We start from the raw sequence: 57755 nt of genomic DNA on the forward strand, positions 1-57755 counted from the left end.
CATGCACTGAGCACATGAAGTTGCTCAAGGCCATGAAGTTGCTCCAGGCTGAAACATCTCGCAGAAAAACATTCTCTCCCAGGAATGATGGGAGATTAATCTTCCCCCTCCCTTCAGAAGCTGCACGCTGGCAGTTACGGACTCTCCTTGTCCAAATATGTGCCTAATTTATCAGTACTAATAGCTTCTCTCTGGAGTCCAGCAGTGGCTCTTCTGCTTTCCCTATGGAGCCAGCAGCCTGCTGGTCCTTGACTGCTCCCATCCCTCCTATGCCCTCTACCATCCGGGCCTGAGGGCTCCTAAAAGGCACTTTTTCCAGCTGTCAAAAACTTTTTGTTCCTCTCTTTTTGGAGCACTGGTGCCCAGAAGTTGCGTCAAGCAAGGGTTGGCTGCAGCCCAGGGGCAATGGGCTGGGGGAGCCTGCGCACCCCTCCTGTCCCCATCCCATCCCAGCCTTCCACACGTGCCACACGGCTCCCATGGCCCCTCCACCAGCTCCTTCCAGCCCCCCCGGCCCACAGCCCACCCTGCAGCTGGGAATGTGCCAGAAGCATTTACGATCGTTATTAAAGTACAGGTTATTTTTGGAGGAGCTGGGATTTGAAGGGTTTGCATTTTTTTGCCTGTGGAATACAGTTTATTTAGAGCAGAAAGATGAAGAGGGGCAGTGAGCTGCCTGTATGCCCTGTGTCACTCTAAAATGCCACTCTAGGGGCTGTGCATGTGCCAGGTGTCCTTGTGGGTGCCAGGGACAATGGCACCAAGGTGCAAGACAGAAGGACGGTGGGTGCCAAGAAGTTTGCACAGAGCTCTGGCCCTCCTGCCCCACCAGCAGCTGGATGGGAAAGTCAGGGGCTCTTCTCACTTCTCTCCTGGGGGATTTTCCCCATGTGGGCAATGCCAGCCAAACATGTCCCTCAGTGTAATCACAGCCTGAGTGTGACCCCTACAATTCAGTGCCAGCCCACTGGTGTTCCCAAGTGCCATGCCAGCCCTTGAGGTGTCCCCAAGCCAGTGCCAGCAAGCAGGGTCCCTCAGGCCCCAGGGTGCTGTGACAGGGCATGTGGTGTACCTAGGGCACAAGCATGAGGACAGCTCTAACTGGGGCCAGTGCCACCGGGGTACCCATACTCAGTGCCCCAGGATGTCCCCTCCCCAGTGCCACTGGGGTACCCCAGCACAGTGCCACAGAGTGTCCCTCATCCAGTATCACGGGGTACCACCACAGCTTTGCCCCGGGGTGTCCATCACCCTGTGCCATCAGGCTACCCACAGCACACTATCCCACTATCCCGGGGCACCTCTTGCCCAGTACCACCGGACTGTCCCCAGCGCCGTGACCCGGGGTGTCCCTCGCCCTGTTCCCGGGCGCCAGGGCTGCAGAGATGCCCGCCGGGGGGCCGCCCCCCCGTCCCGCTCGGTGCGAGGGCCGGTGGCGAGCCAGTCCCTAAAAGGTGCTGGCGGGCGGCGGGGGAGGTACCGGGGCAGCCCCCGCCCGGCACGGCCCCTCCCCAGCTTTTAGGCAGCTCGGCGGGGCGGGGAACGCAGTGCCGGTGCTCCCTCCGCTCCCGGTGCTCCCGCCGCTCCCGGTGCTCCGCGTCCCTCTGCCGCCCCGCGCCTCGTCGCCGACGCCCCGCCACCATGGAGGCCATAAAGAAGAAGATGCAGATGCTGAAATTGGACAAGGAGAATGCCATCGACCGCGCCGAGCAAGCGGAGGCTGATAAGAAGCAGGCGGAGGATCGCTGCAAGCAGGTGGGTCTCCCACGGGCTTCCCCGGCACTACCTGGGTACTCTCCACTCTAGGGGTGTCCAGCCCCAGGACCCTGTTCTTCTGGGAGTCCAGCCTGGGGACCCTCCACCCTAGGGTTGTCCAGTCCTGGAAACCCTGTCCCGCTGGGTGCCCAGCCCTGGGGATGCCATCCCACTGATCGTCCACCCTGGGGACACTGCACTCACTCTCTAGGATCACACAATCCCCATACTGAGCTCCCCACACTGATTCTCCAGCCTGGAGTCCCCTCTCCTAAGCATGTCCTAGCCCCACTGGGTGTCCTGCTTGTGGATGCCAGCTCTAGGGATTGACAGCCCTTAAGACCTTCCCTCTCTGTGACCATGTCCCCAAGGACATCCCCCCCTGTGGATCCAGGAACCCCATGTCCCCCAGGAACCAACACTTTCCCTTGACCCCTCACACTGGTCCCCCCAAACATGTCTTATCTCGTTGGGACGCCCCAGTTCCACTTCCCTATCCCTGTGCCAGGGAGAGCCCTGGGGACTGCATACTCCCACCGCAACCACAGAGATGGGAACACAGATTGATGCCCCCCAGAGTTGTATCCCCAAGACAGGAGCTCTCCAGTTCCCTATACAGGGAAGGAGACCACCACCCCCTTACCTCCACCAGGCTCAGGGATGAGGGGGGTCCAGGAGGCTTTTGTACACCAAGAGCCCCCCAAGGACCCGTAGACCCAAAGCTGTCAGAGGACACGTCCATGTCCATGTTTTCCTGCTGTGCCCCACACAGGCTGGGTGTCCCCAGGAGGAGAATGAGAGGACAGATCCCCTTCCAGCCTTACAGACACTGCCGTCCCCCCTGAACCCCACCCTTTGTCCTTTCACCAGCTGGAGGAGGAACAGCAGGGCCTGCAGAAGAAGCTGAAGGGCACTGAGGATGAGGTGGAGAAGTACTCGGAGTCTGTCAAGGAGGCCCAGGAGAAGCTGGAGCAGGCGGAGAAGAAAGCTACAGATGTAAGTAGGCACGCCAGCAGCTCCTCCCCTGCACAGGCTCTGGACCTCGGGGGGGTTAAAGGAAGAGGGGGCCCTTATATGGAAAGCGTCCGAGGGGAAGACTGTCAAGATCCCATTCCTTCGATGTTGACACTGAACCGGGCTGATGGGTCCAGTGTGGGCTGGGGGGGCAGGCCAGCTGTGGTGAGCAGTGCTGGTTGCTGGTCCCGTCTTGAACTTTGTGGGGTAGCCTACAGCCTGGCTCCCCAAAGCTAACAGGGACAAGTGTCCCAAGCTGTGTCACAAGTCCCCCGGCACACACGTCCTCAATGCTCATAGGAAAAACTGTGGTGCTTGCTAAACTGTGGCAGATCAGAGAAACAGAAAAATCTCTTGCTGTGATTAACTGCTGAGTGCTGGCTGCAAGGAAGAATGTTTTGGGTGTATGGAAGGGGATTTGGGTGGATTTGGGGTCCAGTGTGCTACTTCGTACCCAGAGAAGGGCAAGGCCAGGAAGAGTTTTATTTAGTGCCATGACTGATGTTTCTCCTGGGAAATAGATCCCTCTGTGGAGATGTTAGGAAGGTGTTGAAATTGGCTTGTGCCTGGCCAGGATGAAGGGTGGAACAGCTGTGTGTGGCCACGGGGCTGCTTGGGAATGGGGTATAATGACCTGTGGTGCCACACAGGGTATTTGACACCCTATAAATAAATACTCCTTTTGATAGCCAGCCCCTCTTTGATGAAAACCAACCCTGGAAATTGGAGGAGAAGCTAAAGGAGAGCCGTCTGGAGCACAGCCAGCAGGGCATGGCCAGGCTTTTCAGGATTGAGAACAAAAAATTCAATCCCAGCTGGTTTATGGAGCTAAATGGGGGAGATGCATCAAATCTCTGAGGCCGCTGCCAAGGACAGGGGTGAGCGGACAAGGACGAGCAGTGGCAACACCAGTCCTGTGGCAGCCCAGAGCCCCTGGGCAGCAGCCAGGGGTCTCCTCAGACCTCTTTGCTGATCCTACAGATGACTCTCCTTTAAAACATTAAGAATCCTCTGGAAGGGCACATTTAACCTAGCATGGGGCAGGCATGTCAAGCTGGGCAAGGTGGTGTGCAGTGAGGTTCACACTGATCTAATGGTTCTGTGTTGGTATGGGAGAGGGCAAACTCAGTGTGTCTGAGAGTGGATGTGATGTTTGCAGTGCAGGGCTCAGAGGAAGGGGCAGACAAAGATACTGGGCAAATGTCAGCTGTGGGGTGTGGAGTGGTTTGCTGCTGGCAGTGGTCTGTGAAATGCCATCTTGGGCAGGGAGGGTGTTTCCCTGAGCTTGGTCCACAGCAATTTGGCAAATCTATGGGCTTCAGCATGGAGAGTCCCATACCAGAAGATACAGTGGATGGGAGCCACCAGGAAAGGGCCAGAGCAGGAGTCATGGTGAAGGAGCCGTGGCAGGCTGGAGGCTGGCTGCATCATGGCTAGGGCTCCGTCACCAGCACAGCCCTCCCAGGTCCATGCCAAAGCCTGGACAGGTTGCGCCATGTGTGGGGCTCTGGGAGTCTCCCCTCCTTGCCAGGGACCAGAATGTGCTGACAGCTCTAAGTACCAGGGCTGGTGTCACCTCCTCCCTGGTGCGAGGCGCAGCACAGCTCCTGCTTCCAGCAGAGGAAGCACTGGGTGGACCCTCAGACCACACTCACCCCAGGCACCCCCGTGTTCCTCCCTGACTGCCAGGACAGTGGGTGCTGTGAGCACAGCGTGTCCCAATTCCTCACTTGGCTCAGGCTCATACCAGCCATCCAGGCAGGCTCCTGCTCTTGGCAAAAATGTCATTGCCTTAAAAGAATAAACACCCACCTCAGTATGGCCCTGCCCGGCTGCTGGCACTGGATGGTGGGGCAGGAAAGCCATGGAGACTGCAGTAAAGAGTGCAAACACTTTGCCCCAGGCACTTGGAGAGGTGTCAGATAGTGCAGAGCAGGGAATGCCTGAATCTTGATCAGCAACTCCACAGAGCTTCCCAGCAGCTCTGCGAGCCCACCGTGGTCCTAGAACCTCTTGTCACCAGGAGGGACAGCCCATGATGCTCAGGTCAGGATGGGCAAGGACTGATGGAAACAGTGCAGCTGGGACAAGAGGTTTAGGCCAGAACAGCCCTCTCCACCGCCCCACATCCCCAGCATTGGCATGTCCCCAGCCACCCCAGGGGGCCTTAGGGAAACTCTGCCATTCCCAGGCCATGATCCCAAAAGCTTCACCCGTGTTCCCGCCCCAGCTGCTTTCCCCAGCCAAGACTTTGCTCTTATTTGGCGATTCCCTGAGCTAGTGGGAGGGAACTGGACTCTTCTGGGAAGTGACTGCATCTTGGGGTGGGGCCACAGCAGGAGGCACCTAGCCTGGCTACTGGGGGATCAGAGTGGCTGCTCCCTAACCTGTCCCCCTTCTGCCTGCAGCTGGCTCGTCCCTGCCCCACTGCTGCCAGGAACCCTTGTTCCTGCCCTGGGCTCCATGTCCTGGCTTGTGCATTGCTGACATCCAGGCCTGGGACTGGGAAGGGGCAGGACCAGCTAGGCCCATTCCAAGCCCAAGGCTGTGTGCTCCCAGGGGACCCACAGTATTGCCTCTTCCGCTGCCTCTTGGCAAGGGGACACGGATCTTCAGGGTGCAGATAGCAGTGGGGCTGAGTCACCCCCAGGACCCCTGGCCCTGGAGCTGATGCCAGCTGGTGAGGTCAGCCTGGGAACTGGCATTCCTGGAGGCAGGTGTGAAGTGCGGCCAGGGAGCTGTCAGTACATCTTAAGGGAGGATTGAGTGCCAGCAGCTTCAACTTCTTCTGATGGATCAAGACATGTGCCCCAGCCAGGATGGAGAGCCAGGAGCTGGAGCTTTGACCTCCCCCTTAGGGCACAGTCCCTGAGGCAGGAGGTGCCAGGGTCTCCATGGGCCCCATGGGTCTCTGAGGGGCTGCAGGACAGGTCCTGACATTGGGGAGCAGATACCAAGGGAGTGAACATGATGGATGCTGGGCACCTGGCTGCAGCCCAGGTACCCCCGGAGAAAGCCCAGGAGCAGGCTCTGCTCATGCCTCTTACTGACTTCCCATAATGAAAAAGTCCCCAACCCTCCTTAGCTCTGCAGCAATGGCTGGAGAGGGCAGCACTTGGGGACTACTCATGGGTACATTGCTCCTGTAGCTATGGGGGCTCCACAGGACAGGCTCCAACACTCACAGACTCTGTGGACTGCTGGAAAAGAGTCTATTTCCCTGGGCTCCTCTCCACTGCTCTGGGGGATTTTGGTGTGACTGTGCACCCCTGCCTGGGGGGAAGCATGCATCCTGGGCATGGAGAGAAGTGTGTGCCCTGCCTTGGGGCCACTGTGTGCCCTCTCTGGGGTACCAGGTACCCCTTCAAGGGACCATGCATCCCCCTGGGACCATGCGTGCTGACCCAGAGTGGGGGGACCATTGTGCCCTGCCTAGAAGCAGCTATGCATCTTGCCTTGGCGGGGATGTAGAGACAGTGACCAAAGCCTGGGGAGCACCACGCACTCTGCCCGGGGGCACCCTCTGGGCATCCTATTTGGGATGAGGGGCACTGTGCATCCCTCCCGGCGTGGGAACTCTCTCCTGCCGTGGGTGAGCACCGCACGCCTCGCCCGGGGGAGCGGCGGAGCAGGTCGGCCGGAGGCAGCACAGCAGTAGCAGGAGCAGGAGGAGGAGGAGGAGGAGGAGGAGGAGCAGGAAGGGATGGAGGCAGGGCGGGCGGCGGGAGCGGCCGCTGCCTGAGCGCTTCCTGCCCGAGCCGGGCGGATCCCACAAAGGGCTCGGCGGTGTGGCCTCCCCGCCGGCAGCCCCCGCCATGGCCAGCGCCAGCTCCATCGATGCCGTCAAGAAGAAGATCCAAAGCCTGCAGCAGGTGGCCAACGAGGCGGAGGAGCGCGCCGAGCACCTGCAGCGGGAGGCCGATGCCGAGCGGCAGGCCCGGGAGCGGGTAAGGGCCGCTGGAATGGGAAGAGGGAGGGCGGGGGGCACCCCGGCAGCTCCTCGGGATCCCCCGCCGGCTCCGGCATCGCTTCCGGCGGGCCGGCCCCGGCCCCCTGAGCCCCGGTAGCCGGGCCGGCTGCCGCCGGGGCGCAGCAGCGCCGGGAGGTTCCCGGGGAGCCGCCGGGAGCTGCCTGCAGCTGACGAGAGCCCCGGGGCAGGGAGCTGGGGCAGTCCCTGCCTCGGGCGGCCTCCGCCCGCCGCCTCCCTCCTCCGTCGGTGTGGCGAGAGAAGATGCTGCGTGCAGCGGGGCTCCCTTGGGCTCCCCGGCTGGCCGGGCGCTGGGAGCGGGCAGCGGCCAGCCCAGCCTTGGGATCGGTGCTTCCTCGGAACGGATCTCTTCCCTCGGAGGCCGGCGTGCACAGCTCAGAATCCCACGCCCAGGCTCTTGTCCGGCTTCCAGCGAACTCTGCCGTTCGGGCCGCAGAGCTTTAGCTCCAGCCTGTCCCTTCGTGGGGACACGCCACCCCTTCACACTGCCTCAGGCCAAAATTTCCATTTTGGCAGGGGGATGGTATGCCCAAGCTGCAGGTTTTTCCTGGTTTGTCTTTGTAGTTGTTGAAGCTTTCTGTTTTCTTCCTTTCTTTCTTTTTCCTATGCCCACTCATTCAACATTCTCACCATATCAGGAGCGGCAGAGCTGGGTGCGGTACCCGGGTTGTTGTCACTCGGGCTGTATGCGGAGGAAATGGCCCCTTCCTGCAGCCTCAGATCGGGTTCCCTGGTCACTGGGAGCTGCCGGGAGAGCTCATGTTCCCAAGTGTCCATCCGGGCAGTTCTGACCCACTTTGGGGGTGATTCCCCGGGAAAAAAAATCTACCGACGCAGTGAGGCTGATGCTGCAGGCAGAGCACTGCCCTGTGGGCGCCAGCTTCAGTTCACCATTGGGCGGTCTGGCAAGGGACGAGGTCTCCGAGTGTCTGTGGAAAGGGCGATCATGGGGCGGAGGCGGCTGTGGGGCTGGCAGCTGTGGGGCTGGCAGCCGCCTCAAAGCAGTGCCGGCCGCTCCTGTCCCCACCCCGCCAGCTCCCCACAGGGGATTGCTCAGTGGGGCCATGCAGGGTGACAGCCCCTTGCTGCTCCCATAGTCCCTGTGCTTGGCTAGTATTCCCTGGGGCATTCCCAGTGCTGGAGCATGAGGCTGGCTGTGTCCAGGCACTGCAGCCAGCCAGTCCTGCTGCAGCCTGTGAATAAGCAGGAACCTCTGTCTCCTGGGTTGGTGCATGGAGCTGCTTCTCACAATGAGGTCTTATGGCCACGCATCCCTTGATATTTGGGGGTTTGTCTTCCTCGCACCCTCCTAGTGGGAAGCGGGGCTGAGAGCTGCTGAGGCAGCATTTCCTGACTGTGGCAGTGGAGCAGCAGGCCTTTACCAAATGGAAAGAGTGCAAGGCCAGGCGTCAACAGGCTGGCGGAGGGCCAGGGCCACTGCTCCTGGCCAGCCCCAGCTCCCAGCCCTGTGCGTGGGGAGCCTGGGAAAGGGAGGGCTCTGGTCCTGCCAGCCTCATCTTGGCCAGGCGCCAGCCTGCCGAGGGTGACTCGCTCCACTGCCCCCGGCACTGTGCTGTGCATCAGCTGGGGGGGCTCCCTGCTTGGCTTCAGGCTGCCCAGTTGCACAGGGCCCTGGGGGTTCCTGCAGGAGAAGCTCCCGGCTCACTCCACCGCCTCTGTAAACAGGAAATCCACAAGCAGCTCCGATCTCCTTTTCGGGAGTGAAGCCTCACAGGGCATTCCTCCCCCTTTACTCACTGCTCTGCAAACCCCAAATACCATCCCTGTGACGGCATGGCTGCTATGGCCACCCTGCCCCAGCGAACGTGCCCTGTCCCCCTCCAGGGCAGGAGCTGGAAGTGTGAGGATATGGTGGGGCTGCACATGGCAAGGCTGGGAGAAGCCAGCATCAAACAGTCACTAGGGATGGAGATAACCCTATAGAGAAGCGAGGGAATGCATGGTCAGGCAAGCCATTGCAGTGAACATGGGCTTGTTGCACAGCGCCAAGGGGTGTTCTGGATGGTAAACAGGAGTAATCATTGAAAATGCTTTTTACAATTTATGTATTTGACATGGGATGACTGAGGGGTTTCTGTTCCCCCAGGCTGAGGCTGAAGTGGCTTCCCTCAACCGCCGTATCCAGCTGGTAGAGGAGGAGCTGGACCGTGCCCAGGAGCGTCTGGCCACTGCCCTGCAGAAGCTGGAGGAAGCTGAGAAGGCGGCTGATGAGAGCGAGAGGTGGGATGGAAAGGGACAGTGGGAATGGTGTTAGGTCACCATGGACTCCAGACAGCCCCCTTAGTTTTGCAGTGGGGTCCCTCTGAGATGACCTTATTGGGGTTTCTGTTTGCTTTCCTGCAGACTTCAAAGGGAGAGAGCAAAGCCACAATCCAAAGAAGTCCCCCAGATACAGACACTCTTATCCAGAGCACACATAAAATCCTGAAAAATTTTATCTGGTATTTATAAAAACACCAGACTGTAACCAAAGCCAGAGGACAATACAAGCATGTTTTATTCCCCAGAGCAGCTTTAGACGCTCAAGGACAAAATAAGAGCCCTCTGACAAAATAAGGAAACCTCTGTGCTGGTAACTAAGGTCAGATTTGAGGACCAGACAGCCTCATTCAAAAAGACTTCTAGAGGGTGTATGTTGCCCCATCCTCAGGGCAAGTAGGTTTCCCAGACTGGAGCTGTGCAGGCAAGGACACTCGGGTTGTATGGAAGCACCCAGCATGTCACAGTGTTCCTGGCAGTTATGTGAGCTCTTCCCTCATTGGCAAAGATCAATTTGAGCAACAGCATGAGTGAGAGGAGAAGAGTCTCCAGGACTCCTTCTGTGGGGGTTTGGTAATCCCCTGTTTGTGAGCATCAACCCGAATGAGAAAGGCTTTGCCACAGGATGTTTTCCAATATTTCCTAAGGGCTTCCAGCCTGTCAGGCTGTTTTTGTGGAGGTTGTGGCTGGCTCATCCTGGGCTGGACACCTTTTCGCCCCCAAATATGGGGTCAGACCCTGCCTGCTTGAGTGGCACCATAGCCATATTTCACTCTGGATCATAGCCCTGGGGCCAGCTCCACTGTAATTCTGCACAGGAGCATTTTTGGGGTACTCGTGGTGTGATCCTACAGTGTGCCATCCTCCCCGAGCAATGTCCCATGTCTCTGAAGCTAAAGGTGGTGTTGTTAGGGTACAGGATGTGCAGATGACACCTTGACCACAAGCAGTAAAATCTGGCATGGTCTTTCCTCAGAGGCATGAAGGTCATCGAAAACAGGGCCATGAAAGATGAAGAGAAGATGGAACTCCAGGAAATGCAGCTCAAGGAGGCGAAGCACATAGCAGAGGAGGCTGACCGCAAATATGAGGAGGTGTGTAGCCCATTCCCCAGTCCTGACACCCTGGCAGCACCCAGAGCCATCTCCTTATAGCCCTGTGCCCCCAGCTGGGGCAGGCATAGGGCTAACATGGGTCACTTGCTGCCATCAACAGGTTGCCCGCAAGCTGGTCGTTCTTGAGGGAGAGCTGGAGCGCTCAGAGGAGAGGGCAGAGGTGGCGGAGAGGTGAGTGGGGCTCCTGGTGGGCAGCATGCAGGGGCCCCACACAGCCCTTGTCCCAAATCCTTGGCAGACATAGGGATGGGGATGTCTGTCCCTGGAAGCAGCAGGGTCTGTCACTGGGGTGGTCTTTGGGATTGCAGGCTGGGGGTAGGGGTGTGCCAACCCACTGGCATCATATTCTTGACCCTGTTTTCTGCTGTCCCCCTCCCGGGGTGCCCCTCTTCCACCCCAGCCGAGTGAGACAGTTGGAAGAGGAGCTGCGGACCATGGACCAGTCTCTCAAATCCCTCATTGCCTCAGAGGAAGAGGTACTGGGGCAGGGGTGCGGGGCGATGTGCAGCAGCCCCTTCTCTCTTTCGCTGTCTCTCAAACCATGCGAGCCACCTGTCTCCTTTCTGCACCACTGCCTCCAGCACCAGCCTCCCCTCGCCCCCCTCTCCAGCAGGTGCAGGCCGGGCACGCTCCTCCATCCCTCCATCCCTGCTTCCCTGGCGGGGCCAGCGAGAGCTTGGCTGGTGGTGATGCACGAGGTATCCGTGCAAGGAAGTACAAGGAATGGATGAACAGATGCGTCCTGGCAGCTCATGCTCGCAGTGGCTCTGCTCCTGGTCCACCTGCACTGAGTTTTCTCCTTTCTCAACTTGTTTTCTCTCTTTCTTTCCTGCTTCCCCGTGCCTGTTCTTTCTGCTCCTGCCTCTCTCCTGCCCTCTGGCCCCACTCCCCCCCTCCTGCCGGCCCTGCTTGGGATGTAGTAAATGTGGTGACCTAGAGGAGGAGCTGAAAATTGTCACCAACAACTTGAAGTCCCTGGAGGCCCAGGCTGACAAGGTAGGACCCAGGGAGGCTGCTAGGGTTGGGAAGAATGTGTGGGGTCTGGGAATGCTGCAGTCTCCTGCTGGGGTGAAGGACAGCTGGAGGCATGCCTGGGGACTCACAGGTGCTTGTCTCTGTCTCTGCAGTATTCCACCAAGGAGGATAAGTACGAGGAGGAAATCAAGCTTCTAGGGGAAAAGCTGAAGGAGGTAAGGGTTGTAGGGCTGCCACAGAATCAGTGCTTGCCATCCTGAATGGGTTTTGACCCCATTATGCCTATGTCCTCTCATGGTTTCCTAAATTGCAACCCAGCATCATAGCAGGTACCTGGGTCTGAGATGACTTTCATTAGTCTGTTCTGATTTAGGCTGTGAGGCTTCATGGAGCCTTAGTCACTTCTTGTCCCTTGCCTTTCCCATGAGAGGGCTTCTGGAGAAGGGTACCAGAGATGCAAATGGGGCAGATTTGGAGTGCAGTGCAGCTTGCACCACCCACTGTGTCCTGCAGTTCACCCTTTCCCTGCTGTACTTCCCACAGGCTGAGACCCGGGCGGAGTTTGCTGAGAGGTCTGTGGCAAAGCTGGAGAAAACCATTGATGACCTAGAAGGTAAAATGTCCCCACCAGCCCTGTGTCCTTCTTTCCTGGGGTGGCACTGGACACACCATGCCCCTGGTGGGGCTGGACAGTGCTTGGCCAGAGGGAGGGGTGGTCAGGATTTCTGGGAGCAGAGCGGCTGGATGCTGCAGCATCTGGTGTGGGAGCACAGAGCTCCTGGGGTCTGGGCCCTGCCCTCGGGTAGGCAATAGGGTCACATCCATGCTGCCTGTGCCCGCACACCCCTGCTGCCCTCAGCCTGCTGCTCACAGCCACTCTCTCTCTCCACCTTGTGTCTTCCACTCTATTCCACCATCTGCTCCCTGCCTGCCTTCACCTGCAGATGAAGTGTATGCGCAGAAGATGAAGTACAAAGCCATCAGCGAGGAGCTGGACAATGCACTTAATGACATCACCTCCCTCTGAGCCCCACGCTGGGCACCAGCACTGCACCTGCTCCCTGCCTGTCTCTCCCCAGCTCGGCTGTTTGCCTGCCTGGCCATCCCACCTCTCTCCCTACCCTCTCTGTCCTCCTCTGTCCTACCTAGCCTGTGCCTGTCCATCAGCTCCTTTGGGACAGGAGCTGACCCGGGGTGTTCCCGCTGTACCCCTCTTTGGGGAGACAAGGTGTAGGTGCTTAGAGCTGTTTGTTCAGGGCAGGAGAGCAGCCCCACATACTGACTGGACAGTGTAGTTGTAGGCCCATGCCACAGCATTGCCCTGGGGATCAGGACTGTGCCCAGAAGCCCTTTGTTCCAGCAGCTCCCTCCTTGGCTCCCCAGCAGCAGAAGCACTGGGGACCCTGCAGCTCCAGGGCTGGGGGGCCATTTCCCCCCCCCACCATGTACTTCCAGCAAAGTCCCCTGGTGCTGCTTGCTGGCCCCAGCATGGGGATGACCTGCATTGGGGAAGCGGCACCTCCACTGCCAAAGCTCAGGCCTGGGGGATAGAGGGTTGGATCCAACTGTGCAGACACCTTGTTTCCCGGCAGGCAGGCGACCCTCACTCCTCCCTCACCCTTCTGTCCTTTGCACATTGCTCTTCACTTTGCATCTCATGACTTTTCTTTTGTGTTCTGTCCCTCTGGGTTAATGAGTTGATATCAATAAAATTTTAACATTGGTTTCTCCTTTGTTTTCTTCATGCCACTCTGTCCCTCATCTCCTGCCTGTCTCATGTGGGTGCTGTCAGCAGTGTGGTAGGAGGTGGTTGCAGGCAGCTCACAGCCACGGGCCCCCCAGGCTGACTATGGCTGAGACCCAAGAGGTTCCCGTGCTGCCAGGCTGAGTGGGATGGGGCCATTGTGCTGACCCCTGCCACCCCCTGACTCTCGTACGCAGCTTTGCCCATTTCTTGCCATCTTCTCCATGAGTCTTTTGGCGTGAAATGTCAGGGTTAGACCTGGTCCTGTCCATTCTCTGTCTCTACTCTCAGACATTGCCTACAAGCAGCAATCTCATTCCTGTCATAGCTCCTGCATCGCCTTCTCTTGGTGAGGAGGCTGGTGCTACCCTTCAGTAGTGATCTCTTGTGATCTCTAAATTGGTCCTGATCCACCTCCTCTTTCCTCACCACCCTACCCTGTCCCAGAACCCAGTTTCCAAATTGGTGGACCTACAGCCTTGTCCCTGCACAAATACTGGCTGCCTCTGGCCAGTCCAGCTGTATCACACCACTGGCTGGGTGGCTTGTGGTGTTTCCAGTGAAGGCTTTCAGAAATGCTGTCTCTTTTCACTAACTCACTTTTTTCTCTCTCTTTCCTGTGCTGCGTTGATGTCTCTCCATTTTCTCTAGAGCGCTCTCAGCAGGAGGCCGAGAAAAACCGTGTTCTCACTAACGAGCTGCGGGTCATCCTTACTGAACTTAACAACTGAGCTGCCCAGAGCTCCTGGCCCCGGCCCAGCCTCCCTGCCCCATTTTGGCCAGGCTGGCTCCAGGCTGGGAGCCCCTCCCCGCTGGGGTGAGGCAGGGTGTGAAGCCTTGCCTTATCCTCATAGGGCCCTGATTGGGCAGGACAGGGCGCCCCTCTGGAGTTGATCAGTTTTTGTGGGAGAGATATGAAAGGTTTTGGGATGTCTTGGGATGCCCATGTAGTCATGGATGTCCTCTGGCATCATCCTAGCTCTGCTGGGGAGGGATGCGGTGGTTTGTACTGCTGCCTTCCTCCCCTTGTCCTGCGAGTCAGTGGGCAGCCTCTTCCTCCTCTCACTCTGGTCACCCCAAATTGTACAGGATGGATCCCCTTAGAAAGAGGTCCTTGGAGCGTGCTGGGAAGGCTGGAAAAGAGCTGGGGATCCAGCAGCACCTGCTGCCCTAAACTTGGGACAGGGAAGAGGCTAGCAGGGCACACTGGGCGATAGGGCTGGGTGGACAGCAGTCTTGTTCCACCCCCATTTCTGGGGGAAGCAGCATGCCATTTGGAAGTGAACACCAGAGGGAGGCTGCCTTGGCAGAAGGCTGCCTGGCAGAGCTTATCCTTGTAGCCTTGTTAGCTCTGCTCCTTATCTCTGTTGTCCTCTGCCCACTGTCCTGGGCTGTTAAATGGGCTGCTTTCTCACTTCTTTTCTTCACGGAGCACTGCTGGGTCATGCAGCAGGCATTGGTTCTCCGCTTCTGCTGGCCAAGGGTTTGTGCACGTGCCTGCAGCTGACCAGTGGTGATGCCCCAGTGTCTGGCCAAATAATGGTACTCGCCAGCGGCACCAGTGCTGCAGAGTGCTCAGCCACGGGCAACGGGGCAACCTGGGAAGATGGAAATGCTGAAGAGTGGTAACTGCCTGTCCCAGTGACCAGCCTGACTGGCCTGGCTTCCCTGGCAGATCCCAGAGTGGCTGGACTCATCCCTGCCAGAAATGGGGCTACCTGTGTGGACCATGCTCCACAGGGGACGCCCCGTTTGACTGGGGGCTGTTGCTGTACTGAAATGTCCATCTCTCTGTGTGTGTGTGTGTGTGTGTGTGTGTGTGCTTGTGTGGTATGTGTGCGTCCCGCTGCACCTGGGTACATTTGGGTTGTGTCTGTGTGCGTGGCTGGGTGTCCCTTGTATTCACAGAGAGCCTGGCCAGTGCCAAAGAGGAGAACGTGGGGATACACCAGGTCCTGGACCAGACCTTACTGGAGCTGAACAACCTCTGAGCTGCCCTCGCAAGCCCCTATCCCTTTTCCCTATCCAACACATGCACCCCACTGGCATGCTCAGGATGCGGTCATCAGCTGAACTGCATCTTGGCCAAACCCACACCTCCATTGAGAAGGGAAGCTCAGCAGCCTTGCACTGTTGCTCAAGGGGATCTTGTTTGTGCACAGCCTAACTGGCTCTGTCCTGTCTTTATGTCCAAATATTAAAGCAGTTTGACAAGATGGATGGCTGTGTTTGGTCCTTTGGGTGGGTACAGGCACTGGGAGAGGAGATGTGGGTCTTCCTACCCAGCTGATGCATGGAGGGTCTGCAGGACCTATGTAGCTGTGGTGGGCTTGGAATGATAACCACATGGTTTGGACTGTGTTCCCTCATCTCCATCACTTCCTTGGAACAGAGGAGACCTCCAGCTCTCAAGCTCAAACTCACCATCCTCTTCAAGTACACAGTGATAAACCATGTCACTGGCGTGTCCCCTTCCACAATCTGCATGCTACTGGCATGGCAGCTGGGGAAGCCACAAGGTTCTTGACATCTCCATGGAGGGTTCATATTTATGACAGTGAGGAAACACACAAGCACATGATCATGCATGCACACATTATTAGTTGCCAGGGTCTTCTCCAGGTACGGGATTAGCTGCTCACCCTTTGTACTAGTTGCAATTTCTTCTACCAGTGACTGAACGCCTGTCTGAGGGACAGCTGTAGAAGCTAGCAAATATTAATGCAGCAGACAAGTGTTCAGGAAGTTTCTTCCTGGCTTGCTATATTTTCTCCAACTCAAATTGAAGAGCAGCCGGATGTGTCTCATTGCTGTTACCAAAATGGGCTGGATTTCCTGGGGATGCCCAAAGCCATTATCTAGTCCTGCCCTTCGCTTCGGGCCCCTCTGTGATGTGGACCAAGCCCTGTTGTCCCACGCTACCCAGCGGATATCCCTCTAAAAGCACATCCACACACTGCCAGGAAACACAATTCATGCTGACCCCTTGTCAAGCCAGACCCAGCAAGAGCCTGACAGGGATAGCTTTTGTTATCTGCTTTCCTTTATTTGCTGTGCCTCTTAGGTCAGGAAAGGAGGGTGTTGAGATTGCATCTCTTTCCTGCCCAGGTGCTGCTGGCCTCCCGCCCTCTCCATGGCCCAGCAATTCTGTTTTGTGGTTCTAAGGCCTTCTACAGTAGGAAAAAAAGCTCCCTGTGTTATGGGGTGCTCATCTTCAGTTCATCTTCTCAAGGTTGCAAAGTCTGCTGTGAGCTGCAGCCTCCCACCCTGGGCCTGGAGGAGCTGGAGGGAGGACAGTACATTGTGTCTTGGACTGCTGAGCTGTTCTGCGCAAGGGCTGGAGCTCCTCCTTGGGCCCGCCCTCCTCTTCTGCAGTGCATCAGCTGAGCCATTCTGTTGTTTAGTCAAAGCACCTTCCAGGCAGGGGGTTGTCTGGCTTCAAAAAGAACCAGCATGTAAAAGCACCTCTTCTCTGAAGCCTGCACCCTGCACTGCAAACAAGCCTGCCCTGTGCCCCGGTCAGGGTGTGTCCCAGTGCCCAGCCTCTGGGTGCCCTTCGCCTTCCTGCTGGGACAAAGAGCCCTTTCACACCCACTATTTCTTCCCCATTAGCTGCTGCTGCTGCCTCCTGGTTTGGACCAGTCCACTCAACTTAACTGTTTACACCTCGCTGCAAGGGGCTTCTTATTGCTTTGAATGACCTGTGATTTGGCAGTGAGATCTTGACTGCTGTTCCCAGGTGATGCTCAGCCTGAGAAAGACATGAGCTATGTCATGGTTCAGCAAAGCTTTGCATTTCCTCCATTCTTCCACTCATCTCCTTTCCCCTGTGGCGTCACAGAGAAATAGGTAGGCCAGGGAAAGCTCTGGGAGCACAGGTCACTGTGGAACTGCTGGCATAGGAGCATGTCTCCCCACAGGTGTCACAGCCCCACGATGAGAACTGAAGTGCCCCTGCCCTCCTCCCTTCCTGTGTCTCCACCTCTCCCATGGAATTTCAACCTTTGGATTTCTTTATTTTGGCCTGGCAGACTGAAGATCTCCCCAGAGAGTTTTCAGCCCTGCTGTTAGTTGCCACCCCATTGACATACCAGCACATGAACTTTCAGCAGCTTCTCCCCTCTGCTCTCTGCTCCAGTTTTCTCATCTCTCCAGTGCCTCTTTTCTTCTCTGAATCCTTGCCTTTCAATGCCCTTGAACTACATGGTGGAGTGGGAGGACCACACAAAGAGCATCTGAGATACTTTGATGAGACTTGTGAAGCTGTGCAGAGCCAGGCACACACTACTGCCACCCCTCAGTCTCTCCCTGCATCTACAGCTTAAGACATTGGGGAGAGGGCCAGAATAAACTATGTTGCCAAATTGTGAAGGTTTTGCAAAACTCTGGGGGATTTCAAAACTGGCCAGACCCCCTAAAGCCAAGTGCCACATAAATCTCAAAGTCCCCAAATCTGTGTTACTGACTTGTCGAAGTCAGCAGAGGACAAAGCAGCTGGAGGGAAGCATGGATGGCCATGACCACGTGGCACCATCTCAATTTTGTATGAGCCTGCCCATATGCAATGCTTGGAGCTGTGCTGCCTGTGAGAGTGGAGTGTGCAGTACAGGAGCACATGTGGCCTCTGCTCCTCTTGCTCAGGGGATCTGGGAGCAGCACTGGAGCATCTCTGCTACAAGACAGGCCTACGACAGGGTGACAGGCAGAAAGGGACTCTTGGGGACAATTCATTGCATTGGTTTAGCAGTTGTTGGTGACAAGGTTGATTTATTCCCTTCAGAGCAAAAGAAAATAAATAAAAACAACTTGTTATCAGGGCTGTGCTATGAAATGCCTTTCTTGCAGGATGCCTCCCCTATGCTGTTTATTGTCTTTGTGGATTGGGCTAGGATCATCATTTTGGTGAACTGCATAGTATTAACTTAGAAGATGACAAAATTACTGGTCTTGATTCTATCATGCTGGTCCATGCTTCAAGTCCTGGGCAGGTCCTGCTTTAGAATCACAGAATAGCTGGGGGCAGAAGGGATCTCTAAAGATCATTGCCACAATGAGGAGGGGCACTCTCAAGTAAATCATGTTGCCCACAGCCCCATCCAGCCTTAGCTTGAATGTTTCCATTGGTGATGGATGTGGTGATTACAAAGATCTGAGACCATTATGAGCACCTTTGAACTTCTTCTGGTCATTGTACTCCCCCTTGCTGATGGAGTTCTCCTGCTCCCTGTAGCTGGCAGAGGCATGCTTCCTTCATCTGTCCAGCAGCAGCCCACAGTGACCTGGACCAGGGCTGATACAGCACCTTGAAACAGCCACTGCTGCTGCACTGCAGAAAGGAGTGGGGCTTCCACGGTGCCCCTCTTTCCCTCTATCACCTGCAGCAGCCAAGTCACCTCATGATGCAGATATTCCTCACACACTTCTATCCGTTTGGCTGTGTCCATGTTGGCCTGGTCATAGTGCTGCAGTCTGGGCTAGATGGTCAGCAGAGCCAGGAAGAACACAAGTCTTGGAGCCAAGGCCTGGTGGATGGAAAGGGAGCTCATCAGGTTTGGGTGGGAGGCAGCAGGGGGCTGGGAACACCCAGGATGTCCCCAAAGCCTCTCTGAGCACCTGCCGCCATTGAGAGCCCTAAGCTCCTCGTCCAGCCCAAGCACAGTTCTGTGGCCTGTCCTGCCCTGAGGTACTTGCGTGTCTTAGAAACGCCCTGGGCATTGCCCTCATCCCTCTGCAGCCCAGCACTCCTCTGCATGCATGCTCACTGGTCACCAGAATCCAGGTGTGCTGGGGCTGGTGATGTCCCTGGTGACACCTCCTGCTGTGACCCATCCTCCCTGATGTCGCAGCCACCAGAGCCACATCTCCCAGGCTGGCAAGCCCCAGCCTTCATCTCCACCCCTCAGTGGGTCCTGGCCATCCTCGCCAAGCTCCCTGAGGCTCTCTAGGCCAAGCAGGCAGAACCCCGGGCCTGTAACTGTAACTAACACAGGGGTTCTAAGTGGATGTCCCCTGCTTACAGAGTGAGGTGTGACTTTCTCTGGGCCAGGTGGGCTGACTCTGGGCTGTTTTGCAAAAAGTTATGAAATCCTAGGCAGGGACAAAACTATTCCCCTCTCTCCTCCTCTGCAATCCCTTGTGCTGGGGGCACGACTTGGCCTTGTAAACCCTGGTGATCAAGCCAAAGTATCAGTGATGTTCCCTGAAAAAGTGGAAAAGATCCTGTGATTCTCACTTACAGCTACCAACTTGCTGGCTGCAAGGGCAAGCCCATGAGCTGGTGGGGATATGCTGGGACCCACATCTCCCTGCTCCCCTGGGATTCCCCTGGTTCAGGAGAGCCCTCTGTACTCCATGTTGGAGCGCTCTGCTGTGAATTGTGCCTCCCACAAACAGGGCCTGTTTTCCACGATGTAACAAAAGCCTTTCCAGACCCCTCAAAAGCCTTCTCTGCCCTTGCTGCATGTGTGCCAAGACTGGCATGGGCGCAGTGTTTCTGCCGGGTCAGCAAAACCATACACCCAGTGCTCCTGTTCAAAGTCTCCCGGAGGCAGGAAGGGTGTGTGTTGGGGTGTCGGTGCCTGTAAGTGGGAAGCGCCCTGAAGTGCCTTTCCGTGTCAACCTCGTTGATATGGGGCTGGACTGGAGGTGCCAAGCGGAGGGAGCACAGAACCACCGAGGGCGGGACACGCTGCACACCTCGCCCAGCCCCTGCTCCTCGAGGTGGCCGTGGGGACGAGGCCAAGCTCCCCTGGGCGCAGGCTGCGCCCCCACAGGACCACGGGCCTGCCGAGCCGGGAGGGACCCACGGGGACCATCGCGTCCAGCTCCTGCACAGGCTCCCCCACGGCTCGCACCGTGCGCCGGAGAGCCTTCCCCAGACCCTTCTGGAGCTCTGCCAGGCTGGGGCTGCGACCCCTTCCTTCATCGGGTAAGCTGTCCCGGTGCCCGCCCGCCCGGCCGGGGCATTTCCCGGCATCCAACGCCGCCCGTGACTGACGGGCCCGGGCCCGCCCCGGGACGCGGCTTCCGGCGGCGGCGGCGCGCGCACGTGTGACGTCATCGGCCCCGGAAGGGCGGCGGAGGGGGAAGGGGCCGCGGGGCCCGTCCGGTCCGAGCTCCGGCTCCGAGCCCGGTCCCGTGCCCCCGCTCCCGCCGAAATGACGCTCGCCGTCTTCTTCGGGTGCACCTTCATCGCCTTCGGGCCCGCCTTCGGCCTCTTCATCTTCACCATCGCCCGCGACCCCCTCCGCATCATCATCCTCATCGCCGGGTCAGTCAGCCATGGGGGCTCCGGTGCCGCCGGGCTGCGGGACCACGATCGGCTCCGGGAGCGGCGTGAGCGGGGCGGGGCGCTGGGACCAGCTCCGGTGCTGCTACCAGAACCATCGTGGCGGGGGCACTGATTCTGTTGCTGGTGCTGGTCCCAATTCGGATGTAGTGGGCTGCTGGTCCCAGTGCCTCAGCACGATCACTGTAGTCGCTACAGGGGAGCTGGTACCAGTGCCGGTGGTGGTACGGTGTGGGCGTGACAGGGGTGCTGGTAGCAGTATGGGTGTGACAGGGTGGTGGTGCCATCAGGGCTGTGATAGACATGTGACTGGTGCTGGCTGAGGCACCATCGTGGCTGCAGCAGGCACGCCAGTGCTCACGCTGGTGCTGTTGTGGGCTCACTGGAGTCACCAGTGCTCACGCTGGTGCTGTTGTGGGCTCACTGGAGTCACCAGTGCTCACGCTGGTGCTGTTGTGGGCTCACTGGAGTCACCAGTACCCGTGCTGGTGCTATTGTGGGCTCAGTGGAGTCACCAGTGCTCATGCTGGTGCTGATGTGGGCTCAGTGGAGTCACCAGTACCCGTGCTGGTGGTGTTGTGGGCTCACTGGAGTCACCAGTACCCGTGCTGGTGGTGTTGTGGGCTCACTGGAGTCACCAGTACCTGTGCTGGTGGTGTTGTGGGCTCAGTGGAGTCACCAGTGCTCACACTGGTGGTGTTGTGAGCTCACTGGAGTCACCAGTACTGGTGCTGGTGGTGTTGTGGGCTCAGTGGAGTCACCAGTGCTCACACTGGTGGTGTTGTGAGCTCACTGGAGTCATCAGTACCTGTGCTGGTGGTGTTGTGGGCTCACTGGGTCGCCAGTACTGGTGCTTGCTGGTGGTGTTGTGGGCTCACTGGGTCGCCAGTGCTCACACTGGTGCTGATGTGGGCTCACTGGAGTCTCCAGTACTCACACTGGTGCTGCTGCTTGCATGACAGGAGCACCGATATTGTTTGTCTTACTGTCACAGCACATTGTAGACACAAAAACTCATTCAGTATCAGTGTGGTGTTGGCAATGGTACTGGTGTGTGTGTGCAGCTGGGAAACTGGTAGCAGTACCACTGTGGGACCAGAAAGATGTGGTACTGGAACTGGTACTGGCATGGATATGAGCCTGGTGCTGGTACTGCTGTGGGCACAACAGGAGCACTGGTGCCAGTTCTGGTGACCAGTGGGGCAGGTGTGCAGGCACAGCAGTGTGTGTGCCTGCCTGCACCGGCCCTGCGCTGGTACCAGAATGGCACTGGTGCTGGTTGGAGAGTGGGCATGGCTGGGGCACAGCTGCCAGTGCCAGTCCCAGCACGGCAGGGGCTCTGGCACAGCACCGGTGCCAGCAAGCTCTGTCTCTTACAGGGCTTTCTTCTGGCTGGTGTCACTGCTGCTCTCATCCCTCATCTGGTTTATCGCAGTGAAAGCCAGCGACCCCCAGGATGAGCGGCTGCAGAAGGGGCTCCTGATTTTTGGGGTGATGTTCTCTGTGCTGCTGCAGGAGGCCTTCCGCTTCCTTTACTACAAGCTCCTCAGGTAACGGCATCTCCCCCACTGTGCCAGTGCTGCTGGATGCTCTTCCCAGCTATGGTGGTCCCAGGTTTTGCCTGGGAGCTGCTGGACTGGGGGGAGTGTCAGGTGTGGTGGGAAGCTGCCTCAGTGCTTACCCCGAGCACGTGGGTGGCACCTGTTTCAGTGTGTTGACCTCAGTGGGTCTCAGGTGGTGGGACAGAGCAGCCCTAAGGTCTGGAAGATCTGGTGCCCTGATTGAGCAGCCTGGGTCACAGTCTCAGAGCAGCCTGGGCAGCTTCCAGCCTTCCTGATACCATTGTCTTGGAGTGCAGGGGTTTTTGCTGTCAGGGGAGGACGTGCTGCATTCTGTCCTGTGGATGGATGGGCACTGTGCTGGGGCTGGTCAGGCAGGCACAGGGAGGTGTCCTTCATACTCCCTGGTCTTCCTGGGAGAATGCAGGGGGGGAGCAGTGTGGGCAGGCTCCCTGCGGCAGGGCACTGCCGGAGGCGGGCAGGCAGAGGGTAGCAGAGCTCCACGGAGCAGCCTCTGACATAAAACCACTGCGTTTCCTTTGCCTTGCGGATCTCCGGTCCCAAGCACTGCTGTCCTCCCTAGGCTGAGGACCTGCCTGGCATCCTCCTCACCTATCACACCTCTAGTTGTCACAAATTATGAAGCCTCTCCTCTCACAGTTTCTCTCCCCATTGAATTTTTCTAACTCTTTGAGCTCTTCCTGCACCTCCTCCATTGTTAGTCAACATCTTCTTTAAGTGCGGAGATCACGTACAGCCTCCCACGCCTGCAGTGGGGCTGCTTTCCATGCGGGGGTGCTGCTTGCCTTACACCCAACGTCCTGCTCACACCAACCCTGCTCTGCCGGGCTGGCTGGCACCCGCATTCCTCTGTGGAAAATCTTTCTGTGTGGCCTCACGTGATTTTCACATGCCTGGTTTGTCTGGTGGTACAGTCACACGGACAGTCTCCATGGTGGGTGTTGCTCGGGGAGGGGGAGGTTGCCAGGAGGGTGGCATGATGCAGAGTGAACAGTGCACCATGCCTCAGGAGTTGGCTTGGCTGTGCTGGACTCCAGTGTGCTCTCACTCCACAGGAAGGCCATTGAGGGGCTGGTGGCCCTCAGTGAGGACGGCTGCTCCCCCATTTCCATTCAGCAAATGGCATATGGTGAGTGCTGTGCAGAGTGGAGCACCCTGACTGTGGGGCAGGAGGTGAGGCTGGGAAGGGCTGAGGATGGTGCTGGGAGCAAAGGGAGATTTCTCATGCCAAAGCTTGCTCAGAGGTGCATGGGGTGACCCTTGGGAGGTTCAGAGTTTAACAGTGTCCCTGTCCTGGCAGTGGCTGGTGTGGGCTTTGGTCTCATGAGCGGCGCCTTCTCCATGATCAATCTCCTGGCAGACGCGTTAGGGCCTGGCACTGTGGGCATCCATGGGGATTCACAGCTGTATTTCCTGACCTCAGGTGAGTAACTGGCACCCTTTGCTCACATCTCTGCCCCACCTCAGATGCAGCAGATAAGGTGCTGGAGTTTTCCCTCTTACATTGTCTTGTCCATGCTGCACCCACATTTACCTGAGACCCTTATAGTCCCCTGTCACATATCTCTGTGGCAAACCCTTCTTGCTGTCCCCTGTGGCCCTCCCTGATCTTCTTTTCATGTTCCCCACATGTGGAGTCTGACCCAGCACCTCCCAGTCCAGCCAAGGTGTTTCTCTACTGTCCCTTTACTGATTCATCTCCATCCCTTCCCCAAGTCTGCTGGCTAGGTCAAGTGGGTGATTCCCTGGTGACACCTCTTCTTCTCCTTGCAGCTTTTATGACCATGGTGCTGATTTTCCTTCACACCTTCTGGGGGATCCTCTTCTTTCACGGCTGCGAGCACCGGCGCTGGTGGGAGATCGTAGCAGTCGTTATCATGCATCTCACTGTTTCGGGGTTGGTGAGTAACTGGGAGCAGGGCTCTGTGCTGGGACCTGCATTCAGAGTACTGGTCCCTGTGCTGGCAGGAAATAGCCTTCGGCACTAGCAAAGGAGCTGGCCCTTCACAAACCATATCCTGGGGTTGGTGCCGCCTGTCCCACTCCGTTTGCTGAGGTGATGACACTGCCACACATCCTGTCCCTGTCCTCTCCTGCCTGCTCACCCTTCTCTTCTTGTGCCTCTCTCTGCAGTCGTTTTGCAACCCCCTGTACATGGGCAGCCTGGTGCCCTCCTACCTGCTGATGGCTGCTGCTGCTGCCTGGGCTTACCTACTCTCGGGGGGATCCGCGCAGAACCTGCGGCGCTTCCTGCTCTGTAAGTGCTGCTCCAGAGAGGGGGTGGGGGACACTTTGGGTCTCATGGGGTACCCGGACTGGTGCTGGGATGGTGAGAGGTTGTCCCAATGTCTCAAGCAAGGGCATCACCCCCTTCTCTCCCAGAGCAGAGGAGCAGGTGGTTTTTGAGGCCATTGTCAGGTTGTTGCCTCTCCTGGGGGAAGTGGGGTAGAGTTTGGGGAAAACTCACTGTTTCTCTTGTTGGTTCCTGCAGGTTTACGGAGCGGAGCCAGCCCCCAGCCAGGATCCTGAGGCCCTGCAGGATGTTCCGGTCCCCAGTCACCCCTCCCCTCCCCTCCTATCCTGGCGGCAGGATCGGCCATCACCTTCTTTGCAATATCTTTTCTCCTGGACTGGGGGACCCTGGCCAGCCCTGGTGGGGCAGGCACTGGGGTCCAGCTGTGGCAGCCAGCTGACCAAGTGTGGCTGAGACTGGCTCACTCCAATGCCCCTTTGGGAGTCCCCATAAAACACCTCAGTTTTGGGGGACCCAACTTTGCTGGCCCTGCTGTGAGCTCGGCCCCAGTTAGCCTGCCTGTGACTGCCGGAGGCTTGAGCCCAAAGAAACCCATCGCTTCTCCCCCCGCTGCCACAGATGTGCTGCCCCCCATGCCAGGGCAGGGGGCCTGCATTGCCTCCTCACTGCAGGGTGGAGGAAGGGGCTTTGCAAAGTGCTGCCGTGCCCTGGGTCGTGGCTGACTGCTGTAGTGCTCCTTTTTCCACCTCTCTGCCCAGTCCTGCTGCCCCAGGAGCCACAGCCCTGGCAGGGGTGAGCTGGCATCCTGGTGCAGCAGGATGGTGCTGGGGGACCCGTGGGTACTGACACCATGCAGGATGGGAGGAGGAGAGGGAAAAAGACAGTATCCAAAGGACCCAGTGGGCATGGAGGGTGGTGGAGGGCTTGGGAGGAGACACAATGCCACAGCTGTTGCCGGCACAGATTTGGGAGGGGGTTCAAGGGACCATTCCAATGGATCATTGCCCTCTCCTGTTCTTGGGGATTTTCAGGCGGGTACCAGCCCTGGTTCTGTGCCACAGGGCTGGGAGGGAGAAACTGCCATCGGGCTGAAAAGGCAGTTTTATCCACAGTGGGCTTTTATACCAATAAAATTAAGTACCACAGACAAGCGGGGTTCTGTGTGGCCAGCAGTGCTGCCCTTGTGGGGAGGGTACAAGCAGTGGTAACAGTGGCTTGTGGTGGTGTGGCTGGAGGGGGATGGTCTGGCAGTTGCAGACCCTGTTTGCCTGCAGGCCTTGCACCTGCACCGTCCATCCTAACAGTGGCTGAACTCTAATTTTACAGCTTTAGGGTGGAGGCCGCTGAGGGCTGTAGATCGAGAGGTTCCTCTCGCACACAGGGCCAGTTTATTTCGGTTTTGTCACCGCCATAAAGCTCCCTGGGACTTGGCTTCAGCTCCACAGGAGCCATCATGAAAGGTGGGAGGTGGCCATGGATCTAGGGTTGTCCTGGCAAATCTAGCTGTGATAAAGCCAGAGGTGAGCTGGGTGGGGGCTGCCCAGTGAGCAAGAAGTGGCTCTGCCACCTTCAGCTCTGCCTTTCTTCAGCCTTACCAAGCCACAGCTATGTTTTTCCAATGCTTTGCACAAATAAGAGGAGGAAGAAGTCCCAGAGTGATGGAGGGCAGGGCTGAGCTGTAGAAGAAGCCTTGTGCTGCTTACTCTGGAGCTCTGCCCGGTGCACAGAGGCTGATGCTGTCTTTGCCGGTTGGGAAGGGGTCCCTGCCCACCCCTCTCCGCTGTGATTCCAGCTGAACCAGGGTGCTCTTTCCTGCCCCACAGCTTCCCACAAAGGCAGCAGAGACAGCTGGTACCATGGGAGGATTTTACTTTTTTTTTTTTTTTTTAAGAGTTTTTACCTTTTTTATAACAAAAATATCTATTGGGGCCAAAATGCTGCCCCCCAGACAAACAGTCCATGTGGGCAGCCCATGCAGCCAAGGCATGCTGGAGCACTGGTCTTCTTTGACCTGGGGTGGGAGTGAGGGGAGTTGGGGTGACAGGCTGAGCCAGTGGGGCTGGGACTGCCCCAGAGGTGTGGAGTTTACGCAGTGTTCTCGGTGCTGGCTGCCGTGTAGATGACCTTGGATTTGGTCGGCGAGTCCAGCCTGGTGGGGAAAGAAAGGGGGAAACTGTTAGACCAGGAGGGAGGTCTTGTTGCCTGAAACCACCATTAAACCCTCTTCTTGTGGGGGTCCTGGACCCATCCTGCCCCCAGGCGCTGTCCTCCTGTGTCTCCCCATTGCTCACCGTGTGTTCTGGCTGCGGTGCTTATAGATGTACAGCAGGAAGGCCAGTGCTGTGACAGCAAAGAGCACCCCGAAGAGCACAGCCAGCACATCTCCTGCAAGCCAAGCACAGCCATGTTACACTGGGGGTGGTCCCCTGCAACTACTGGCTAAGAGGAGGCAAGGAGGCAAGGAGCAGGCTGGTAGCCCAAGGGCAGAGGGGACACAAAGGACCAGCCTTGGCTGGGCATGCTTACCTGCGTGAAATGAGCTGGAGTGTCCTTCTGAAAAGGAGACAAAGACTGGAAGATGAGAACCAGCAGCGTGGATGCTAGAGCAGCCCTAGGAACCCACTGTGGCTGCCCGCCCCCAACTCGGCACGTGGCTTGCACAAGACCCCAGTTCCCAGGCAGGTACACCCCATGCCCACCTTCCCCTGCTTTGTGCCAGCCCCTCACCTACCTGCTGTTGCTGAATCATCACTACCTGTAAAGAGAGACAACACAGTCAGGGCAGAGCCTTTGAAGTATTTGGGGAGGGAAGTCTCAAGCCTGAAGGCCTTTGGGTTCCACTTCTAAAGTAGAGCTGCCTACAAGACTCCCATCAGCTGCCACATCCCCAGAAGCTCACAGCATCTTGCTGCGGGAAGCCCAGCCCTGACACCCTGCCAGAAGCATGAGAAAAGGGGAGAAAAAAGGATCCCTGAACCACACCTTAAATTAATTTTGCTTGGTTTTTCTTGCTAGACCATGATGCAAAAGGTACAAGGGTTGATCTTTGCTGTTTATAGCTTAGTTTTCATTATTTCATCTTTCCCTTATGGTATGTGGTCTCTATCGCGCCGATGGTGTCTTTTCTATCGCCTATTCTAAGACTAGTAAATGCTTTAGTTGGGTTTTAAAGAGCTGCATTATCATCAGTACATGGCTCGGGTATGGTGCACAGGGTGGCTCTATCTATGGGCTCTATGCAGCTCCATGGCTGCTGCAGAAAAGCTGCCACCTCCACCCGGCAGCTGGGGACAGGAGTGCTTATCCCGAGCTGGGGGTGACTGGCAAAAAGATCAACAAGCAATGGCACACCTGAGCCTTGCTGAACCCAGCCAGAAACCCCCCACTATTGCTGCTACAGCCAAGGAAGCAGGCAGGGTGCTGAGCACTGCAGCACCCCATGACTGCACAGGAGACCCCAGAGAGGCACCTGGACAGAGCCCAGCAGGCAGCAGCTGTGGGGACAGTTGTCTGCAGTGAGATGGTCAGCAGCTCCCAGGGAGGAGGCAGCCACGCATTGCAGGTAGGGCACCTGGCATGGGGATGGCTTGGTGGCCCTGCATGCTGGGAGGGAGCTGTGCTGGACAAATGTTTGCCCAGCATGAAAGCATGGCTTTTAAAGAGCTGCATTATCATCTGTACATGGCTTGGGTATGGTGCACAGGGTGGCACTATCTATGGGCTCTATGCAGCTCCATGGCTGCTGCAGAAAATCTGCCACCTCCACCCAGCAGCTGGGGACAGGAGTGCTTATCCCGAGCTGGGGGTGACTGGCAAAAAGATCAACAAGCAATGGCACAGAAGGTGCAGCTGCAAGCCAAACAAAATCTGACCCCAAAGCACTCCATCTCAGTGCTCAGCAGCCCCAAGGGCTAAAGCAGGCAGTTAGCACTGACATGGGGAGAAACCCCCAACAATCCTGTGCACGCAAGGCAGGGGACCAGTAACCTCATCCAAGAGTACTGGGACATTCTCCTGGCACTTCTGGAGCAAGACCTTTGGGGCTTTGTTACGGTGGGGATTTTTGTATAGAAATAGCAAATAATGAAAAAAAAAAAAAGTAGAGCTGGCCAACTCCCCCCTTGCCCCAGTGTTGGGAGGCTTTGGAACAGCTTCTGCAAGAAAGTAGTAAAAGAAAGGCTTGGAGGTAAATGGAAAATATGATAAAGTATCTAAGAGGTTTACCAAAGATAGAGCATGCCAGCCTAACCCGATATCCTTCTTTGATAAGTGATATTCTAGACAAAGAAAATGTGGTAGATTTTATCTCTCCCAGTTTCAGTGAAGCATTTGATGCAGTGCCACATGGGAAACTGCTAGCCAGGCTGAAGACCGCAGTGATTAAAAGCCTAGAGCCATTAGCAAGCAGGCTGCAGGTGGAATGGTGAGGGAAGTGCCTTGCACCACATTGTGTGGTTATTGAGGCATTGCCCAGAGGCCTGGGACCAACCCTGTGCTGTTCCTATTAGTCACCCTCACAGAAGGTGTAGGAAATGCCATCAGAACAGAAAACGAACAGGATGTTGAACAAAACCCCCCCAGTGACCTCAGGGAGCAGCAATGGGCAAAAACTCAGTGATGCAGAGCAATAGTCTCACCTGATGATTAATAGTCATTTCTACTCATGCCTGGAAATCACCAATGCAAGAAAGGCCTTCAAGGAGAAATAGAGGGTGGGCATTCAGGGACCCCTCAGGCAGGGGACTGTGTGCCTGGCCAGGATGTGTGAGGCTGTGCTGACAGAGCACAGCCTTCAGGAGGGGTCCCCAGCACTGCCCGTCCTGCAGGATTTGTGGGAGGGGTGTTCACTGCAAGCTCGTACCTCTGGTAGCTCCTACTGAATTTATCTATTGCATTTGGGATTGAAGTAGCTAGCTGGGGTGCTAGGACCTGCCTCTTTGCTCTTGACCATGCATCCTCTAGTCCTGCTACTGTTAGATCTGCAAGACTAAGGATGAAATAAGTTTCTATAAACCAGTCTTCCCCAGGCAGGGTGAAGGAAGTGCAGAAATGGGAGAGACCAGGACCCCAAGACCATTGCTGTCACATGTCACTTGCTGGGGAGGTCTAACCCATGCTGTGTTTCTGTAGGATACACGAAGCACTGAATCCTGCTGCTGCCCCCATCACTGCATCCCTGCTGCTGGGAGCAGCCTGAGCACACTCAGTCACTCCTTACCAGGAGTGTGTTTCACTGAAGGGGAGGTCTGGAAACTCGCCAGCACCCGCCGCCCGTGCAGGCTCTGCACTGGCCGGTAGTTGTTCTGCAAGAGCTCGTCCTCAGGGCTTTTCAGGGTCGAAACCAGCACTGACATCTGGAAGGAGAGCAGTGTGAGCATAATAGCATATAATGTATGTGGGAATAACATCCCACTTTTGGGAGCAGATGAGCTGCAGAGCCCTGGCACAGGGCACCACACCAGCTCACGGGGAGAGGCTGGGAAAGACCCAATGCAGAGCTCATTGCCCTGACAGACCTGGTGATGAGAGAGCAGCATGGTCTGGTTGAAGATTGTCCACTTGACTGTCTGGTAGCAGGGAGGGGTGGTCAGAGAGCCATTATAGTGAAAGTAGAGTTTCAGGTTGGCAGGCAGCAGACCTGCAATGTTGAATCCGGGCACCAAGGTTTCTTGTCCTGGGAGATGAAATATAGTGGGAGTCAGACTGGTACAAACCCCTTGGAGGGCAACAGCATGAAGATCATGGGCAGTGTGGCACTGCATGTGCTGCAGCTTTGCTGAGCAGCTGGTTTCTCTGCTGGGCTGCAGCCCCTGACACAGAGTACGAGGTGGGACAGGGCCTTACCTACTTCTTGGATTTCATGCAGATGCTTAAGTATTTCATGGTAGTATTGGTTCTCCCCATGCCCAACCTGCAACACAGAGACCCCAAGGTAACAGCAAGGCCACGGGACAAGATGATGATGGCAGCAGGGAGGTACTGCTCCTTGAGAGAGGCACCTTATCCCAGTGACCCCTTCATTCTTATCAGGGCTGATCTGCCCTTTCTCTCCCCTTCTTCCAAAGTATATTTGCACCTCTGTCAGTCTCCAAAACTGGGTCCAACTCTACCCACCCCAATCCCATCCTCCCCTTGCTGTTCCATGAAACTCACCTCCAGAAAGGCTCCCAGTACAGCCAGGCCATCTGGGTGAACCATTGCCTCTGTAAAGCTGTCATACTTGGTATTGTAGTGGACCACATGGATCTGGAAGGGAAAAATGCAATCCCAGTGCTCGATGGACACCACTGGGAGATGCTCACTCCCACAGGGCTACAGCCTGCTGACACAAGGGCTGTGAGACATATGCAGGTGTGATGAGTACCACTACAGGGAAGGGAAAATGCTGGTGGGCCCAAGAAAGTCTGCTGGTGCAAAGCAGCCAGCATGAAGCTCTGCCTGCAGGAACTTCCCTGCTCATGAACAGCAAGTCAGCACTCGGTCCTGCATAACAGGGGCTAATACTGCAGAGCCAGGCTCAGTTTGAGGACAGCAGCTAGAGAAGGAGGGATAAAACCAGATGGGAGCTGGCAGAGCAAGAGGACAGTGTGTACAGAGTAAACAGTCCCTGTAGCTCTCAAAGCAGGCTCACAGCCTCCAGAAAAGCTGGCTTCCACAGCCTGGGGACTGCCCCAGCTCCTGCACCATCAGCCCAGGACCAGGCATCTGCATGAGTCTGGCTCAGCACCAAAGTGTGGCCTGCTACACCAAACTCCACTGCTGCAGAGCTGCCCAGGACCCTGGCCAGGAATTACAGCCCACATCCAGTGACAGCCAGAGCCATGGGTGAGGAGCAATGACAGCATTCCAGCACCTTCTGTGCCCAGCACCACGAGGGGAAATGTGCATCCAGCACCGTGAGGGCTCCTCACCTCGGCAGCAAAGCGGCGCCCATTGACGGTGTGCTCCGAGCCGGGTCCTGCCGGGGAGCCCCAGTGCAGGTGCAGCTGTGCAGCTCGGTACTGCTGGGCATAGCCACCAACCAGGGCCAGCGAGTCGGGCAGCTCAAGGACAACTGCAGAGCCAGAAGGAAGAGGTCAGTAATACAACACAAAGCCCAGCCCATTCCACAGGTACGCAAAGGAGGCGTCTCGAGGGAAACAGTCGCTCTGGGCTTCTAGAAGCTGGTCATAACAGAAAACCTTGCTTTCCATTTGTCATGAGGCTGTGGGCAGGCCTGCCAATGCGGCAGAGTTCAGCTTCTGACCTAAGGTTGTAGGATACTGCAGTAAATATGTCAGCTTCAAAAAGAGCTGCTATGAAAATGCTGGAAGGTGAAGAGCCCCTCCACAAAGACTCCTGGGGCCAGCTCCAAGCTAAATGTTATCCAACAATTAATTCAGTAAGTGATAATAATATAAAGAGACCGTGAACAGAATTCATAGAGAAGGATACTGGCAGAGTGGTGGATATCTATGAGAGCAGGGCAAGGGGACAGAGAGCTGCAACTCTTGGCGAGCTGGGACCTTTCAAATAAAGCAGACGGCAAATGTATGACAGCACTGGAGCTAGTGCCACAGAAGCATTAAATATTTTGAAAGTACTTAGAGCTAAAACTTTTGCCTCTTTGGATACAATAAATTCATACTTTGATTTTTCTTTACTTTAGTGTGGTTTGTCCAGCTATTTTGGACTTCTGCAGCAATGTGGCAAATCTAAAACTGAGTTACCTGGACATGCGGCAAAAACATCAGGAGCATGCCTGGACCCTAAGAAAGGCTGTCCTATTCTTTTAAGCACCTTTTCCTAATTTTTAATGTAAAATCTTTTCCTTTTTCCTTTATTAAATGGGGTGTCCCTTAGTTACATCACTAATAGGGCACAGATTTGGGATTAACCATGTAACAGGGATGTGATGAGTCATTGGCCATCTCAAGTTCCTTGCCACTGGGTTCAGAGATAGAAAACTCAAATACAGGAAGTGAGAAACTGTTCCCTCCCTATGAATTTATCTGTTTTTACACTTCTTTTGTATAGGTAAACCATTGTCTTCTTTCTCCTAACTACCTGAGTCATTTTCAGGCCCTCAAAAAAGCTTATGTAACATATACACTTTGTTACCAAAATGAGTAACTGTACAAATAGCTAACTAGGCTTGCAACTTTTTATTTATTTATGGCCTTTCATAAGGCAGACCAGTGGTTGCCACAATAAAAAAGGCGTCTTAAAAGCCTTGTGAGAAAGTACTTCCCCTCTCCCCAACGAAAATGCTCTCACTGCTTTTCTAAACACCAAGCAACACCAGATGCCAGGGTGTTTAAAATAGCAACTACTGAGCTCAACTAGTTTAACTCTGCAGGCACATTAGGGCAGGAGGCCACAGTATAGAGCTCTGTGCATGCAGCACGCAGCTGATCTGTCCACACACAGCAAGCCTGACCTGTCAAGTTTGCTGTATACACAGGTCAGCTCCATCTCGTTGGCTACCAGGGCAAGGAGGTGCCTTATCACACCATCAGCAAGTTCTTAAGTCCCTTTCTCCATAACCCTTTCTTAGCTCAGGGGCTGGCAGATATCAGCGTGCACAAAACATTCTGCCTCCTCCAAGAAAAAGCTGGTAACAACCAGGTCCAACCATGCTCAGCTGTGGAAAAATGTGGTTTTCCTCCATATCTGGAGTACAGAGGCTGGTACTAAAATAAGATGAATAAGTCATGTCCAAAAGTTGTTTACAAAAACCATGCTAGTATTGGAGAAGGGAAAACAAAAACCTACGAAAATTTCTTAAGATCTTGAGATAGAATCCTCAAGTACAGGCAAAGTAAGGTGGCCAATGTTGTGCCCTAAAAGACAGGTGTAAGTAGCTTAAAGTCTAAGCCACATCCAGAGACTGATGAGTCCTTTGAAAGTGAAATGCAGAGGAGGAACCAGTGGCTGAAAATGCACATCAGAAATGTCAGGGACACATTTTTAAAGAAGATGTGGAGTTAACAAATTTCTGAAGCCAGCTCCCAATGGCCCTGGACACCTTGGGGCTTCTCACCTTGTCCAGGAAAACAAATGGACATGTAAAATTTCTACAGCCTGTTGCTTCCCTTTTGGCCTAGAAGGCAAGAAGGCAGGCAAGCAGCCTGCAAGACAATCTGCTTCCCAGAGCCCAGGGTAAGGGCACCAGAGAAGCCTAGTCCTGCTGGGAGAGTCTGAGCATCCTCTCCTTGTGCTCCAGCCCCTGCAGCTGCCTCTGCCCCCACCTGTGTGCCCATTGTTCTTCAGCTTGAGCAGCTGGTTGGCAGGCAGGCTGTATCCAGAGAGCTGGATGGGCCGCAGGTCAGGGCTGAAGATGGCCTGGGCTGTGTCAACATTGATGGGTGACTGCTTGGTACCCCCGCAGTCCAGGTAGTCCGTGCTCCAGTGCTTCAAGTCTGTGAGAGAAGGAAGGGAGGGACTGTCAGTGAGATCCTCAGGGTGAGGTGACCTCCAGAAATAAGGTTTGGGGGTGCTGGGGAAGGGGACTTGCACTGGCCAGGGAAGTAGCCATGCACATAAGTTTAGTTTCCATGAAGTTAGCTTGGGAGCAGCTTTATGTCAACATGTGACTGAACGCAGCTGTATCAGGAAAGGTCTCAGAGCATGGTGAGCTGCCAGGAAAGTCTATTTTAGGGGTGTTTAGGAAGAGTGCAAGAAGATCATTTACAAGTGGATTTGGCAAGTGGAGGAGCTGCTGCCCTGCAGCTCATCACACACTGGCTGCCCTGCACAGCCTGGCCTCTGGCAGGTACCACCCCAGTGCTGCTGGAGCAAGGTACCACAGTGCTCCTGGGCTCTGGGGCAAAGGGCCAGCTGACATGGCTGGGCTGGCTGCTGAAATGGCCACCTCTTCCCAGCACCACAGCTGGGATAAGCATGGCTGATGCCTCAGAAACCCCTCTTTGCACTGCAGAGGGCTGCTTCTAGCATGTCATGGGCCAGTGCAAACCCAGGCTTGTCCCCAGGCCAGCCCCTCACAGGACCCCTGTAAATATGGAGCTGGGTGTGAGTGGCTGAGCCAAACCCCAGAGTGATGGGGCAGTAAAGGGTGTATCTGTCACAGCACTGTGGTGATGCCCATCATGGGTGCTGTGGAGAAGCCCCCCAGGCCTTCCTGGAAGGGCAGGGCCAGGCAGGATGGGGAGGGAAGGTGACAGAGGGCAGAGGTGAAGACAAGCTAATCCCTGGGCTGGTCAAAGTCCCAGCATGGGCTGCAAGTCCAGCATGGGGAGAGCAGCCTTTTCCCCCGCTTGGCACAGGGCTGGGGAGCTCTCATTCAGGGAGGAGCCCTTCCCTGAGGGTCATCCCCCCACACCCACGGGGCTGGGAAGGCCCTCATTGGAGCTGCTGCTTCCTGGTGAAATCAGATCAACCTCTGGCTCTTCAGCCCATCCATGCCTGAGTGCGGGCACTGTGTCAGGGTCAGGCAGGAGGGAAGGGTGAGTTGTGGAGTGTGCACGGAAGCCTTGTAATAATTAACCACAGCTGGCTCTGTTCCAGGATCTGCTGGGTGGTAGGAAAAAAGCAGAAGTAACTGCAGGGTATTTACCTTCATAGCTCCAGTGGCTGTGGCCTTGAAAAAAAAGAAAAGAAAGAACCACATGAATGGAAGGGAAAGGTTGTCAGCAAACACACCTCTGCCAGGCAGCAGGTCTCTGGGCTCCCACTGCCTTCCATCCCCCTCCCCACCTTTGCTTTCCCCTTTCCCACTTCTCCCTCTGTCCCAGCAAAGGGCATATTCCCAGAGGGTATTGCCTCCTCGGAGCGTGTGTAAGTCCCTTGCAGTTGTCAGTCAGAGGGAAAACCCCGGGGCTGACATTTTGTCATCATCCTCAAAAAAGAAAAATCAGAGATACTGGCTTCCATTACTGAGCACCTGTACCAGCTCCAGAGCAGCTGGAACCTCCCACTGCCCAAAGACAAGGCACTTCACAAGGGCAGCTCTCACACTCCATGAGGAGTTTGGGCAGCAACGTGCACTGGACCATGCAGACACCCTCCTCCCACCTGGGAAAGCTCTCCTGGCACTGACAGCAGAGGAAAGAAATGAGCATCAAAACCTTCTCTTTACATCAGTGAGTGCCCCTGCAGTGGAGATGGACTTTCACAGGAAAATGTGCCAGGCCAAATGCTCAGCTCTTGTCCCCAGTTTTAGTTCATATGACCACCCAAATGCCCCCACAGAGCTTCATAAGGTTCTACCACGCAAAACCCTTTCCTTTGGAAAAGCAGGAGAGAGGATGAGGGATCCCATGACAGGACCTCTGCATTTCTTGTGTCACCCATGGGTCACTGTGACCACAGCAGGGCAAATGTGACCTGAGCTTCCCACAGCTGGTGGTGTACCAGATCTCTAGATCTAATGTGCAAATCTAGAGGGGAAAAAACCCTCCTGGGAAGGTCCTGAGAGTACCCAGTACTTAAAAGGCTGGCCCTCACACTGTTGCTCTCCTTAAGGGCTGCCAGCAATGCCTGGATTCTTGGCACATCACTGGATCTGGCTCTAGAAGTGCACCAGAACCTCTTCTCAGATGCCCCTGACCAAACACCTTAGCTATCACCAGCCCTTCTAAACAACCAGCTCCAGGCAAAGGGATGTGGGGCTCAAATTTGCCCCAGGCAGGAAAACATGGCCCAAAAGGATAACGTGCCTGCTCTGGCTGGCGCAACAGGTAGTTCATAGGCTCCTCCTCTGATTTATCCTTACCAGCAAGTTTGTCACTACGGACAGGCTGTTGGCACTTCCCAACCCTTGAGTGCAGGAGCAGAGAGTGCCAGGATGGGACAGGTTTGGAGAAAAGGGGGACATTCATACAGCAGCAATGACATGGAGGAGCATTTAAGAGGTACAGCTGAGCCCAAATATCATCTCTGTCCCTCGGTGGGGCCATTTGGTGGGGGTCTGCCAGCCTGGCCAGGATGCAGGAGGGTCCCAGCAGGAGCTGCTCTGGCCCCTATCCCTGCTGCTGACAAGAGCTATTGACATGCCACTGCTATTAATAGGAGTGGATTCCAGCTCAGGGGTGAGAAATGAGGAGGCAAGCTTTCCCAGGCCCAGATGTCCCATGCAAGGCCCTAAGCCCAGCAGGATTCTGCCCTGCACTCAGTGAGGATCCAGGCATGGGCACTGCTGGGGGTCTTGGTGCATCTGCTGCTCAGGAGCGTGGATGACCACAGCCAGGCTGGAATGGGAAGGGCTGGAGGGCATTCAGGGGCACTGTGTATTGCAGAGATGGGAACAGATCTTGGGGCTCTGTCCTGGGTGGGTGACTCACTTCTGTCACAGTTCTGATGTTCAGGAGCAATGCTTAGGGATCTCTTTGGTATTCCCAAAGGCATGGGAAGAAGGAATAGCAAGCAGAGGACAGGGCAACCTCTGCTGCGTGCACCAGGACACATGTGTCATGGGACAGACTGCAGTGCCCTCTCCATGTCTGCTTGCATGGATGCACCCAGCTGTGCTACAGCAAGCTGAGATTCACTTATCCTGCCCACCTTGCTCACACAAAGGGTACGTGCTACCCGGACACCAACTTTGCACAAAATCCAGAGAACATGGACCCTTCTCCAGAAACACAGTATATCTTCTCTGACACTGCTCCCACTCTCCTACCCCTCGTGGCACTAGCTGCACAAAGAAACACTCACACTGGGGCAGTCCTGGCACAGGTAAGGCACAGCACCCCAGGGGTGGCACATGGTTCACTGCACATGCCTCTACTGGCACAGCCTGCCCCGACACCCCACTTTTTGCTCACCTCCAGGGACTCTGCCTGGACAGAAAGCAGCTCCAACATCGTATCACAGATTGAGCAACAGCCCCGTGCTGACACCTGCCCTGCTGTGTCATCACTGTACCAATTACCTCAGGTTCCCACATCTCCCAGCACATGCCTATTCCCGCAGCCGAGGGGTCTCTGGACCCTCCTCACAGCCTCCTGCCAGCTCAGCTCGGCAGCTCTGGACACCCCGAAGGCTGTAGCTGCACCCAGGAGCCAGTTCAACCCACTCCAACCCAACAGACTTCCCCAGGGATGTCTCAGCATCAAAACCAAAAGGATCTGTGAGCTCTTATACACCCACTGAAGTCCCCTTGAGTGTGTTTTCCCATCCCGTGGATCTGGGTGCAATGATGGCACAGCCAGGCCGCCCCCTTCAAGCAGGCGTCTCTCAAGCGCAGCTGTGCAGGGTTGGGCCCCCCTGGCACACGCACCGAGCGCTGCAGGAGAGCGCCGAGGCGAGCCCTGGGTCGGGCTCTCAGCATCGGCCCCTGCCTCGGCACGGCTCGGAGCAGCCCTGCACAACTCCTCCGATCCCTTCCACCTGGGGGCATTTGCAATCTCGCATCCCTTTTCCGTGAACATTAACCCACTGCCCTGCCCAAGTGCCGATTTGCATAATTCCGTCTGCCTCCCACACCTCCCGCCGGAGCACGTCCTCTCCTCCCAAAAGCCGTGCGATGCCAGGTCTCCCTCCTGCCGGGCTGCTGCCGCTCACCACTAAGGACGTGGCTGCCCCTCGGCAGCGGGTGCTGCAGCTCTTGGCATGCCCTGCCTTTCCTCTGAGCACCCACCGGCCCGGCAGGGACTGCAGAGCTCTCCCAAAAACGTGGGGGGACGCAGCCCCGGTGATGCGATGCGCACAGCGGGAGATAACGTGCAAGAAGAGAGTTCCTTTCAGGGGTTCCAGCAGGAGAACACAGCAGGGTGCTCACAGGATCTGCCTGCCCTTGCAGGCAAAAACGCCTCCGTTCCCAGCCGCGCAGAGCCCGCCGGTTCACCTGAGTGCCGCCTGCCACCCGCCTTTCCCCAGCGGCCCGCGATCCAGCCAAGTTTCCCACGAGCTTCCCCCCTTCACACACTCCCTTTGTGCTTTCTCCTGCTGTCCTGCTGTTCCTTGCTCCCATTCAGCCCTCCCATTCTGGGATACAGGCTTTGCTGCAAGTGCCAGCTCCCTTCCCTCCTTGACATCCAACACCATCCAACAACACTTTCCCGCCGAGCTCAGGCGGACGCTGCCATTACCAGCGTGCTGCTCCGCATGTCCTGCAGTCCGGGAGGAAGGGTAGGAGCAGCTTTTGGCAGCGTGAGGAGCCAGCTCAACCACTGGCTGCTGTGAATTCCACTTAGGAAAGGCACTGATGCAGCAAGCTGCACCCAGGAGACCTCACCAAGGGCACGCAGGGATGGACTGTGCACCCAAAGGACTCAGGATCATTTGCACAGACCAGGAGGCAACCCGCAGCAGGGCCAAACAATAAGGAAGGAGTTTGCCCTATGGGTCTGCACCTCCCATCCTGACTGTTTCATATTTTAGGGTCTATGCAGTCTGAGGCTGATGCAGAGCACCTGATAACACTGAAACACGTGCTGCTCACGGCGTGGATGCTGCCTGACAGCAGCACAGCCACTCGTGCTCTCTGCTCGCCTTGAACTCCAGAAGCTCAGTGGCTCGTGTGTGGCACGCAGGACAGCGAGCTCACTTCCAGTTCTTCCCTCCTGCTCTCTTATCAGCTGGGCACACTGTGCCTTGTGCTCAGACACAGGGAGTGCTGGCATCCTGCCAGAGCCTCCTCTTCCCACTGGGACCCAATCCTGAGCCACACCTGGCTCAAAGCCCCATGGGATGAGTTCAGCTCACAGATGCCAGACCAGGACCACCTTGCTGTCCCAGGCTACAAAGGGATCAGTGGAGCTCATGGCCCAGAAGAGAGGGTCAGTAGGGTGCTATTCCCGAGGGTCAGTAGGCCAGGAGGTACCAGGCCATGCAGAGATGCACAGAGGCAGGTCTCAAAGTAGGGACCAGCCACAGCAGCCAGGTCCCAGCCTACAAAACACATGCAAACACCATGTCCCTTGAAGGCAGTGACCTGATTGCGGGACCTGGACTGTGCCACTGTGCTCACACTGCCCAAAGCCAGCTCTCCAGCCTGTGGCAAACACGGTACAGGTTCTGGGCAGGGGCGTGCATGACCCAAGCATGCTTCTGCCAAGCCCCACAGAAACTGTCTCTGTGGGACGGCTGTGCCATCCCAGCCCCATCTTCTCCCTGGTTTCTCCTTCCAGACCCACCCCATGCAGCAGCACCCATGTACTTTCAGCCCAGGACACCACCCCATGTGCTGCCCATGGGGGCACTGATCCCTCCCAAGCCTGGCTGCATTAAGGTCCCTTGTTGTTTATAAACTCTGACCTACTGCAAGCCTTGGGATCAGCCTTTAATCTGCCACTGGCAGCACAGGTCGCTGCAGGGATTGTTCTTTGTTTTCCTGGTGGAGAACTGCTTGGGCTGTGGAGCCCAACTGTGCCAGGTCCCCCCAGGAGGGCCAAGGGTTTGGGTGGAGGAAGGCATAGGACAGGCTTTACTCCAGGGCATGTTCCTGCTCCTTCCAAACCCAGCTGCCCCAACAAGTGTTGGGGGAAACAGGAAACAATCAGAGTGCTGTGGAGAAAGGGCCATCCCAACAAAAGGGAAGAAAATGGGGAAATCCCAGAGGACAGATCTGTGCTTGGAGCTGGGGGGAGAGATGAATAAGAAGTATTAAGCAAGAAAAATAGGTTCACTTGGAGAAAAAGGACATTGGAGAGTGAGCAAGAAGGGGACACTGAGGGCAAGACACATCTGAATAAGAGAGAGAGGAAACAGGGAAAGGGAGATACTGTTTCCCAAAGACACACTTAGCGTGGGACTCAGGTCTCTGGGCAAGCCAGAGTCTTCTCAGGGAACAACCCCATGGCAAATCCCTGAGCACGTGCCGAGTCCATGGGCTGGGAAGCCACCAGCCCTACCTCATGCACTAGCCTCGAGGAAGAGGGAACCAGCTCACCACCCGGCAGAGGTGCTGAGACACGCAGGTCCTGGCAGCTGGCAGGAGCCTTGCAGGGTTCCAGCCATGACCTGCTTCTCATGGGATTCCATCCAGAACTTCAGCCTCTTCACACTGGTATAGCATGGGCTAACTTGCCTGTTCCCTACTGACCTCCTGGCCACCTCCTTTCCCCTTCTCCATCCCAGTCCTCCCACCCAGCCCTCCCAAGCCTCACGCAGTGTCCAGCCCCTCGGCCAGCGCAGCACACCGGCATGCTGAACGCCCGACACCCTCCCACCCTGTGGCCTGGGTTACTTAATCTCTGTGGCAAGAACCGTCTGCATCCCCATCTCTGTCCAGGCTCAGCCCGGCAAGAGCGGCTCTGGTAAGAAAAGTGATTCATTGGAATAACAAAAGCAGCTCCTGGCACAAAACAATTCCTGGTCCTTACCACAGGGCAGCTGTCCTGGCACAGGTCAGGACAACTCCTTACCAGAGGCAAAACCAAGGACACGCTATGAGGCTGAGACCCGGGAAACAAACCTGTGGGCAAAGTGGGAACAAGGAGCATGAACAGGGACAACAACATCCCTGTGCAGGACTCAGCCCCAGAAGAACAAATCCACAGCACTCCCCCAAAATCCCTGCAGAGCGCTGGCTATGCCTCCAATCAGAAAAGGGACCAACACCAAAGACCCAGGACTTTTTCCCTGAACCTGTAACTCTCAAAGCCCCCACAGCACCGGCAAGTCATCTCACGGGGAGGAGGAGGAGGGGCACACAACCCTGCAGCCCTGCGTTCTGTCACGTCCCCCGTCCCCCATCGTCAGCCCCCATCCAGCTCTGCAGCAGGGCCAGACCCCGTTCCCAGTGGGCCGCGGGGGGACGAGGTGGGCGCAGGGAGGCCCAGCCGACATCCTGCAGGGTGAAGGGGACCGGCCGCCGTTCCCCAGCCGGGTGCGGGGCTGGAACCTCCGGGCTGTCCCCGGGAGCAAGCAGGGACTGCTTGGTGCACAGCCCCTGTAGCCCCATCTCAGGAAGCTCTGAGCCCCTCAGTCTGATGCGAGAGGGACTTAGCGAGGGAAAAGGGCTGCGGACAAAGCGAGGGCCCAGCCCCTGGGCAGGGGTCGGGCCAGTCGAGCCGCACGGGAGTTGGCGGGAGCAGGGACAAAGGCAGGGACGTGCTGGGGGGTGCAGCGCCCGCAGCTGGGCGATGCTGGGGGGTCGCATCTCCACAGGGGCACCTCATCCTGGGGCGCACCTGGAGCCCTAACACGGGTGCAGCAGGAGGTACAGCAGCCCCGCCACCCCCAAACCAAGCAAGGGGAAAACTCCCTGGCACTGAGGATACCTCTGCACAAAGCATCAGACATCCCAAATCCAGCACGCCTTGCACTGGGGCGCTCCACTCATCAAAGACCCCCAGCCCAGCGAGGAAGGGAACCCTGCACATCAGGGCACCCCATGCATCAGAGACCCCAAACTCAGCATTGGGGTGCTGCACGCATCAGGCTGTTGAGGCACTGGCGACCCCAAACTAAGCTCCGAGGCGCCTCGTGCACGGGGACCCCAAAGGAGCAGTGGGGCGCCCCACGCCTGGTGGAGCCCCGCGCACCGAGGGACCCCCCGCTCACCTTTCCCCGCGGAATGCGGGGTCTCTTCGCCGCCGTGTTCCTGTTCGGAGCCGGCACGGCCCAGGGCGGGCAGGAGCAGGAGCGGGAGTAGGAGCGAGACCCGCAGCGCGGCGCGGTTCATCTCCGGCAAGTGCGCGGGTGCGGGACGGCGGCTCCGTGCCTGCCCGCCCGCCCGCCCGGCCGCACGTAAGTGAGAGCGGGCGGGGAGGAGGAGGCGGCTCTGACTCACGCCTCCGTTACCTTTTATAGGGGCTGGAGCCAAAGTCTGCCGCCGCACGGTCCAGGCAGGTGAGCCGCCCGGCGCGGGACTCGAACGCGGGACTGCCCCGGGGGTGCCCCCAGCCCAGCCCAGTCCCCCTCCAGGACACGCGGGGCAGCCGGGGCGGGGGAGCCCGGTCGGCTCCTCAGCCCCTTCAGCTACGGGCGTTCCCTCTCCTCACCGATGCTTCAAGGACCCATCACGGGTGGGGGGTCCCTCTCCCCAGCAGTTGGTGAAAGACCCCTCAGCCATTGGGTGTCCCCTCTCCTCAGTGATGAGTGAAAGGGCTCTCAGCACTCGGTGTCCCCTCTCCTCAGTGATGAGTCTGGGATCTGTCAGCCATGGGTTTCCACTCTCCTCAGCAGTGGTTGTCTGCTCTCCTCAGCTATGAAGCTGGCACCCCTTGGCCGTGACTGTTCCCTCTCCCCAGTGGTCAGTCAGGGATGTCCTCTCTCCTCAGAGTTGAGTGAAGAGCCCTTTGATAGTGGTTGTCCCCTGCCCTCAGTAATGGTGTTGGGACCCCTGAGCAAAGGGCCTCTTAGTGGTGGGTGTCCACTCTCCTCAGCAATGGGTGAAGGACCCTGCCCTATTGAGGTGCAGACCCTCCATGGCAGTCCCCTCTCCTCAGTGGGGAGTGAGGGACTCCTCAGTGGTGGTGTCTCCTCTGCTTGCTGATGTATAGTTCAGAAAAACATTTCTATGGAGGCTAGACGATGGAACATCTCCACTCTGGGCAGAAGCCTTTCTCCTGCTCCTCAGAGGTGTCAGGAAGCATGTGGGTGCTGCTCAGTGTACGTATACAGTGTGCCTGAAACCAAAAAGCTTTGAACAAGGTCCCGCACCAAAAGTGACCAGGCACATGGACAACAGACTGTGGTCCGTGTTGGTAAATGCAAAGTGCTGCACATTTGGTGTAATCAAGGATGCACGGCACGAGGGTGGGCTTTAATCAGCTAATGAAACACATTAGAAGAGACCAGAGACCCGTGGTAATGTCAGCTCACCACTTGCCAAGAAAAAAGTGAAGTCAGCATCAGAGATTATCAAGAAAGAAACAAAACCCAAACCAAAACAAAAAGTCCACCCCATCCTGCTGTTGAATAAATCTTGGGTGAAACCTCCTCTCATTTTTTGCCCATGGTTTTGTTTCTCCGATCACAAAAGGGTCAGGAACAGAAACAGCATGTATGGGGGCCCCAGGACTGTTTGGGGGCGAGAGTGACTTTCATGAAAAGAAGGAGCAAAGCAGGCATGGCTGCCCAGCCTGGTGGAGTGAACTCCGTGGCCATGGCACCCTGGCTTGTATCGCACCAGAGAGCAGGGAATGAGCAATTACTCTCTCAGGATAGCAGATTTACAGCACAACCAACGACAATCATCCAGCAGGAAGTTTGAGTCCAACCAGCAAATAGGTTTTTTTCATGTGGTGAAGAAGGGAATGGGAAAATCCTTTCTGTCAACATGTAATTTGTGCATACACAAAAAGGTACTGGACAAGTTGGTGGGATATTCTGCCTTGCTCTGCGGCACTGCCAGAGTCCCAGCTCTGTGCCATGCCCCATAGGCTCCACACCTCTGCTAAACCAGTTTGCCCAGCTCTTTCCCAGCCCAAATCACTGGTCAACCCAACGCCTTCCTTTACAAATGTGCTCAGCATAGCTGTGTGAATACATCCATATCCACAGGCTTGCCATTGCTGCAAAATGCTTGAGATCCATCAAGCAGTACAGAAGATCTGTCTGGGGCTGGATTTTTTCCTTTTGCTCCTTCTGGTGAAGGAACACATGCCAAAAAGTTGGCAGGTGGGGAATCAAGCTACCATTGGCCATTGGCTACCTGGCACCATGGGCTTCTGCCGTGGGCTGTGCCAGAGATGGTCCCTCTCTTCTGGAAGGCCTTGACAGAGAACTCTGCCTCCAGGGGTGACCTGCAAGTAGGATCAATTATTCAGTTATTCTGATCCACCTTGTTCCTTCCCACACCACATAAAGGGAACCATTGGATGAGAAGATATTAATTTGTCCATGCTCAAGCAAGCAGGGCTGTGGCAGGAAAAAAAACATAAACTGTAATTCCAGTGCACTCTCCTGCTCATCCTGTGGTTTATCTAAATGGTCTTTATCCTGAAGGGAGATGAAGAAGGCAGTTTTATACAGCAGAGGAATGACAGGCTATACTTTTTTCAAGACAAGACACTGAGGTTTCTCACCTCACACCTGAGTTTATCAGTTCTGCTTGCTTCTCCAGGGAGGACACCCTGCACTCTCTTTGCTGCCCTGACTTTCTTAGGTTTCATTGTCCTCCTTTGCTATTGCTCTTTGAGGATGAGCATATCATATCACAGCCACTGTAACTGCACGTGTCTCCTTTCCACCTATGATCTCTTACACTTTGTCAGCTCTTTTGTAGAGATGACACTTGGCAGCTGTGGACACTTAGAATGAAAGGTGACTCCATCATCAGGGCGCTTGGTCTGGATGGTGCCTCCTGAGGATGCTGGAGTTTGTAGATTACAGCCACATTCCATGAGCCTTGCAGGCCACACAGGGAAGGGCACAAGGGGTTTATTGTCCTGTACAAGGTTCACACCAGTGCTGTATTCCCACCAAAATCTGTCCCCTGGGATTACCTGTCAGAATTATGTCAGGGGATATCTGATCAGAGGGATTCAGCCCCCCGACAAATAGTCCAGCGCTGTGTCCTTCTTTGCTGTGAGATATCTGGAAATATGCAGCACCAAATTTGTGCTCAGCTCAGCACGGATCCAGCCTGAGGCACAAAGCTCTGGTGTACCAGGGAGCTTCTCCAATCCTGTGCAGCACAAGATGCACCAGTCTGAGATAGAGTGGGTGTACTTCTGGAAACACTGGCTGGTCTTGTTTTAGCTCCAGTGCTGTAGGGAGGGACGACCTCTAAATGCTTGTAAAAGGGTTTATTCTCAGGAAAAAGATGTCATTCCCAGGAAAATTAACTCATGTTAAGGAAAGGCCTGGATGTCTAGAAGAATTTTGGCACTCTGGGCCTGATTCAAAATTGTACCAGTAATCCTTTCCCACGGGATATACTAGTGAATTCCTGAGCTTATTGAGAGCTTTTTGTTTGTTACTTTTAATGCAAAAATAGTGGACACTATTTTATCAGTGCTGTTGTTGTGCCCATTCACAATTTAGAGTTAAGTTCCCTGGATGATTTCCAAACAAAATCAGGCTGATCTATGCCACTCACTGAAGTGAATCCCAGGTACCGGCACCTGCAGTTTGTATTTCATTACTGAGATTTGGGTAGAATTGCCTAAACAACAGTCCCTCCTTTGAGGTGATCTTAGTCTGCTTTGCAATAGCAAAAGCTGCAGGAGTGTCTCCTCACAGGTCCTCACAGGCGTCTTTACTTTCACCTCCACATCTGTGCGTTTGTTGTGCCGTGCCATCAGCTGCCCAAGCCCTGCACCAACACAGTGCTTGTCTGCAGCAAATAATCAACTTCCAGCGCCTGAGGGTAGGATCACAAAGGATATTTTGAGGCAAGGACATTAATTGGGTAGTTGCTTTCCCTTGGATGTCAAGGGCACTAGTCCCTAGTTTCAGAGTAACCCCAGCACCTGTGCTGTGGGGTTCTAGACCCAGTCTAGATCCTGGTCTGCTCTTCCCTGTGGCCAAACTGTAGGAAGCAGGTAGCCAGGAGAACAAACTGGCCTGAGGGCTCCTGGACTTGGGCCAGCCTGAGATACATGAGCTGCTTTAAAACTATGAATTCTAGCAGCTGTAGTAGGGGTGGGTTTAAAATACACATTTCAGTGTTTCTACACACAATTATAATGCATAATATTTACACGGTCATTGTTGTCTATTGGTTAAAAATAACTTGGATAATGGGAAGCAGAATTTTGTTTTAAGAAGCTTGCTTCCAGATCTGAGTCTCAAAATACCAAAACTTCTTTAAACTGAGTAAGTCTGACTTTGGGCAGAATCTACATGGGAGCCTCTGGATCCTTATGTCAGTATGTTCCAGGTAGGAAAGCAATCTTCCCAGCAGCTGCTGGCAAGCACCAGCTATAATGTTGTTCCAGCAGGACAAAAATGTGGAGATTTGAAACTGGCAGCACTTCCAAGAACACCAAGGTGTGCCATGATCTCTCTTTAGCAGTGGATACATCAATCTGTTCAATTGCAGTACACAGAACAAGAGTTTACCTATAGCTGTGTCCAAATTACAACTGACGATCCTTGCCTGGGCATTGAGTTTGATACCTCTTTTTAAAAAGCAGCTTCGTGGCTTCCCTCACAACCTGAAGAAGCCACATGTGGAAAGCAGTGGTCATCCTCCTGCCCTGTGTTTTGTTGGTCATACTATAAAACCTCAGAGTTTATGAATCCTCTTTGAATTTTCCTTTAAAGTGAATTTATTTGCTCCTATATGAAGGCTGCCCTTTCGGCAGCATTTATTCCTGGTATATTTATAGGCAGCAACTCTATCCCTCCTCAAACTGTTTTGAAAGTTTAGACTGAAGTTTGAAAGAGTTTAGCTTGTCAGAGATTAAATTCCCCTTCTACTCAGGATCTCGTTTACCCGCTGCACCTCTTCAAGGTCCAAGTTCTCTTTTCTGAATGCAGACATGTTAAATTATACACTTAACCTGCATGGAAAACCCTTGTCCTGCCACATGTGAAACCACTCACAGTAAGCACATAATTAGGTGGTTCACATGCTCTTTTTTTTTGTTTTCCTCCAGCAGTTTATATCAGGAGTTCTAATGAGCAGCTCATAACACAAGGTTCCATGACAGGCAGTCTTCACACCTCTGCTGCAACCACCTGATTTTCAGCTGCCCTGCAGTGTTTCCCAGTTTGTTTCATCAGGGCATTCTTCCCCCTGCTGTCCCCAGTGACAGTATTTATGAGTGTGGGTCCTAAAATCCACTTCAGTGCATTTCTTGACCATGCAGGCCTCTTTTATTTAAAGATAACTCATTATTTTTCCTTTTTAAAATTGTGTCTTTGCATTCCTTGTCATCTTGACTGTAATTAATACTTACATTTGAAATTACTTTAAAAACTTACTGAAATCCTGGTAAAGGAACTCAGAACATTTCATTTGTCCAGAGAGAATCTAGATTGGTAAGCTAAAAAAATCATTGTATCAAATTTGCTTTCCTTTCTTTTCAATCCTTCTTCCTGTTTATTCCACAGCTTTTCTTCTTCTGAAGACATCCAGATCCCTTTTCTCCACTGAAAAATTTAGGTACCGCTTTTAGTCTCTGCTGTGACACTGCTTCTTGCTAGACACCAGACCTGTAGGCCAGCTATTTCTTCTTTCATGTCTCAGGGTGCAATTTTCAAGCCCTTTGAACACCTTAGATTTTAGGACACCTTGAGATTTTATTCTGGATGGAGGGGCATGTACTTACACCTGCTTTTTATTTTGTCCTCTTTTTCTGTTGCCCTGTCTCACAGCATGGAGGTGGATGCTTGTCTGGCTGAGGAGTCACACCTGACACTGGGTTTTCAATCTTCACACAGCTTTCCTTCCTCTCTGCTGCTCTCCATCAAAGACTACTAAAGACCCTTTCATGGAGCTTTGGAGTTTCCTCTGCAGGTTCTCAGCTGGGAACAATTTTCAGGTTTTCCATGCACAGCTTGACCCCCGAGTCACCACATTCTTTTTTAATTTTATTGACCACTTTAATTATTGCTCAGATTCTTGGTTCATCCTCAATGTCATTCACCATAGATATACAACCACAGAGGGCTGGAGTCACCTCCTAAAATATTTAGACATTATTCAGGTCTATTTAAATTGTTAATTTAAAATGTTTTTTGTACTGAGAGAACTAAAAAATTCCATGCCGCTCCTTGTTCCACGCCAAGTCCTCGTGCTCCTCAGTCCCAGTGACTTCATTAACGAGTCCCTGCAATTTATTGCTCTGAGTTCTGTCCTTGAAATTAAGTATCATAATTGTAAACATTTGTAACCTTTTACTTGCTGCAATGAAACTCTTATCAGTGGATATAAGGTTATTTTCTGTAACCAGCCTGCACACAGTAATTTCCACGCACATAAGAAGCAGCGTTAATGACCACCGCTCGGGAGAGTTCCCTGGATGTTTAAATTGAGCAAGCCCCGCTGGTGCAAGCAGCTTCAGAGCAAACTCTGAGTTGTGTTATGGTCACAGGAAGCTACCAAGCTACGCCCCCACTGAGAACTGGCATTAGAGAAAGAGAAACAGTGTCTCAATGAATAAGAAATTAGCAGAGTTGAGGATCTTGCCTGTAACTTACAGAAAATTGTGAAATGCTTTCTGGTGAAATTTCCCCAGCACTGTAAACTCTATTCCCTAGAAACCATACACATTTTTGCTGCCTAGGAGATATTTGGTGCTGGTTAGGACTACTCAGACAGGTCACTGGCATCGTGGATCACTGTGTGGTGTAGTGCATGATGACTTTTTCTTCCTTAAGATCTTCTCCAAAAAGGGGAATTGAGTAGCAAAGCCTCTGCTGGGGCCATAAGACTGCAAGACAAACACACAAAGAAAGGAGAATTCGTGGAAGAGCTGTTCAAAAATTCACTTTCAATGATTGTTGCAGTGTCTTATTTACCTAAAGCAGTTCAAATAAAATAAAATAAAAGGTACCTGGGATGGAAGATCCCTGTGGCTGGTTAGAGACTTAAGAGCTGCAAAAAGAGTCACCAGACCATTCTGCCAGGCATCACCTTACCCAATCACCCTGGCACCCAGCCTGGCAGCTTGCACATGATCCAGTGTTCACTTCTGGGAAATACATAGCCAGAACTCATAAACCTTCAGGGAATTTAGGATTTTTCTTAGAACTCTCCTCCAATGGATGTTGAAATTACACACTTTGTATTTGTTTTTCATTAGTCTGATTAACACCATGCTGCTGCTTCTCATTCTGCTGTGTGGCCAGTCCAGGATTCTGAGCTGTCCCTGTGTGTTTTCCCACATGTCACTTGAAGTACCCCTCAATAGCCACCTTGATAAATTAATAAAACAAAGCCCTTTCAATTAATATCTGGAGGACTGTTTTCCAGCCTGAGCGTCCATAATTTTTTCCTATGAGTTCTTCAATTTTCCACCAAAATTATTTCAACGATGTGGACACCAGAACAGGACACTTTACATGAGCCACAACCTCACCAAAACTGCTTATGGAAGAGGAATCCCTTTCCTGTTCCCACATACTAATCCAAGATCCAGGTTGGAAGGTGTCCTTGCCCAGGGCAGGAGGATTAGAACAAGATGATCTTTGAGGTCCCTTCCAACCAAAACTATTCTGTGATTCATTGCAATTCATCCTTGTCTGGAAAAGGATTAGCTCCTTCTGGCACAGTATCTTGGTAGGAATTCATACCACTCTGCTTCATACTCAATACTATTTTCTAACATCTGGATTTCCAAGGAAAAACCCTGTATTTCCTAAGCCTGCCCTGCGCCTGGTCCTCATGCGTGGCTTTCATGTGCCATGATTTTGAAGAGATCAAAATCATGTCACTCAGGCTTCACAGTAAATCCTCAGTTTGAGCACATCTGGGATTTTGCCAGAGAGTCCCAGCATTTACCTCTAGACTAGAGATTGCCCCCACATAGAGCCAGTATCATCAGAACTCCTGACAATCATCCCAGCAGGTTGTTTAGCAGCAGGAGAGAACTGCTCTGCTGTCAGATATCCTGAGGAGCTCAGCTGTGGAGTTCACATGCCCTGAGCATCTCTGACACTGCTTGTGTGGAAGCCCACAGACAGAAAGCAAGTCTCTTTAACACGTAGCAGGATATCCCAGGGTCAGGGGACGTCAATGCACTCTTTCACCACTGTTCTTAAGAATCATCCTTGTCGCAGATGAGCGGGCAAAATAGGCTGAGGGAAAGGAAGTCAGATTCACAAATGACTCTTGCAGGGTTGTGACAGAGGAGAGGAAACCCAGAAAGACACATGGAAATCATGAGGCTCTAGCATATGCCAGAGAGACGCCCCCAGGGCAGTACAGCCCAGCAGAGCACAGCTCATCCCCCGGGGATGCTGCAGCCTGCCAGCAGCTCGCTGTGCCTCAGTGCCAGCTGCACACACACAGCCACGGGGCAGGGGCTGCACCTTTCACAGAAGGGCACTGGTCAGATGCAGAGGGTTGCAGCACACAAACAGAAGGGGTTTTACTCATGGCCATTTGGCTTACAAAAGTTGTACAGGTCTGAAGTCTCCTCAGCAGCTGTCAGTCTTTATCTTCCACAGCTGCACACAGGGACCAGGCTCTGCTGCAGGCAGTGACAAGCAGCAGAGGAGAGTCAGGCAGGGACCTCAGGAGGGACGTGCAGCCAGAGCTTCCACTGGCAGGGCTTGCAGCCACGTGATGGCTACGAAGCAAAGCTCACACCCGTGACTGCTGCACAATAGTGCAAACATAAAAGACCTGTATATCAAACAAGCCAAACAGCCCTTCACAGTGGGGCACAGCATGTTCTTCATCACAATGGGATGAAACTTTAATCACCTTGCCAGACTTGGGGATGAAGAAAAGGTGGAGGTGAGCCTGCTTATCACAGCCAGAAAGCCTTGTTTTCAACCACGCAACTCCGTCTGGGCACCACGGATCTGCTGTGCACATCTGTCGCCAATATCCATGCATACATCAGCTGGAAACAAAATCACCATGGAGAAGGGCTGGGAAAGAGTCCTGGCTGGGAAGCACCCTCAGAGCCAGCCTTGCTTCCTGAGCAGACACTAATGCTGCTGCGTGACAAACACAGATGTGAGGCACCATCACAGAAACTAACTTCTTAGAACAGGAGCAGTGCAGCCAAAAAATGGTCTCTTGGACTGAAAGGACCAGTACCCCCATCACCTCTTAAATCCATTTGAGACTTCTAAAACCCTAAGCCAGACCTGGCAAAGCCTCTATTGTAGCCTTATACCACTATAGAATTATAAAATAATTTAGGCTGGAGAAGATCTCTAAGACTATTGAGTCCAGCCATTAACCCAATATTGACAGATCCACCACTAAACCATGTCCCTGGGTGCCAACATTTACATGGCTTTTGCACTTCTGGGGACAGCAATTCCACCACTAACCTGGGCAGTCTCATCTAATTCTTGATCACCCTTTCAATTAAGACATTTTTCTCAATATCCAGTTTATGACTTCCATGGTGCTACTTGAAGTCGTTTCCTCTTGTCCTATCAACATTTCCTTCCATAGGAAGGAAAGATCCCAGTTCTGTCTCCCCTGGTTTCTGTCTGCAGCTAACTTCTGGCACATGGCTGTGCTCCACCTATAAGTGACAGAGCATTTTAGGAGACAGGCCAGCCCAGGGCCTTTAGACCAGAGGGGCCTGGGAAAACCAACCCCCCCAGCCTGAAGGCTGTGAGTGATGTCTGCTGGGAACAGAGTGAACAGCCCAGCACCTCTCGGGTGATGCCTTTGGGGAGCCAGCAGGACTGTGCTGCCAGACCATGTCTGCATCAGATGCATGACACTGGGGCACTGTTTTAATTTAAAATGGATTAGGCTTTGTTTTCTTTTTAGCACAATAACATTGCACGCATTGTTGGGCGATAAAACCCACAGATAGCTCTGCCAGCGGGGTGTTGGGGCGGACGTGATCGGCAGCACAGTCTGAGCTGAGATGTGAAGAGCGTGGGGAAAGCCTATAGAAATGTGCTGCTGCCAGGTCCTGGGGAGGCCCTTGCACAGCTGCTGAAGGGCTCCTACCTCAAAGAAGGCAAAGGGGCAGCCCAAAATTCAGATAGCAGCTGGAGCAGGACATGGGTGCGGGGCAACAGGGACATGTGTGAGACTTATTGTCACTCCTGCTCACATCTGTGCAAGGGGATAACTCCTGGGAGGACACTGTGAGAAGGAGGCAAGGATGTCTCAATTTACCACAGCATCTCTTAGTTAACTGCTGTTTTTCCCAATCTGGTTCTGCCTCTCCTTGTGCGTTCCTCTCCTGGTTTTCCTGGGCTTAAGCTCTGCATTGAGCTCTGGAGCAAGAGGGGAGCATGATGAAGGTGCACTGGCAAAGTCATTTTGTTCCCGAGGTTTCTTGGCAGGACCTTGGTATCACATGCACCAGGTTCCTTCACTACCTTAATCCATGCCTTTGGCTGGCAACAGCACCAGGCTCAGGGGTGCTATCCAGCAGCCCTGCCCCTGAGCTGCAGGAAGAACTCCTAGAGCATGAGGCCTTTGGGGCCAAGCAGCTCAGTCTGGGGACATCTACCCATAGCCCACTGTGGTGTTACAGACCAGCTGTAAATTTTGCCTCCTGCAGAAATAGAGGATTCCCTAACAAATCTTTCTAGAGCCTCAACAGCTCATCAAAGCAGTGCTACCAAGCAAACTGGCCTTTGCAGGTCTCTGACCCAGTTGTTCCTGGACCTCCTCTTCACTCACATTTGCTCTTGACACGCGTGATGCCTGAGGAAGGTGATGCAGGCAGCAAAATGCAGCAGGAGTGTTCCCAAGATGTTCATCAAGCAGCAGGGGACCTGACCCCATGCAGCTTTCTGCACAATATTCTCCCAGTACTTTTTTGCCTGAAACTCTTCACAACCTCTCATGGCTTTTTTTAGCATCAGTTTTGCTGCTGACGTGCTCCAGACCAGGCAACCCTTGGCTGAGAAGCTAACAGAAGGCACCAGTCTCTCCTGGGATCATTTGTCACTTCTAGAGGGACTGCTGGATCTGAGAGGGGCAAACATTTTAGCAGGGCCTGTTGTGATAGGACAGGGGGCAATGGTGTAAAACTGAAAAAGGGTCAATTTAGATTGGATATGAGGAAGAGGTTTCTAACAATGAGGGTGCTGGCACAGGTTGCCCAGAGAAGCTGTGGCTGCCCCACCCCTGGCACTACTCAAGGTCAGGCTGGCTGGGGCTTTGGGCAACCTGGTCTTGGTTGGAAGACATCCCTGCCCATGGCAGAGATGACCTTAATTATGTTCTTTTCAATTTAATCTATCCTGTGATTCTATGAACTCCTGTGGATGTGCTGTGGGTTGGGCTCAGAGCGTGCTGCAACATAATACCTATACATACTACGTGTGTACTAATCCATAGCATGGAGTGTAACCACTGCTCCTGCCTCAGGCAGGACTGCAAGACCTCAGGGCAGCATGAGAAAACCCCTAGCCCTGCATGACACCAGTGTCCATCTGCCCTGGCCTGCCAGGAAAGTGGAAAGGCCCAAACCAGCCAGACCACAAGGCTGTGCAGGCGCTCCCAGCAGAGAGAGGAGCCAGCAGGCAGCCTCTCCTGGCCAGGAAGCAGCAGGAGAGCAGGTGTTCTGAACAGTGCAGGAAACAGGAACCAATTCCCGCTGCTGCCCAGTGTCTGCCAGGACAGACCAGAGCCACCAGGAAGGGACACTGTCCCCAAGTGGGGGGCAGCCCCAGGCAATTTGCAGAGGCTGATGCACCTCCAAAGTCTCGAGTGGACGGTCTGAGAAGACAGAAAATGAGGTGGGATGAACCAGGTGTTGGCAGTAAAGCCAACACACCCTCAGAGTCCACCTGGCTGGAGGCCTTGCATGATGTGAGGACTACATGAAAGCCTTCCCCTGGGCCACCACAGACTTCTGGCCAAGTGCTTCTGTGGTCTCTTGTGAACTTGATACACCATGAACAGACAAGTTCTTTCCTAGCTGCAGTTTAATTAGACCTTCGTGTTACACAGAGACTCTTCTCTAACAGGTATAATTACAACAGGAATGCAGAGAGTACAGTTTTGGTTCCATCAGACGCAGATAATTTCCTCATCCCGCGTAGTCTTGCAGCATATTATTTGTCTGACACAGATGATCCTATTTTCTTAAAAGGGGAAAAAGAGTCAGCAAAACACTTAGCAATAACAAATTAAGTGTCATTAAGTTGGGCAATCACAGGGGCTGTGACTTACTGCCCCGATTTATCTACCTCTTCCTGCAGAAACACTTCTCAGCTCTATATCCACTCCTGCTGCTAAAGGACTCAAGAGCAATGAAGATCCTTTGCATTTGATCTGGACTGACATTCTTCCATCCAAAAAGCTCCACGTTTCACCTCCTATGAGGAGGACATAGACAAGACTCTGCCAAGTCAAAGCTCATGCCACAAATTAAAGACAAAAGACCAGCTACCAAAGAAAAGCTCTGCAAACAGTAGATTCTCCTCTCCTACACAAGCCCAGCTAGATCAATCATCTCCTTTGGCAGCAGTCCCTACAGGAAGGGATAGAGTTTACATAAATGAGGCAAAAGAAGAGCAACTGGGCAGTTTTGGGCTGAGAGAGGCAGGGAAGGACTCATTCAAGTACAAATTGACCATGCACAGAGTGTACCAAGCCAGTGTGAAGCAAACCAATGGGAAAGTAACATTGAACAAAGATGTTCATCACCAAAACTGTTGAAAGACCAGAGAAAAATGTGATAATTTAAAATATATACATATATTTAATACATATGTGAGAAGAGGGAGTAGAAAAGCTTCACATCACGCTGAGTTTGCCCAGCACAGGCAGAAAACAACAGGTGTTTATTACAAAACCTGAACAACTGCAAAGTCCTCTGCACATGCTGCAGGGAAACCTGGGCCATTTATTATTAAACTACAAAGCAGCCTCTTTCTCAAACTTTATCTTCTACAGAGGGTAAAAATCTGTCAGAGAAAAACCGGACATGGCAAGCCCCAGCAAGAAATCCGAGGAACTCCCACCCCAGAGTCTGGAGTCTCATGTTCCCTGTGATTCCTTGTGTTGTTCTCCTTGCTCTGGTGCCTGTGGCAAGGCTAATGCCCAGAGACAGCCATGGGGCTCACAGAGTGCCCAGCCCTATGGAGACCCAGCCCCTGCCCCCTGCAGCAGGACCAGGAGGGGGTAACAGGATCAAAAGAGCAGTAACAAGCTCTGGGAACTTGTCAGGCAAATGTGTTTTTAACCAAATCCCAAATGAGCCGCTGAAGGGAAGCATTAGTGCTGTCACGTGGAGCACATGATTTTGGAATTCATTAAGCCTTTGGTGCAGAGTTAGCAGTGCTGTCCCTGCTCCAGCCATTAGCCATCTGGCTGAAAAGCAGCCAGGTTTCCCTCACCCCAGAACCAGAGGAATGGCCTGTGCCTGCAGCAGAGCACAGGAGCTACACAGAGTTAGAGCATGCATGCACTGGACAAGCTGATTGCACTGATCCTGAGGAAAAATGGCACCTCTTCTTGGAGCCCTCAGCACAAACATGCCTCTCCCCATGGCCTGAGATGCATCCTCAAAGAAATCGATGATTCCAGAGAATCTCCATTTCTTCTTTTGCTAAGACAGGTTAGAGAGGAATGAAAAATTTAGTTAAGGAGAAGTGGAACTAGGGATAGGGGTCCTGCACTTAGATACTGAGAACTAGAACAGACACACCCAAAATTGGATGAAATCAGAAGAGAATTGCAGGTGAAAGCTAAAGGCAAATGTTGCTGAATGTTGTTGGCTACAGCACAGGGTTATGTTTTTCCAGCTCTATCTTGAATACAAAGTCCCCTCCAAAATTCCAACTCTCCCTTGTTTGAGGACAGTTTGTAAATTAACCTTGCTGTGGATATGAAGACACAGAGGTAGCTCCAGGCTGATGTGAGCAGTGTGGTGCAGAGCTGGCTTGGAGCTGGAGCAGCCCCCATGATAACAACCCCTGCCCCAGCTCTGACATTAGAGAGCACAGTGGGCACTCCAAACCAGCTCTGAGGAAATGGCTTTTGTTAGGAATACTGAGCTGTGGATCAGCAGTGACAATGCTGGATCCAGGCTGGTTTCTACAGAAGCATTTCTGGGTCTTGCACTGGCAAATATTTTCCATTACGTAACTTGTCAGGATTGGAGTCCATTCCCCCTCAAACTTCATCCAGGATAACAACAAACTTGTAGGCATGCAGAGACACAAGCTATCTCTTACAGCCTTAAGATGGGGTGATAACTGCCTATTCCCAACTGGGATCTGCCTGAAGTCATGGCCTCAGTTCCTGCAGGGAAGCCACCTCATTTTGCCTGGGCTGTGCAGAGCCCCTGGGGTACCTGTCACTGCCCCCTGCTCTCCTCCCAGCACAGTGCATGCAGCGTGGTGAGGCTGGTGCACTCTCAGCTCAGCAGGCCCTCAGCTGTGCTGTTGCTGTCATTCCAGCCAGTGTTTGGTGAGACGATGCCTCTGGCAGGGACTGAGCAGCTGAGCTGACGCCTGCCAGACCAGCCACAGCAGGGCTCAGTTGCTGGCAGACACCTCCAAAGCACAAAAGCAGCAGGAGAAACACTTTGAAACTCTTGCAGGTCTCCTGACAGTGTGGTGTTTCTTACTAATTTTCCAACATCCTAATTTGTCAAATGTTTTTGCTTGACTGGAAGCCAAGCACAGCTTTGGGAACAAAACCTGTGGTACACAGGGGGTTCCCCTGCCTGTCAGCTGCCAGGATCTGTGATACAAAGAACTGAGGCCAGACACAGTAAGCAAACTCAGTGCACAGACCAAAACACAAGCTGAAAATATTTTAGCCTGCCCTGCTCTGTCCAGAGCAGCTGTGAGCCTCAGATGCTCTGTGCTTCCTCCAGAGATTCTGCTGGAAAAATGTAGCATTCCCAGCATGTGATGAAAGCAAAAAATGCCCAAAGCCTCATTCAAGTGTGAATGTAGCACAGGAGGGGCTGAAGATTTACCATAACTTTCCTGCTGGACTCAGGTCCATGGTGCTGCACAGGGCATTAATTCTGCACCTTCTCTGCATGCTTTGTAAAGTCACAGAATGGTTTGGGTTGGAAGGGGCACTAAGATAATTTATTTCCAATCTCCATGGGCAGGGATACCTTCCACTATCTCGGGTTGCTCAGAGCCCCATCCAGGTGGCCTTCAACACTGCCAAGGATGGAGCACCGACAGCTTCTCTGGACCACTTGTGCCAGTGCCTCATCACCCTCACAGTAAAGAATTTCCTCCTCATACCCAACCTAAGTGTAGGCTCTTTCCTCTAAAGCCCATTTTCCTTTGTCCTATCACTATGTGCCCTTGTGAAATGTCCTCTGTGTTCTAGCCTCCTCCAGACTGGCTCTGAAAGAGTTCAGGATGAAACTACTGAAATCTGGAGTGGTGTTTAAGGTTGGCAAAAGTGTGGCTGATAGGATTTTGTAATGGGTTTCTGGGAAACTCCAAATTCTTAAAAATTAAATCAGCGCGTAAAATAGAAAATGAGACATGTAGGAAGAGACAGCTCATGCTTTTGAGGATATTTCAACACCTTCAGCAATTCTCTGAAGAAGAGTAACCACAACAAATGAAGTGGAAAATTGTAACAGTCTGTTAGAGTGATAAGCTGAAAACTAAATAAAAACGACAAATCCCAAACCACCAAATCATTACAAATGAAAAAAAAACCCAACATTTTCACCCTGGAGGCTTGCCATAAATAGTATAACAGAGGTGTGAAAGGCCATTCAGAGAAGGTAGAGGCCCAGCCAAAAGCAAAATGAGTAATCCACACCAACAAGGAATGAAGGGAAATTTCCATCCTCCAGTCTCCTTGTGTAGGGACAGATGATTCAAGTGAAAGCAGTTAGCAGGGTAGGTTTAAAAACAAATTGATAACACAAACAGTAAATGATACAAATGACATTTATCCAAGAGCTCTGGAGGAATTCCAACACAGTGCCATGGAATAACATGCATGGGCACATAGAGAAATGGGATTAAAGGGGAAGAAGGAATCCTACTCTAGCAGAAGAAAGTCATGTCTCACTCTTTAAAGGAGTGAGGAAACCAGCTTAATTAATATGGCTGTACAGATGGATGTTACTGGGTGCCCAAAACATTTTCACAAAGATCCCTCACCAAATGTCCTTAATTGCTCTCCTCCAAACCACGCATATTCCCATGGTTAAGAGCAAGGCAGAAGATAATGAATGGAAAAAGGTCAGTGTTTAAAATGGAACACACCAGTGTGTCCCACCAGGATCTGTGCTACAGCTTGTGATTTTTGATGTATTCATAAATGGTCTGTGTGTGAGCAGTGAGGGGGAAAAGTTTGATGGTGAGGCTGAAGAATGCAGT

General features: G+C 54.0%; 3 protein-coding genes across 14 annotated transcripts; 2 read left to right on the top strand and 1 right to left on the bottom strand.

Annotated features, from left to right (window-relative positions):
• Nucleotides 1–1581: 1581 nt before the first annotated feature.
• On the top strand, nucleotides 1582–15087 carry TPM2 (tropomyosin 2). 12 transcript variants are annotated; one of them, XM_054517908.1, is made up of 9 exons: nucleotides 1582–1755; nucleotides 2626–2751; nucleotides 8865–8998; nucleotides 10014–10131; nucleotides 10253–10323; nucleotides 10553–10628; nucleotides 11280–11342; nucleotides 11671–11740; nucleotides 13523–15087. In XM_054517908.1, exons 1-9 carry the CDS (start codon nucleotides 1642–1644, stop codon nucleotides 13600–13602), a joined length of 852 nt encoding a protein of 283 aa, XP_054373883.1. In that variant the 5' UTR covers nucleotides 1582–1641; the 3' UTR covers nucleotides 13603–15087. The 12 variants fall into 12 exon arrangements, with proteins under 12 accessions (XP_054373883.1, XP_036258902.1, XP_036258901.1 ...); XM_036403009.2 differs by lacking the exon at nucleotides 10553–10628 and adding an exon at nucleotides 11073–11148; XM_036403008.2 differs by lacking the exon at nucleotides 13523–15087 and adding an exon at nucleotides 12072–12857.
• Nucleotides 15088–19950: 4863 nt separating this feature from the next.
• Nucleotides 19951–25143, top strand: LOC118699707 (gamma-secretase subunit Aph-1b-like). Its single transcript, XM_036403812.2, has 7 exons — nucleotides 19951–20141; nucleotides 21539–21709; nucleotides 22795–22868; nucleotides 23040–23162; nucleotides 23513–23640; nucleotides 23873–23996; nucleotides 24231–25143. The coding sequence occupies exons 1-7, from the start codon at nucleotides 20029–20031 to the stop codon at nucleotides 24266–24268; spliced, it is 771 nt and encodes a 256-aa protein (XP_036259705.1). The 5' UTR covers nucleotides 19951–20028; the 3' UTR covers nucleotides 24269–25143.
• A 734-nt stretch (nucleotides 25144–25877) lies between these two features.
• On the bottom strand, nucleotides 25878–41577 carry CA9 (carbonic anhydrase 9). The gene is made up of 12 exons (XM_036403811.2): nucleotides 41442–41577; nucleotides 34549–34572; nucleotides 33224–33394; nucleotides 30905–31047; nucleotides 30147–30239; nucleotides 29838–29904; nucleotides 29510–29667; nucleotides 29212–29347; nucleotides 26725–26748; nucleotides 26520–26546; nucleotides 26285–26378; nucleotides 25878–26142 (listed from the first exon to the last, which is right to left on the bottom strand). The coding sequence occupies exons 1-12, from the start codon at nucleotides 41560–41562 to the stop codon at nucleotides 26079–26081; spliced, it is 1122 nt and encodes a 373-aa protein (XP_036259704.1). The 5' UTR covers nucleotides 41563–41577; the 3' UTR covers nucleotides 25878–26078.
• Nucleotides 41578–57755: the final 16178 nt, after the last annotated feature.

This window comes from Molothrus ater, chromosome Z, assembly GCF_012460135.2.
Source record: "Molothrus ater isolate BHLD 08-10-18 breed brown headed cowbird chromosome Z, BPBGC_Mater_1.1, whole genome shotgun sequence".
NCBI classification, from domain to species: Eukaryota; Metazoa; Chordata; class Aves; order Passeriformes; family Icteridae; genus Molothrus; species Molothrus ater.

Bases quoted from the DNA above. Each gene is read 5' to 3' on its own strand.
- TPM2 (XM_036403008.2), top strand. From the start codon at position 1,642: ATGGAGGCCATAAAGAAGAAGATGCAGATGCTGAAATTGGACAAGGAG. The intron at 8,999-10,013 runs GTGGGATGGAAA...GTCTTTCCTCAG, and splicing joins GCGGCTGATGAGAGCGAGAG to AGGCATGAAGGTCATCGAAA. The intron at 10,324-10,552 runs GTGAGTGGGGCT...CTTCCACCCCAG, and splicing joins AGGGCAGAGGTGGCGGAGAG to CCGAGTGAGACAGTTGGAAG.
- LOC118699707 (XM_036403812.2), top strand. From the start codon at position 20,029: ATGACGCTCGCCGTCTTCTTCGGGTGCACCTTCATCGCCTTCGGGCCC. The intron at 20,142-21,538 runs GTCAGTCAGCCA...TGTCTCTTACAG, and splicing joins ATCATCATCCTCATCGCCGG to GGCTTTCTTCTGGCTGGTGT. The intron at 23,997-24,230 runs GTAAGTGCTGCT...TGGTTCCTGCAG, and splicing joins CCTGCGGCGCTTCCTGCTCT to GTTTACGGAGCGGAGCCAGC.
- CA9 (XM_036403811.2), bottom strand. From the start codon at position 41,562: ATGAACCGCGCCGCGCTGCGGGTCTCGCTCCTACTCCCGCTCCTGCTC. The intron at 31,048-33,223 runs GTGGGGGCAGAG...CTGGCTCTGCAG, and splicing joins GAAGAACAATGGGCACACAG to TTGTCCTTGAGCTGCCCGAC. The intron at 30,240-30,904 runs GTGAGGAGCCCT...TTTCCCTTCCAG, and splicing joins GGCGCCGCTTTGCTGCCGAG to ATCCATGTGGTCCACTACAA.